Source organism: Lithobates pipiens, unplaced genomic scaffold (genome assembly GCF_037356315.1).
Source record: "Lithobates pipiens isolate NorthernLeopardFrog02 unplaced genomic scaffold, aLitPip1_a1.2 Scaffold_1, whole genome shotgun sequence".
In the NCBI taxonomy this organism is placed as follows: Eukaryota; Metazoa; Chordata; class Amphibia; order Anura; family Ranidae; genus Lithobates; species Lithobates pipiens.
In genome coordinates this window covers 108,611,807-108,683,895 of record NW_027507685.1, presented here as the reverse complement: position 1 = coordinate 108,683,895, position 72,089 = coordinate 108,611,807, and the positions used below count along the sequence as shown (strand labels likewise).

Genomic DNA, 72,089 nt, shown 5'->3' with positions numbered 1-72,089 from the left:
AGGAAGTATGCACAGGACAGCTCTAAATTTATATGATAATCAGGTATTTTTTACATTGATTGATCAACTATCACAAAACGCAATTGGATCCAATCCAATGGGATATCTAACAGATCAAAAAAGAGCACATAAAGGAAGTGCATTGTCTAGGTTTTTATACTCTTTAAGTCTGTGGTCTCCAAAACTGTGGTCCTTTGCTTGCTATTATTTGGCCCTTGGGGCACCGTTTTATCCACTGACATCAACAATGGGGCATAATTCCCCCCACGGATACCAATGATGGGGCACTATTTCTCCCACTGACACCAATGATGGGGCACTATTCCTCCCACAGACACCAATGATGGGGCACTATTCCTCCCACAGACACCAATGATGGGGCACTATTCCTCCCACAGACACCAATGATGGGGCACTATTCCTCCCACAGACACCAATGATGGGGCACTATTCCTCCCACAGACACCTATGATGGGGCACTATTCCCCCCACAGACACCTATGATGGGGCACTATTCCTCCCACTGATACCAATGATTGGGCACTATTCCTCCCACTGACACCAATGACGTGCACTATTGATCTTTTATTAAAAATAATCAAGCGACCAATTTTATACAAAAGTAAAAAACAAAACCATATTATAAAACGTCAACAGAAAACAAAGGAATACACATCAACGTCCAGAATATATACAATATATACATAGTCCATTAGCAAAACATGTTTAGAAAACTATTTACATAAAGCAGCAGAGAGGGCCTAAGAGGCACAACCCATCACCTATGTACGCAGCCATTTATCAAAAATGAATCATAAATGAAAAAATCTAGGGTGATAAGAGACAGACAGCCACACCCGGGAAAGAGATTCCTGGCAGTCAGGGAGGCTTGAAACCCCTCCACGCCTTCAACCAAGCCCCCCGACTCCGCTTGTCTCTCTCAAGCAGCCGAATCTTCTCCACCTCATGCAGAATGTCATACACCACCACCTCAACAGGAAGGATTTTATGCCGAATGCTGACCTGACACCGTGCGTTCCAGGTGAAATAACGGACTATTAGGCTAACTAGAAAAAGTGTATCCAAACAAAAAACCCCACCAGTATTGAATGCTCCGTACACCCACTCAGCATAACCCAGCCTGGAGAGGAAAGGGACACCGAGGGCCCGTCCCACGTGTTTGTACACCTCTATGTTAAAGGGGCAATGAAGCAGAAAATGGTCCATAGTCTCCTCCTCACCTGCACACTCCTCCCGAGGACAGCTAGGATCCACCCCACTGCGGAATTTCAAATTGCCCCGAACATAGAGCCTCCCATGGAAGCACAACCAGGCCAGATCCCTAAATTTAGGGGGTACTCTATCCAAATTAATCAATCTTAACCCTACCCTCAAAATTGGGCCTGGGCAATCCCTTAAGGCCAGTGGGTCATGAAAGACTTCGCTCAAGACTCGACGCATAAGGACTTTCCTCGGAACCGATCTGAGATCTTCAACCGACAATCGCCACTGCCGCAGTAACTTCAGGCACGGAGCAACATAGGCTGGTAGCTGACCACGATGACCCTTGAGATTCTTCACTTGGCCACCTTCTTCCCAAAGTTGTAGAAAAGGCCTAAACCAAGATCTAAATATGCCTACCCATCCAGGAGGTTCCACTGCAAGCATATTACCAATGTTAAATTTGAGAAATAGCAGTGAAAAGAAAAGAACTGGGTTGACCATACCTAAGCCACCCTCCCTCCTGGATAGATAGGTGACATTCCTCTTGATGGGGTTCAGTCTGTTCCCCCACAGCATCTGGAAGAACACACTACTGACCCTAGCATAGAGAGACACTGGCAAGATGCAGACAAAGCTGACATACAAGAAGATCGGAATCAGGTAAGTCTTAATCAGATCAACCCTTTCCCTCAGAGATAACTTCCATCTCTTCCAGCTGACCACCTTAGTATTGGCAATTTCCAGTCGGCTTTGCCAGTTTTTGAGACCATAATCGCCGGGTCCAAATACAATGCCTAGAATATTAATTCTTTCCTGGGGCACTGGAAAGGTGTCCGGGAGATCAAACCCCTCACCTTCCTTTCCCTTCCAGAAAACTTCACTCTGTTCCTGATTGATCTTAGAGCCTGATGCTTCAGTATACCGTGATGTCAGAGAGACCACCTCCTCTGCTTCAACCGTCTCAGTGACAATCACCGACACATCGTCCGCATAGGCAACAACCCTCAAAGGCGGCTCGCCCACATGCCACTCTCTAACTTCCTGATGAAGGGGTCCATTGCAAACACATAGAGCAGGGGACTCAGGGGACAACCCTGGCACACCCCAAAACCAACCTCAAAGGCCTGCCCAACCCAACCATTAGGAAGAGGAAAACTTTCTGCCCCCTTATACAAGACTTTCAACCAATCGACAAAACCACCCAGCAGACCATACTTTCTAAGGAGCAACCACAGGTACTCAGGGTTAAAACTATCAAAAGCCTTTGCCTGATCCAATGTCAGCAAATACTTTCTCCATCCTGCAGCCCTGCACTGCTCCAAGGCCTCCCGGACAGCTAAAACCGCTGTGAAGGTGCTCCTACCCTCGACCTAACAGTGCTGATGGCGACAAAGCAAAGACTCTGCTACTGATGATAGATGCCAGAAAAATATCTTTGTCAGCACCTTTCTATCGACATTGAGAAGGCTAATGGGGTGCCAATTCTCAATCATCGAAGGATGTTTACCTTTTGAAAGAAGAATCACAGCCAAGTGCCTCATGGAAGGGGAAAGCACCCCCTCAGCAAGGCAACTGTTAAAAACCTCTACCAAATGTGGGGCCAGAATAGACTTAAAGGCTTTGTAAAACTCAGCCATCAAGCCATCCAGTCCAGGTGACTTTTTGATGGCAAGCTGTTCAGTAGAGTCGAAAAAGCTTTCCATCCTGTCACGGTCAAGCTCTTTCCTCCCAAGAAGATCAGTATAAAAAGGACCGGATGACTTCCAGGATCCCTGACCTGGACTTTGTCAAGGAACCTGTACTATCCTTAAGGCCAACAACCGTTTTACCAGCTACACTTTGTTTGCAGTTCTGGTAAGGGTCAGGAGAGTGGTACTTCCCGTAGTCCCTCTCCAGAACCAAAGAGGCATGCCGGCGTCATATTGACACTTCCTGAGAAGGAGTTTCACTTCGGAGATTGCCCCAGGATCTCCTCCTCTCAAGACAAGAATATCTAGCTTCCTCCATAAACGTTGGTAGGTCATGTATTTATTAAACTGTTTTCTACTGGCTAGGCCCCTGAAGAATCCAGCGATCCTCTTTTTGGTCAGCTCCCACCACTCAGCCTTGCTGCTACTAAAGTCCAGAATGGTCACCTGAGCCTGATAGAATTCCTCAAAGGATTGTCTAACATGGTCTTCCTTGAGAAGAGTCAAATTCAATCTCCAGATGCCCCTGCCCCTCGGAGGGGCATCTGAAGCATTCAGGACCACAGATAGATCAGAGAACTCTACTGCTTGCACCACTGAGGGCGAGAAAGCAGAGGTCTCCTTCAAAAAAGAAAAAAAAAAAAACACCATCAATTCTACTCTGGCTACTACCTCGATGAAAGGGGAACCCAGAGTCATCCGGAAGGTGCTTAACCACTTAAGGACCGCCGTATTGCCATTCTACGTCATCAGAATGGCACAGGCAGGCACAAGCACGTAGATGTACGTGCCTGCCTTCCAGCGGGTGGGGGGTCCGATTGGACCCCCTCCCGCTGGCTACGGCGGTCCGTTTCCCTCCGGGAGCGATCCGTGATGAGGGGATGGCCGTTGGTTTCTGGCCACCCCCTCTCGATCGCTCCTGGCCAATGATGAACTTCCTCCCACTGTGTATTGTTTACACAGGAAGGAGGAAGTGATGGTATTCTCCTCGGGGCGGTCTTTTTGACCGGACTACGAGGAGAAGACACAAAGTAAGTGCACCAAAACACTACACTGACACATAGGTACACGTAGGTACACAAACCCCCCCCCCCCCGATCGCCCCCCGCCCCCCCTCCCCCCCCCCCCAGTCACAGTGTCACTGATTGCATTGATCATTTCTTTACTGATCAATGCATTCAGTGTCAGTTGTAAAAGTAAAAACTGTCAGGGCAGTTAGTGTTAGGTCCAGGGTAGCCCCCTATCACCCCCCAATAAAGATTTAACCCCCTGATTGCCTCTAGAGTTAACCCTTTCACCCCCTTTTGCCAGTGTCACTAAGCGATAATTTTTCTGATCGCTGCATCAGTGTCGCTAGGTAGCTAGTTATTTTTTTAGGTTCACCGCCAGGTTTTTATATCGCTAGGTACCCCGATATACTACTCAATAATGGTTTTAACATCCTGATTGCCCCTAGTTAACCCTTTCACCCCCTTTTGCCAGTGTCACTAAGCGATCATTTTTCCGATCGCTGCATCAGTGTCGCTAGGTAGCTAGTTATTTTTTTAGGTTCACCGCCAGGTTTTTATAGCGCTAGGTACCCCGATATACTACCCAATAATGGTTTTAACATCCTGATTGCCCCTAGTTAACCCTTTCACCCCCTTTTGCCAGTGTCACTAAGCGATCATTTTTCTGATCGCTGCATCAGTGTCGCTACTGTCGCTAGGTAGCTAGTTATTTTTTTAGGTTCACCGCCAGGTTTTTATAGCGCTAGGTACCCCGATATACTACCCAATAATGGTTTTAACCCCCTGATTGCCCCTAGTTAACCCTTTCACCAGCGATCACAGTATAAGTGTCACTGGTGACGCTGGTTAGCCAGTTAGTTATTTAGGTTCCCCGTCAGGTTTTTATATAGCGCCAGGGACCCCCATATACTAACTAATAAAAATTTGAACCCCCTGATTGCCCCTAGTTAACCCTTTCACCACTGATCACCGTATAAGTGTTACGGGTGACTCTGGTTAGTTTGCTTTTTATAGCATCAGGGCACCCACCATTTATTACCCAATAAAGGTTTAACCCCCTGATCACCCGGCGGGTGATATCAATTAGGTTTTAGGGTCAGGGTCTGCGTCGTCCCAGGCAGCGCTAGGTTAGTGCCAGTACCGCTAACACCCACGCGCAAAGCATACACCTCCCGTAGTGGTATAGAATCTGAACAGATCAATATCTGATCTGATCAGATCTATACTAGCATCCCCAGCAGTTTAGGGTTCCAAAAAAACGCATTTTTAGCGGGATCAGCCCAGATACCTGCTAGCACCTGCGTTTTGCCCCTCTGCCCAGCCCACCCAAGTGCAGTATCGATCGATCACTGTCACTTACAAAACACTAAACACATAACTGCAGCGATCGCAGAGTCAGGCCTGATCCCTGCGATCGCTAACAGTTTTTTTGGTAGCATTTTATATTTAAATCCGGAAGGCAGTGCTTGGTTTTCGGGGTCCCGTACGTGGCTAGGCTCCCAAAAAGTCCCCCACATGTGGTATCCCCGTACTCGGGAGAAGCAGCAGAATTTATTTTGGGGTGTAATTTGACTTCTGCCCATAGCATGTGTGAGCAATATATCATTTAGTGACAACTTTGTGCAAAAAAAAAAAGTTTGTAATATTCCCGCAACTTTTGGCAAAATATAAAATATTCCATGGACTCAACATGCCTCTCAGTAAATAGCTTGGGGTGTCTACTTTCCAAAATGGGGTCATTTTGGGGGGTTTTGTGCTATTTTGGCATTTTATGGCCTTCGAAACTGTGATAGGTAGTGAGGAGTTAAATCAAAAATTTGCACCCTTAGAAATCCTGAAGGTGGTGATTGGTTTTCGGGGTGCCGTGCGCGACTAGACTCCCAAAAGGTCCCACACATGTGGTATCCCCATACTCGGGAGAAGTAGCGGAATATATTTTGGGGTGCAATTCCACATATAACCATGGCATGTGTGAGCAATATATCATTTAGTGACAACTTTTTGTAAAAAAAAGATTTTTTTTTATTTTTTGTCATTATTCAATCCCTTTGGGACAAAAAAAAAAATATTCAATGGTCTCAACATGGCCCTCAGCAAATAGCTTGGGGTGTCTACTTTCCAAAATGGGGTCATTTGGGGGGGGGGGGGGTTTTGTGCCATCTTGGCATTTTATGGCCTTCAAAACTGTGATAGGTAGTGATAGGTAGTGAGGAGTAAAATAAAAAATGTAAGCCCTTAGAAATCCTGAAGGCGGTGCTTGGATTTCGGGGTCCCGTACGCGGCTAGGCTCCCAAAAAGTCCCACACATGTGGTATCCCCATACTCAGGAGAAGCAGCAGAATGTATTTTGGGGTGTCATTTCACATATGCCCATAGCATGTGTGAGCAATATATCATTTAGTGACAACTTTGTGCAAAAAAAAAAAAGTTTGTAATATTCCCGCAACTTGTGGCAAAATATAAAATATTCCATGGACTCAACATGCCTCTCAGTAAATATCTTGGGGTGTCTACTTTCCAAAATGGGGTCATTTTGGGGGTTTTGTGCTATTTTGGCATTTTATGGCTTTTGAAACTGTGATAGGTAGTGAGGAGTTAAATCAAAAATTTGAACCCTTAGAAATCCTGAAGGTGGTGATTGGTTTTCGGGGTGCCGTGCGCGACTAGACTCCCAAAAAGTCCCACACATGTGGTATCCCCATACTCGGGAGAAGTAGCGGAATATATTTTGGGGTGCAATTCCACATATAACCATGGCATGTGTGAGCAATATATCATTTAGTGACAACTTTTTGTAAATTTTTTTTTTTTTTGTCATTATTCAATCCCTTAGGACAAAAAAAATAAATATTCAATGGGCTCAACATACCCATCAGCAATTTCCTTGGGGTGTCTACTTTCCAAAATGGGGTCATTTGGGGGGGGGTTTGTACTGCCCTGCCATTTTAGCACCTCAAGAAGTGAGATAGGCAGTCATAAATTAAAAGCTGTGTAAATTCCAGAAAATGTACTCTAGTTTGTAGACGCTATAACTTTAGCGCAAACCAAAAAATATACGCTTATTGACATTTTTTTTTACTAAAGACATGTGGCTGAATAAATTTTGCCCTCAATGTATGACTAAAATTTAGTTTATTCGATTTTTCTTATAACAAAAAGAAGAAAATATCTTTTTTTTTTCAAAATTTTCGCTCTTTTTCCATTTATATCGCAAAAAAAAAAAAATCGCAGAGGCAATCAAATACCATCAAAAGAAAGCTCTATTTGTGGGAAGAAAAGGACGCAAATTTCGTTTGGGTGCAATATTGCATGACCGCGCAATTACCAGTTAAAGTGGTTGTATGGTCAATTTTTTAACTTTTACCTACAGGAAAGCCTATAATAAGGCTTACCTGTAGGTAAAAAAAATATCTCCTAAACCTGTATGGTTTAGGAGATATTCCCCTCGGTATGCGCCGCTGACTGCAGCGGCGCATGCGCACAAGGGGGTTCTCGCCGTGAAAATCCGGCAGCGCTCGTCCGGCCGGAGTGACGATATCGCGGCTCCGGCCACTCACAGCGCCGGAGCCGCGATACCCGGAAGAGACGCCGAGGGAGCATGTCAGCTCCCTCGGCGTGGATCGGGCCAGATGTCGGGGCCTCGTTCTAAGGTAAGTATTTCATAATGAGCTAGTATGCGGTGCATACTAGCTCATTATGCCTTTTGCTTTGCAGGTTTAAATAAAAATAAATAAAAATTTGCGGGTTTACTACCGCTTTAAAGCAGCACAGTGCGAAATTGGAAAAAGACCTCTGGTCCTTAAGGTGTTTATTGGTCCGGAGCTGAAGTGGTTAATGTGCACAAGACCAGCATCCCTAACCATACTATTAAAAAAAAACACTATCATATCCCAGCTTGTCCTTGAAGACCTTCCTGTCCTTGGACCTAGTTACTGTATTAAAGTCACCTCCAAAGACCACTTGCGGGGATGTAAAAAAAATGGCTTGATCCTTGTAAAAAGGCATTTCCTGTCCCATTTTGTGTGCAGCCCATAAACATTAATTAGGCGCAGGTCCTGCCCCGTCTAAGACCATACATCTCCCAATCTCCACCTCAATAACCCGCCGGACATTTACCATGCCGGTTTTAAACAACACCGCCACACGTAAGGCTTGGCCGCAAGAGACCAGTAAGATGGACCATACCTCCACTCTCTCTTGGCCATATGAATATCTGCCAAGGAGGTGAGCCTAGTCTCTTGCAAAAATAGAATTTCAGCTTCTAATTGGCTGAACAAAAAGAAAGCCATGGAAGGAGCTTTTGCTGACTTAATGCTGGCGACATTTATTGTCACCACTGTTAACGGAGGGGGAACCGCCATTTGGGTTATTGGGTTTATTGCTTCTTAGCTCTCCTCTGCTGCTCATCACCAGAAGCCTCTCTCTTTCTTGAGGCAGCCTCAAACTCCATTTCAGAATCGGAACTTCACTCCGAAGAAGCTCCAGATGAAGAAATATACCATTCCGAGGTCCTATGATGGTTGGAGACAGGCACTGGAGCCTGTTCCGTCCTCACCGCCTGCTTCCGCTTCCCAACCTTCCTTCTCCCCTCCAGGTACTACAGGTCAGCTTCAGAGATGCCATCATCTCTTGTTTTTTTCTTTGGAGTCTTCACAGAATACTCCTATACAGAGGAAGAAGCAACCTTTTTAGTACCTGCTACACTCCTGGTGGGGGTGGTGTTCCCTTTGAGACAGACTTAGAGGGGGTAGACACCTGGGAGGGTAACTGACCCGGGGGGCACAGACTTGGAAGGTTCTGACACAAGAGGAGAGGGTACAGTAGGCTGGGGGGGACACAGAGACAGATACATAAGGAAAAAACTTACAGACACATGAGGGGAGGCCACAGAAACTGGAGAGGGATCCTGAGCAGGACCAGGGGAGTCAGTCACCGCAGAGGAGGATTGTACACCAGGAGCCTCACCCCCCATCCTGTCCAGCCTTGACAAGTCATCCATTACCTCCTTCTCCATATTGTGCCAGGCTTCAGGACATCTGCTGTAGAGATGGCCAAGGCGCAGGCACAGGTTGCACCTGATCATATCGGTGCAGTCCTTGGCCATATGACCCTGACACACTGAATATATCAAGGCTGAACAGGAGGAGCTCAAATGCCCCTTTTCTCCACAGCGGTGACAGCTTCGGCTGACCAGGGTAGAAAATAGTCATCCTATCCCTCCCTATAAAAGCTGAGGAGGGCAGGTGACGGACAACATTCCCATCCCTGGCCAACCTGACTGACTGTTACCGACCAACCCCCAGTCCAGATGTTACGCTCATCAAGGATTTTGCTGGGCTTAATGAAAACCTCCCCATAGTTCCACAACCAAACCTCTAAATCCGGAGCGGGGACGCTCTCATTAGTCAGAATGATGGTGATTTTTTTAACTGTTGACCTCTGAGAGATCGCAACTGGGGCCAGACCTTCCCATTCAGGTCTTGACCTGCACCGAGCCTCATATCGCTCCAAGAACAGATCAAGACCCTCTGGCTTGGAGAAGCTAACCGTATAATCCCGTGTCCCAGCTACATGTATAAAGGCATACAGGTCTTTTGCCCCAAAACCCATTTCTAAAATCATATCCACCACCGCACGCCGCACTGGAGGGACTGCACCCCCTTCCCATTTCAGAATCACAACATTACGTCTGGGACCCCCAGCAGAAGCCAGAGACCCAAGACCAGATCCTGGGGTGCCCAAAGTGGTAGCCTGTAGGGGAAAACCCCGCTTGGGAGCAGAGCTACCAGGAGCAGAGCGTACCACCTGAGCAAATGTAGGTTTATCAGGGCCAAGGCCCCACACTGAAGTCACATTAGTCTGTACATTATTAGCATTATCAACAGTTTGAAGTGAATAAGCAGAATCCACAGCAGGACGATTGTCCATCACACTGGTGCTGGGGTGATTGTTATCAGTCACAGAAATGTTCCTATCAGGAATGGTCACAGTTGCTGCTGCGCTGTAGAGTCCTCAGCAGCAGTGGGGCAAACAGCTTTGGACTCTGCTAAAGGGTTAATGGGCTCTGCTGACACCTGTAGTTCATCCACAGAAATTACACTTTTTAAATGTAAGCCTTGGTGCATTGCAACATCATCCGGCACAACATGGCTGCACACAGGATTAGCAGCCTGACTGTCATTAGGCACATTGTCATTATCAGAGAAAGGCACAAACACAGTCTTATCCACAACATGGGGCTTTGCCGGCTTCACTTTGTCAGGTACGTCATCTGTAATGTCCTCCTCATTAAAGCGGGAGTCCACCGGGACTCCGCGTTTTTTTTTTTTTTTTAAAAGCCAGCAGCTACAAATACTGCAGCTGCTGACTTTTAAAATAGTGACACTTACCTGTCCAGCGCGCCCGCGATGTCGGCACCCGAAGCCGATCTCTAGGTCGCCTGTCGGGTCCTGCCGCCGCCATCTTGGGTATGGGAATCAGGAAATGGAGCCTTTCGGCTTCATTTCCCGGTTCCCTACTGCGCATGCGCGAATCGCGCTGCGCAATAAGGACGCTACCCGCTGCCTCTGGGATCTGTGTGTTTCCCAGCAGGCAGCGGGGCACTTGCGGGAAGGGGCGGGCACTTGCGGAAAGGGGCGTAAGTTACGCCCCTTTCCGCAGAGAGCTATCCCGGAAGTGGGTGCAGTTACCTGGATTATCCAGGTAACTGCACCCCCCTCCCCCCTGAAAGGTGCCGATTGTGGCACCGGAGGGGGGGAGGGTTCCGATGAGCGGAAGGTCCACTTTACGGTGGACCTCCGCTTTAAATACTAAATACTAACTGGTCCCCCATAGGAGACTCCATTACCTGGATGGTCCTCAGCATGCCTCCTGAGTCCTGGGAAGGCATGGGGCTGCTTACCTCTCCCTGGGGGGGGCATGGGGGCAGAATTGGGGGTCTCCTCCTCCACCTCCATCTTTGTCATCCTTCCAAACCTCCTGTCGTTACCAAACTTCTCCTTGAAGGGACCATCTCTGCCTTCCATCATGGTCACGATGGTCTCCTGGTGGTCCACACGGACTTTGGCCAATTGGATCTCCGGATCCATGGATCCTCGCTTCTGGCTGTGTAAGCCCTCACGCTGCCTTCTCAGACGCTTCAGCTCCGCACGCAGCTTGTACAGCTTATCCCTCTCCCGATTCAGGACCTTTATCCCGGCCACCACTCGCTCCCGAATGGCTTGCGAGCCTTTGTCTTCACCAGGGGCAGAGAGATCGGCTTGTCCACAGGAAGGCATGTCACCCGACGGCCCAGGAGATGGCTGAGAACCTCCAGCAGGAGAGGCCCTGCTGGCCTCCATGGCTTCCCCAGAAAGGGGCCAGGAGAGCTGGGAGAGATTTCCTCACCACTCCCCTCTCACACTGATCAGCTGGGGGAGCTCCAGAGACACATTCCACCTGACACACCTGTGCTCCAATGATGGGTGGGGCACTATTCCTCCCACTGATACCAATGATGGGGCACTATTCCTCCCACTGATACCAATGATGGGGCACGATTCCTCCCACTGATACCAATGATGGGGCACTATTCCTCCCACTGACACCAAGGATGGGGTACTATTCCTCCCACTGATACCAATGATGGGGCACTATTCCTCCCACTGATACCAATGATGGGGCACGATTCCTCCCACTGACAACAATGACAGGGCACTATTCCTCCCACTGATATCAATGATGGGGCACTATTCCTCCCACTGACACCAATGATTGGGCATTATTCCCCCCACTGATACCAATGATAGGGCATTATTCCTCCCACTGATACCAATGATGAGGCACTATTTCTTCCACTGATATCAATGATGGGGCACTATTCCTCCCACTGGCACCAATGATAGAGCACTTTTCCTCCCACTGATACCAATGATGGGGCACTATTCCTCCCACTGACACCAATGACGGGGTACAATTCCTCCTACTGACACCAATGACGGGGCACTATTCCTCCCACTGACACCAATGATGGGGCACACTTACTCCCACCAAAACAAAGTGGAATTATTTTTTTCCCCCAATGACATCGGGACCATTTTTTTTACTCCCAGTAAATTGGCCCTTTGTTTAGAACGTTTATAGACCCCCGTTTTAAGAATTAGACACGTCCATATAGCGGGTTCACTTTAATTACACCAAGCTGCATCTTAGCCCTTGCAGCTCCAGTTTTTGGGGACACGGAGTCTGGGTGACGCCCACTGAATATGAACCCCGCAGGGAGAACGCAGCACACCTGGGCCATGATGTCAGCACCTAAATTCAGGACTTTTTTTTTTGTGAATGTTATAAATAAGATATTGGAATCGGCGAGGAGCAGCAGAGAACTGGCCGTCATTCATACATAACAAGCCTGTACAGACAGCGCTCTCTGGAGCCAAACACTGACAGCAAGACAGGGCGTCTGCTCCCTGCAAAACCCCCAGGGGCGAGCACAGGCATGGGGCGGTTGGGGGGGTCACATAGCCCTCCTCCAACCTTCACTGCTAGCAATAAGTATAAAGACAGTAGGGTACCAGTGGAAGGATATCCTCTATTTCCAGCTATTCCACCATCCTTGTCAGCCTATACCCTCCCCCAAACATCAGCTTCCGTTGCAGGGTCTGTGCAGGAATGCTATACATGATACACACTATATTACCAAAAGTATTGTGACGCCTGCCTTTACAGGCACATGAAATTTAATGACATATCACGCTTAGTCTGTAGAACTCAATAACTCAGGAGGAAGTTTACACACAATGAGCTCAGCCCAAGATTTCAATCAGATATAGTGAGCCTCAAAGCAGGCAGTGCATGCTGTGCTGTCACTATAGCCAACAAGTAGTGCTCTGGGAATCCTTTATCATGTAATAACTGTTTTGAAAACTCAAGGTTGTGTACGTTATATTGCCAAAAGTATTGGGGCGCCTGCCTTCACATGCACAGGAACTTTAATGGCATCCCAGTCTTAGGCCGCGTACACACGGGCGGACTGTCTGTCCAACTTAGTCCGCTGAAACACATTTCAGCGGACAGTCCGCTCGTGTGTGGGCTTCAGCGGACTTTTTCAGCGGACAGTCTGGTGGACTAAGTCTTTCGGAATTTCCGTAATATTGTCCGTCCAACTTTGGTTTCAGCGGACAGTCCGCTCGTGAGTAGGCAAGTTGGACGGACTAAGTATGGCGCATGCTTAGAAAGGATTTACACGGCCGAAGGTTGCATTGCAGTGTATTGGACGTCGTATTTCTAGTCCCGTCGTACGTGCTGTACACGTCATCGCGCAAGCTTTCAACGGACTGTCTGTTCATCGTGTGTGGTCAAGTCCGTTCATTCAAAAGTAGGACGGACTGTCTGTCGGATTGTCTGACGGACTTAGTTGGCCAGACAGTCCGCCCGTGTGTACCCGGCTTTAGTCTGTAGGGTTTAGTATTGAGTTGCACTCCAGGTGCACGCTCTTCTCAAAGATCTAGGAGGAGATGTTATGAGAAACAACGTTGGCATCAAATTATAACAGTTCTTCCTCCTTCTTCTTCTATAATAAGGCAAAACTACACTATATTACCAAACGTATTGGGACGCCTGCCTTCACACGCACATGAACTTTAATGGCATCCCAGTCTTAGTCCATAGGGTTCAATATTGAGTTGGCCCACCCTTTGCAGCTATAACAGGTTCAACTTTTCTGGGAAGCCCGTCTACAAGGTTTAGGAGTGTGTCTATGGGAATGTTCCAGAAGGGCATTTGTGAAGTCAGGCACAGATGTTCGATGAGCAGGCCTGGCTCGCAGTCTCCACTCTAATTCATCCCAAAGGTGTAGGCCAGTCAAGTTCCTTCACCCCAAACGCACTCCTTCATGTCTTTATGGATCTTGTTTTGTGCACTGGTACGCAATCATGTTGGAAGAAGAAGGGGCCATCCCCAAACTGTTCCCACAAAGTTGAGATCATGAAATTGTCCAAAATGTCTTGGTATGTTGACGCCTTAGGAGTTCCCTTCTTTGGAACCAAGGGGCCAAGCCCAACCCCTGAAAAACAACCCCACACCTTAACCCCCCCACCAAATGGTTTGGACCAGTGCACAAAGCAAGGTCCATAAAGACATGGATGAGCGTGTTTGGGGTGGAGGAACTTGACTAGCATGCACAGAGTCCTGGCCACAACCCAACAGAACACCTTTTGGGATGAATTAGAGTGGGGACTACGAGACAGGCCTTCTTGTCCAACATCAGTGCCTGGCCTCACAAATGTTCTTCTGGAAGAATGGTCAACCATTCCCATAGACACCCTCCTAAACCTTGTGGACGGTCTTCCCAGAAGAGTTGAAGCTGTTATAGCTGAAAAGGGCAGGCCAACTCAATATTGAACTCTACAGACTAAGACTGGGATGCCATTAAAGTTCATGTAAAGGCATGTGTCCCAATACTTTTGACAATATAGTGTAATGGTTCTTTTAACCTTGGGAGATCTCTTGATGGGCAATCCTGGGACGAGTGGCTGGGCTTAGCGGAGGGTGGGGGGTTTTAAGGGGTTGGAGTCCACTGTTGTGGAAATATGCACCATGGCTGCCTAGGCAGCGGTGGTGCAGAATGACCTTGGGCCTTCAATCATGAATGAATTACTTTGTATATATTTAAATTGTCAGGAAGTCGAAGACCTGAGCTGGCCTGGTAACAAGTAGTTAATGGAAGTGAAAGGCCAGCATTGCCGGGCTGGATCCGGCAAGTTCCCATGTATTATGACACTGTACAGGGCATTCTACCAGCATTGAACCCCTTCCCACCTCCTCCCGAAGCCCCTTCACGCCTTCCCACCTGGGCTCCTTTTAAATAGGAAAGTCATAAAGAGGTTAACTGGATAGAGGCAGATTACTGTGATTGGCTGTCACATGATCTGAAGCCCAAGCCACCCAGCTCCTGCTCATAAATAGAGACCGGAAGCTTTGTGTATTTTTTTCCGTTTCTGTACAGGAATCCAGTGTGAGACTTTCTGTAATAAAGACCGCTGAATGCTGCCCTCTCTCCCTGTGCAGGGGGACTGGTCTGGTCTCCGCCCCCTCCTGTAGTGGGTGGTGCTTGCTGGGCCCCTTCCACAGCTCTTCTCTTCCTCCTTGTGTAGGGTGACTGGTCTGGTCTCTGCCCCCTCCTGTAGTTTTATGTAGTGGGTGGTGCATGCTTGGCCCCTCCCACAGATTTGCTCTCCATCCTAGTGCAAGGTGATTGGTCTTGCCTCTGCCCCCTCCTCTAGTTTTCTATAGTGGGTGGTGCTTGTTGGGCCCCTCCCACAGCTTCTGCTCTCTCTCTCTCTCCTTGTGCAGGGTGACTGGTATGGTCTCTGCCCCCTCCTGTCGTTTTCTATAGTGGGTGGTGCTTGTTGGGCTCCTCCCACAGCTTCTGCTCTCTCCTTGTGCAGGGTGACTGATCTGGTCTCTGCCCCTCAGTTGCCTAACGTGGGTGGTGCTTGCTGGGCCCCTCCCACAGATTCTGCTCTCTCCTTGTGCAGGGTGACTGGTCTGGTCTCTGCCCCCTCCTGTAGTTTCTGCAGCGGGTGGTGTTTGCTGGGCTCCAGATCTGCACGCTCCTGCTACAGGGTGACTGGTCTTGTCTCCGCACCCTCCTTTAATTTCTGCAGTGGGTGGTGCTTGCTGGGCTTATCCCACAACTCTTCCCTCTCTCCTTGTGCAGGGTGACTGGTCTGGTCTCCACCCCCTCCTGTATATTTCTATAATGGGTAGTGCTTGCTAGGTTCCTTCCACAGCTCTGCTCAGGCTATATACAGCACAGTGATGATGTCACTGCTACTTTCACAAAGCAATATCTTGGTTTGCAAAGGCATTTGGAGTTTTGGTGTCTGGAGTTCCCATTTAACAGATATACATGCCATGTGTTCAGTTTCTCCTGAATGTGGCGTTCTTCTTTTAGCTGGCAAGCAGATCTGTAAGCCAGCAGAGAGTTCCCTTAAGGGATTTTCCTGTGTGAGGGAGCTGTACTCTACATTCCAGGAATAACTGCAGTACAGACAGAAATATTCTGCAGGCAGACAAGTTTTCACATGTGACTGATCAAGGTGCAGCACAGCTCTTATCTCTGATATTACGGAGTATAAATCCATTCACAAATACCCCCCAGCCCTGTGTGTGAGCTCCTGCAGGCCTGTTCTTCTCCAAGGACATACTCCATGCAGATCAGAGGCTGGCAGAACGCCAAGAGTGCCGGAAATACTCATGTACATGGGAACAGCCCCAGTCTAAACAGATAGATAAAGTGGGACTCCAAGCTTTTCATGGTGAGATAAATGTTCCTTACATTAGTGATCAGTGGGAAGAATGTCCCTCACATTGGTGATCAGTGAGAAGACTGTTCCTCACATTGGTGATCAGTGAGAAGAATGTCCCTCACATTGGTGATCGGTGAGAAGAATGTCCCTCACATTGGTGATCGGTGAGAAGAATGTCCCTCACATTGGTGATCGGTGAGAAGAATGTTCCTCACATTGGTGATCGGTGAGAAGAATGTCCCTCACATTGGTGATCGGTGAGAAGAATGTCCCTCACATTGGTGATCAGTGAGAAGAATGTCCCTCACATTGGTGATCATTGGGAAGAATGTCCCTCACATTGGTGATCATTGGGAAGAATGTCCCTCACATTGGTGATCATTGGGAAGAATGTCCCTCACATTGGTGATCAGTGGGAAGAATGTCCCTCACATTGGTGATCATTGGGAAGAATGTCCCTCACATTGGTGATCAGTGGGAAGAATGTCCCTTACATTGGTGATCAGTGGGAAGAATGTTCCTCACATTGGTGATCAGTGGGAAGAATGTTCCTCACATTGGTGATCAGTGAGAAGAATGTCCCTTACATTGGTGATCAGTGAGAAGAATGTCCCTTACATTGGTGATCAGTGAGAAGAATGTCCCTCACATTGGTGATCAGTGAGAAGAATGTCCCTCACATTGGTGATCAGTGGGAAGAATGTTCCTCACATTGGTGATCAGTGGGAAGAATGTTCCTCACATTGGTGATCAGTGGGAAGAATGTCCCTTACATTGGTGATCAGTGAGAAGAATGTTCCTTACATTGGTGATCAGTGAGAAGAATGTCCCTTACATTGGTGATCAGTGAGAAGAATGTTCCTTACATTGGTGATCAGTGGGAAGAATGTCCCTTACATTGGTGATCAGTGGGAAGAATGCTCCTTACAGACAGCTAAAAAGATTGTTAGTGTCAGTGGATACTTACTAGAAGGATGAGGGGATATTTTCCACTGGTCCCACACCAATGACTCTGGCGGGCGACATTGGCCCCATAACTATTCCGGCAACACTTGCCAGAACCAGTGCCCCCTTTATTCCAGTTCTACTGACAACTCATAATTCTGGATATTTGTCTTAGTGTCACCTGAGGAGAAAGTGGGGGGGGGGGGGTGCCTCAAAAATGTTTTAGCAGTCACTAATATAGGAGGGGAGTTCGTCCAATCTGGGCCCTTGTCCTGGAGACTTTTTGTAGCACATCAGTATTCAGGGTGCAAATGGGGCACAGTCAGATGGAAAAGCAATCTGTCACTGATGAAGGAACCCCTACCAATTTCAGGAGGAAGCCCCGAGTTAGAAAGGCTGGCCTAGACACTGTCACATATCCCTGCTGTCATGAGCAAACAGCCAATCTGAACTCTTCTCTGCCCATTTAATGTGACCCTGAACTCTTCTGTACCTACAACCCTATTTAGTATACATTTAGTGCAAGATCTAAGGTACTTCTTCCTCTTACAGTTTCACTAGATTTGGCGTGAGATTTGGTGATGTCACTCCTGTGCTGCTCTCTGTTCTCCTTGCTGGAGGGGAAGCTGTACCTGAGGAGATGCTTCTACTACCCCCCATTCTTTGGATCTGTGCGTTTCCCCCCCCCTCTATCATTACATGTGGCAGGTGGTACTCAATATTTTGATGGGGGGGGGGGGGGGGGGGCGCGCGCAATGGATGACGGTTTGCCAGGCCCACAGAGAATCTGCAGAGCCACCGGGGGGCCATAGTGCTGGTAGAGGCCAGTGTTTACCATGGCTGCTCAGCCCCTGCATGGCCCCCCCTCCTTTAAAGTCCTCGGCAAACCATCTGAAGCTGATGATCTTGGGCGGCACGGCACGTAGTCCCTCCGCTGGTAAAAGTCCGCCGCCAGCCACAAGTCAGTGCCCACGTCTCAGAAGAGGACCAGCACGATCCACAGACAGTCCCTATCTGCAAACCCCCCCCCACGAAAGGTGTACGGGAAGGCAGAGATCAGTGGTGTTTCTTTGGAAGGCCAATGCTGCTCCAGCTTGCCAAGGAGCGGTTGCTTTTCCTCCTAGTGAACAGAAAGTGGGTCTTAGTCCCAAGACTCCCTGGCCAATCGGGTCTCAGGATAAGCTTCCCGATTGGCCAGGAAAAGAGAATCAGGAAGGCAATAGCCAATATTAAATTTGCTAATGTCACACAAGTGGGTAGGCTCAGGTTGCGGTGCACTGCGCCCCCTGAGCCCATCTTTTTTTTAAGCCAATTAGAAGCAGAACTCTGCCCCTCTAGCAAGATAGCCGCCTCCGCACAGAGACCTGATGCAGAACAAGGCATTGTAGGTAAGTAATAGTGAAAGGATCAGTTGCAGGGAGACCATGAGCAATACAAGAGGCTAAGGCCTCGTACAGACGATTGGATTTTCTGCAGACAAAACATCAGACTTTTGTCCAAAGGGCGTGTGCCATGAACTTGTCTTGCATACAAACGGTACACAATTGTCTGCCAACAAACATGAACGTAGTGACGAGCTGATGAAGAGAAATTTCAATTTCAGCTAATTTTGTGTTAGTAGAAGTTTGGCGAGTGTTGAGTCGCGCTTTTCATTTCGCAATTTTCAGTTCGTCTCTGAACGGCCGTTCCTCAACCACCCATGTTGTGGAATCGGAGGAGAGAACGTGTTATTTATTATTGGCCTTGGAATTATTGCCAAGTCCAGTCCGGGAACAGGAAAAGGAGGATTTCTTGGACCAAAAATTGGTTGCTTTATTAATTAATGGTGACCAATCATATCATGTGCCTTTGCTGCGGTGCTCCAGGAGAATAATTCAGATGATTTTCTGAATTATCTCTGGATGACGGACCCCTGCTTTCACCAACTCTTGCCATTGGTGACCCCCTATATTAAGAAGCAGGACACATGTATGAGGCTTTTATTTCAGTTTTTGGTTGAATAATGATTTGATTTGTTATATTTTTGGATGCATAGAATGGACTTTTTGGTTAAGTTCTATTGGCAGATAGCATTTCAAATTTTATTTGTTTTCTTTTTTTTTTAATGCACAATAAAATTGTGGAGAATAATACTTGGCTATGCGTTTTACTTCAAAATGACAGTTTGGGAGTTGGCAGTTACATTTAAAAATAAATAAATAAATAAATACAATGTAAAATTAACAAAGGACACCAACATAGTTGTATCTTTGATCTTAAAAACTACAGGATAATGGTGTTGTGGTAACTTGCCCAAAAAAAACAAAAAATAATATTCTTGACGTTAATGGAAAAAAGCCTTTGAAAATATGTTTGGCAGAACTCCATCAGTATCACCAGCAAAGCAGCTTCGTTATTGTCCCATTAAAGAAGAGAATTGCGTGCTGCATTTCCAGATTTCATAATTTGCCGCATCACAAATGTCAATTCTCTATTACGAATGCGAGTTTACAAGACCGACCGCTTCCGAGCATGCGTGTTTGTACTTTGGACTTTTGTCCGACGGACTTGTGTACACACGCTCAGAAAATCCGACAACACACATTTGTCCGCAGAAAATTTATAAACCTGCCAGCCAACATTTGTCCACGCAAAGTTGGCTAACAATTTTCCGCCAAACAGCCTGTCATTACACAATTCCCGTTGGAAAATCTGATCATGTGTACGAGGCTTTAGTCCCACTGCTGGAGAGGAAGCCGTACCCAAGGACATGCCGTGCAAGGATCTGCCTGCTTCTACTTCATCTATTCTGTATACCTGTGCTTCCGCCACCTCTCCTGCTGTATCTCAAATGTCCTCCCATCGTTCATCAGATCTCCACACTTTAGAGGAGCGACTCTCACACAAGAAAGCAAAGCCCTGCCTCAACCAAAAAGGAGTGCAGCTTCCATAATACAGGTCCTCTTTAACCTAGGGAAGAAATATAGGTGGTCCTGCAAAGCCCTGCTCCTCTACCAAGATGGCCGCTTCCACACAGACACCGTGTAGAACAAGGAAGTCAACAATGAGGAAAAGAGAAGCTGCAGGCCTCTTTGTTCTTTGGTTAGGAAAGGCATCTTCCAGAGTTCAAATCTTCAACAGAGATTAGGTAGAGATTACTCAAAATATTGAGAACATTTGCTACTGCTGACAGGTCCCTCTGATTCAGGCGAGGTGTGAATCCTAACGATACATCAACTTGAACCAATAATCGAGTCCAGTGATAGCAACTAAGGTATAGTGTTTTAAATCATAGATGATAGCGACATCTTGTGGCCATCTACACAACTGTAATTCCCTATCAGCTACCTATTTCTGTAGGCAAAACAATTACAATTTACATATTGTACAGAATACAGAGGCTTGCTTATTAAAGAGCCAAAGCTATTCTCTTCCCCCCCCCCCTTTTTTTCAATTATGGATCTAGAGGAATGGATCACAAGCCCTTAACCCCGCCCCAGACCGTGCACTGGGGGGGTGGATAACAAGCACCAAACCCTGCACCAAGACTGTACAAATAGGGGAGAAACACAAGCCCCAAACCTGGACTATACACTAGGGATGGATCACAAGCCCCAAACTCCGCCCCCAGACTGTACACTAGGGATGGATCACAAGCCCAAAACCCCGCCCCCAGACTGTACACTAGGGGTGGATCACAAGCCCCGAACCCTTGCCCCCAGCCTGTACACTAGGGGTGGATCACAAGCCCCGAACCCCGCCCACAGCCTGCACACTAGGGGTGGTTCACAAGCCCCGAACCCCACCCCCAGACTGTACACTATGGGTGGATCACAAGCCCCGAACCCCGCCCCCAGACTGTACACTATGGGTGGATCACAAGCCCGAACCCGCCCACAGACTGTACACTAGGGATGGATTACAAGTCCCGAAAACCCCACCCCCAGACTCTACAATAGGGGTGAATCACAAGCCCCAAACCCTGCAACCCCAGGCTGTGCACTAGGGGTGGAAAATAAGCCCTAAACCCCGCCCACAGATTTTACACTAGGGGTGGATCAGAAGTCCTGAACCCCAGACTATAAAACTAGGGGAGGATCACAAGCCCTAATCTCCATCCACAGACTGAGCCCCTCCCACAGACTGCACACTAGGGGTGGATCACAAGCCCTAATCTCCACCCAGACTGTGCACTAGGGGTGGATCACAAGACCTGAACCCCACCCCCAGACTGTACACTATAGATGGATCACAAGCCCTGAACTCCGCCCAGACTGTGCACTAGTGGTGGATCATAAGACCTGAACCTCGCCCACAGACTATACACTAGAGAGGGATCACAAGCCCTGAACTCCGCCCACAGACTGTACACTGTGCATGTTGTAGCCCAGGTAGTAAAAAGTCACCTACTGTAATAATTTATCATTATAAAGCTGAACTCCAGGTGGGTATAAAAGATGATCCTGAATTTGATATCAGCCTCTGACAGTCCCTATGCCTTCAGACTGGGAGAGGAAGAAACAGCACAATGAGACAATCAGTGATGCTGCAGTGCTTCTGTGCAGATAGTAGGAGAGAGAGCAGAGTGACAGGTTTAAGCTCGTCATTGTGCCGCTTCTCCTTTCGCTGTCCAGTCACAGGCAAGGGGCTGGTCTAGGACAACCTTCTCTTCCAGGAAGTGTGTTGATTGATGTCAGACATGGCTGGGACATCTAGCGGCAGACAGTATGTACTGCGGGAGAAATTTCTGCATTGAAGCTGAAAACTGCGACTAAAGCTTATTTTTTAATCCTTTAATTAAAAAATAAATAAAAATAAAAATAAAAAAAAGGGATTCATTTTTATATTGTTACTTTTTGGCTGGAGTTCTGCTTTAACTGCAGCAGAGAGGAATCTGTGCTGTGTGGCAGAGATGTATAAATCTCAGGACTGTATGGATGGAAATGCAAATCTTTTGGAAGGTAAAACCGCCCCCCTTTGTATGTGTATTGAGCCAACTGCCTGGAGTTCAGCTTCCAATCATTTCTATCCTCCCAGACACCCGGGAAACAACTTAACCACAAAAACTTTAAATAAACCGATTTATTTTTTTTTAAACTGAAACAAAATTATTTTATAACCTGCAAACCGCATCAAATGGATCCTTGGTAACAACCACGGCGTATGGAACGTCTTCACCACATAAGGTGGCTGTTTAACATTCAACGGATAGATTCTGGATACAAAAATTGGTGGCAGGGGTCACCGCCCGGACCCTCACAGAGGACATCCTATGGCTGCTCCTGGTGTTAACGCCGTCAGGCGTAGGACGGAGGGGGTGCTGCAATCTCTCGCAGAGCCTCATCCACGTTAAGGCTGCATTCGAAGGGCCCCGTCCAGACGGATCACCTCTCCGTTCAGCATGGGGTTCTCCACGATGGACTGGACCAGGTGGGCGTACTCATCAGGATCGCCCAGTCTGCTGGGGAAGGGGACCTGCTTGGCCAGGAACTCCCTCGCCTTCTCTGGGAGGCCCATCAGGAGCGGGGTCGCAAACAAGCCTGAGAAATAAAAATAGAGATGAAGATCATCATAATAGAGATGATATTATATATTTATTTTACACACACACACACACACACACACACACTCACACCTTCCCAAACCTTGAGACCCATCAACATGAGAATATATCCCCCCACCTCCCACAATACTGTTATTTTTAATCCCATACCAATATCAAATATATATTTTTGAAAACATACATTTGTTTATTAAAGCGGAGTTCCAACCAAAAAATCAAAAACAAAAAAACACACACATGAAAACTTCCGCTTTTCCAGTCCCCCCCCCCCCCCCCCTCCGGTGCAACATTTGGCACCTCTCAGGGTGGAGGGAGGAGCAAATATCTGTCTGTCTAATACAGGTATTTTGCTCCCACTTCCAGACATAGATACCCGAGCCACCCGTGAGTATCTACGCCACCCCACAGCAGGGACCAGTGGGGATAGCGCAGCGCAAGTCCCAAGGCTTCACTTTGGGCAGCACAGTGGTGTAGTGGGTAGCACTCTTGCCTAGCAGTAATAAGGGTCGCTGGTTCAAATCCCAACCACGACACTACCTGCCCGGAGTTTGTTCTCCCTGTGCGGGTTTCCTCCGGGTACTCCAGTTTCCTCCCACACGCCAAAGACATGCAGGTGGGTTAATTGGCTTCTGTCCAAAATTGGTGCTAGTATATGAATGGGGACCTTGGATTGTGGGCTCCTTGAGGGTAGGGACCTAAGTGAGTGTGTAATGTACAGGGATGGGGACAATTGTAGACACTCACTCAGGTTGAACTGGATTGACTGGTGTGTTTATTCAACCTCTAACTATAGACTAACTAACTATGTAACTTCCTGATTCCCTTACCGAAGATGGTGGCGACAGCACCCGACAGCCAAGTAATATAGTAGTAAAAAAAATTAGAGCTAAAGAAAGGTTTGTATATAATCGTTTAGGTATATATCTATAACAGTAGTAAAAGAAATGCTTAACCCGAGTTATGAGAACAACCCAGGACTCACATGGTGGACATTTTTCAGAGTATTGGAAATCTTATCTCATTGAATACACCTGTTTAGCTCTGATATTGCTTTTATCTCTTTTGGGAAGTTAAAGCATATATTTTTATTATAATAGGTTTATTTTTTTATTATATTAATACATATTATTTTTATTCAGGATTTATATAGCGCCAGCAGTTTGCGCAGTGCTTTACAATATGAGGGCAGACAGTACACTTACAATACAAATCAATACAGGAGGGATCAGAGGGCCCTGCTCGTTAGAGCTTACAATCTAGAAGGGAGGGTCAAGTTGAAACAAAAGGTAATAACTATGGGGGGATGAGCTGATGGAGAAAATGAAAATACAGTTAGGTGTGGGTGGGGTAGGCTTCTCTGAAGAGATCGTCTAAAAGCTAATAAAGTAGGATAGGCGGACAGATTGGGGTAGGGCATTCCATAGGATTGGAGAGGCTTTGGAAAAGTCCTGGAGGAGAGTATGGGAGGAGGTGATGAGGGAGCTAGAGAGCAAGAGGCCTTGAGAGGAATGAAGAGAACGAGTAGGTTGGTATTTAGAGACTAGGCTAGTGATGTAGCTGGGGGCAGAGTTGTGGATGGCTTTGTATGTAATGGTTAGTATTTTAATTTAATTCTTTGGCTGAGTGGAAGCCAGTGGAGGGATTGACAGAGAGGATTAGCAGACACAGAGCGATTGGTAAGGTGGATGAGTCTGGCAGCGGCATTCATGATGGATTGAAGAGGTGATAGACTATGTAAAGGTAAGCCAATGAGAAGGAAGTTGCAATAGTCGAGGCGGGAGATGACCAGCGAGTGAATTAAGAGCTTTGTTGTGTCATTGGTTAGAAAGGGGCGTATTTTGGAGATGTTGCGGAGGTTGAGGCGGCAGGATTTGGACAGTGATTGGATATGTTGCTTGAAGGAGAGTTCAGAGTCCAGGACTACACCTAGAACCTTGGCGTGAGGGGATGGGCTTATGGTTGTGCCATCGATTTTGACAGTGAGATCAGGGGAAGGGGCATATGGGGGAGGAAAAATTATAAGTTCGGTTTTGGATAGATTGATTTTGAGGAAGTGATGTGACATCCAGACTGATATATCTGATAGTAAATTAGTAATACGTGAGGAGACAGACGGAGTGAGCTGAGGGGTAGAGAAATAGATTTGGGTGTCATCAGCATAGAGGTGGTATTGGAAGCCATGGGAGGCTATCAGTTGACCCAGGGAGGAGGTATAGATTGAAAATAGGAGTGGTCCAAGAACAGAACCTTGGGGGACCCCAACAGAGAAAGGAAGAGGAGGGGAGGAAGTAGAGTTGTAAGAAACGCTAAAGGTGCGGTTGGATAAGTAGTTAGAGAACCATCGTAGAGTATAGTCACGGAGACCAAAGGTGTGGAGTTTTTTGAGGAGGAGGGGGTGGTCAACCGTATCAAAGGCAGCAGAGAGGTCCAGGAGGAGGAGTACAAAATAATGTCGATTGGTTTTGGCCGTTAGTAGATCGTTTGTTAGTTTTAGGAGAGCAGTTTCTGTGGAGTGTTGAGGACGAAATCCAGACTGAAGGGGATCAAGAAGGCTATTATCAGCGAGGTGGACACTCAGTCGATTGTAGACCAGACGTTCGAGTAGTTTGGATAAGAAGGGGAGCAAGGAAATGGGGCGTAGGTTGTTAGGATTGGATGGGTCCAGTGAGGGTTTTTTTAAGTATGGGTTTGACAAGTGCATGTTTTAGAGAGTTGGGGGAAGATGCCAGAAGAGAGGGAGAGATTGAAGATGTGAGTTAGAGAGTGTAGCATAGAGCCAGAGGGTGAACGTAGCATTTGTGAGGGAGCAGGATCCAGAGGGCAGGTGGTAAGGTGGACATTACCAAGTAGTTTAGCAACTTCGACTATATTAGACATAAAGAGTGGGTAAGAGATAGAATTTTTTTTTTTGCCTGTCCGATTTGAGGAGATTCTTCCTTGCTTTCTACCAGGCCCCACCGATTTTAACGCGATGCGGTTCTTCATTACATTCAAGATATACCAGTGCCTGCACAATCCACATTACATTTTTTTTATTTATTTTTTTAATCGAGTGTCCCTGTCACTTTAAGAAATAAATAAGAAAGTACCGGGAGCAATAGTGACAACTCTAATTCCGAGCGGGGCCAGATCTCGAGCGATTGGCAAAGTCATCCCTACAATCCCTCCTTTGGAGGCCGAGTATGCCGCTTGCCCGACCTGAAAAAAAAGAACATTTACACATAAAATTTTAGCTTTGTGTTCTGGTTTGCATACAGCCCACATTGCTTCCCTGTTTTTAAAATAAACATTCAGAACAAAAAAATAAAATAAAAATTTTGATATCTCTCTATAGAGACGATAGAGAAGATAGAGATATATCCGAAACACAATCCCAACAAAGACTAAAAGTAGAGTGACAGCAAAATAATAAGATAAAAATCGAATAGCCCACTCAAAGATAAAATAACAAACAAGAGTTAGGAGATGATAGAGATAGCGATAATAGAGATAGCGATAATAGAGATAGCGATAATAGAGATAGCGATAATAGAGATAGCGATATATCCTAAACACAATCCCAACAAAGACTAAAAGTAAAGCGACAGCAAAATAAGAAGATAAAAATGTAATAGCCCACGCAAAGATAAAATAACAAACAATGCCCACAGATACCACTAGAGGTCCTCAGAATGATGGCCAACATCTCTCAACCCACCTCTCTCTGAGCCCAGGCCATCCTGGCCCTGTCCGCAGCCTATGACTGGGCAGTGCAAGGATATAAAAAGACAATCATGAATTTGCCTTGGTGCCAACTATTTTTTGCAGTCCCTACTCACAGGCTGGGAAGGGGGAAAAGCAGCACAAAAGGAATTAGTTGTGCAAGAGTGTGACCGGGCAGTGAAAAGGAGGAGCAGCACAGTGATTGGCTCCTAGTGAGCCAATTTCTGTTGGTCATCTCTAAACCTGGTCAACTGATTGGCTCCTGGTGCTGCCTCTCCCAGTCTGAGCTCTGCTGTAAAGGGACTGCAGGATGTCGATTCTGGAAATAAATTCAGAAACGGAATCGCATGCAGCGTGTGAGAGTGAGTGTATAGAAGGGAAAAAGCGCAATCTAGTGATCAGTTTTAAAATATTTTTAGAACTCACCGTACATATGTAGGCCACATGCACAATAATCTACATAGGTGCCCTGGCAAATCACGGCCACTGGAGGTGCTCACAAGGCTGGAGGAGATGTAGAGGCAGTCCCAAACCCAAGCTGACATCACTTCCACCCTATACCCACGGGGTCCCGGAACTTCTCCTCCAGCGGCCCCGATTTACTATCATCAGCGGGATTGGGGCACCTATGTAGATTATTTTGTGGCCAGATATGTACTGTGGGTTCTAACATTTTTTTAAACTACCCACTAGATGGTACTTTTCTCTTCTCTCTCTCTCTCTCTCTCTCACACACACACACACACACACACACACACAGGAGCAGTTGGGAAAAAAATAATCGCATGCGATTCAGGCAGGAACCACACCACATTCCTGTTCAAATTGCATGGAATTCTTTCATTTTGTATTGACGCTAATCACACTGCAAAGAATCGGTACTCAGTATTGGCGAGTACTGGACAGAAAGTATCAGCACTTGTACTTTTAGATAAAAAAAAAAAAAAAAAGGCATCGGTGCAACCCCAATTATGAGCACAGGACCATTATGTACAGTGCCTTGCGAAAGTATTCGGCCCCCTTGAACTTTTCAACCTTTTGCCACATTTCAGGCTTCAAACATAAAGATATAAAATTTTTATTTTTTGTGAAGAATCACCAACAAGTGGGACACAATTGTGAAGTGGAACGAAATCTATTGGATTTTTGAAACTTTTTTAACTAATAAAAAAAATGAAGTGGGGCGTGCAAAATTATTCGGTCCCCTTGTGTTAATACTTTGTAGAGCCACCTTTTGCTGCGATTACAGCTGCAAGTCGCTTGGGGTATGTCTCTATCAGTTTTGCACATCGTGAGACTGAAATTCTTGCCCATTCTTCCTTGCAAAACAGCTCGAGCTCAGTGAGGTTGGATGGAGAGCGTTTGTGAACAGCAGTTTTCAGCTCTTTCCACAGATTCTCGATTGGATTCAGGTCTGGACTTTGACTTGGCCATTCTAACCCCTGGATACGTTTATTTGTGAACCATTCCTTTGTAGATTTTGCTGTATGTTTGGTATCATTGTCTTGTTGGAAGATAAATCTCCGTCCCAGTTTCAGGTCTTTTGCAGACTCCAACAGGTTTTCATCCAGAATGGTCCTGTATTTGGCTGCATCCATCTTCCCCTCAATTTTAACCATCTTCCCTATCCCTGCTGAAGAAAAGCAGGCCCAAACCATGATGCTGCCACCACCATGTTTGACAGTGGGGATGGTGTGTTGAGGGTGATGAGCTGTGTTGCTTTTACGCCAAACACATCATTTTGCATTGTGGGCAAAAAGTTAGATTTTGGTTTCATCTGACCAGAGCACCTTCTTCCACATGTTTGGTGTGTCTCCCAGGTGGCTTGTGGCAAACTTTAGATGAGACTTTTTATGGATATCTTTGAGAAATGGCTTTTATTCTTGCCACTCTTCCATAAAGGTCAGATTTGTGCAGTGTACGACTGATTGTTGTCCTATGGACAGACTCTCCCACCTCAGCTGTAGTTCTCTGCAGTTCATCCAGAGTGATCATGGGCCTCTTGGCTGCATCTCTGGTCAGTCTTCTCCTTGTCTGAGCTGAAAGTTTAGAGGGACGGCCAGGTCTTGGTAGATTTGCAGTGGTCTGATACTCCTTCCATTTCAAAATGATCGCTTGCACAGTGCTCCTTGGGATGTTTAAAGCTTGGGAAATCTTTTTGTATCCAAATCCGGCTTTAAACTTCTCCACAACAGTATTACGGACCTGCCTGGTGTGTTCCTTGGTCTTCATGATGCTCTCTGCGCTTTCAACAGAACCCTGAGACTATCACAGAGCAGGTGCATTTATACATAGACTTGATTACACACAGGTGGATTCTATTTATCACCATCAGTCATTTAGGACAACATTGGATCATTCAGAGATCCTCGCTGAACTTATGGAGCGAGTTTGCTGCACTGAAAGTAAAGGGGCCGAATAATTTTGCACGCACCACTTTTCATTTTTTTATTTGCTAAAAAAGTTTAAATTATCCAATAGATTTCGTTCCACTTCACAATTGTGTCCCACTTGTTGGTGATTCTTCACAAAAAAATAAAATTTTATATCTTTATGTTTGAAGCCTGAAATGTGGCAAAAGGTTGAAAAGTTCCAGGGGGCCCAATACTTTCGCAAGGCACTGTATAATGTTTGCAGTTCCCTCCTTTAAGATCCTGACCTGTCCATCATAAGCGGCGATGCTGGCAGTGTTGACTATGACCCCCCGGTGTCCGTCTTTATCCGGCTCGTTCTTCATCATCTCTCCTGTCGCCAGGCGAATAACATTGAATGTACCCGCGATGTTCACCTAAAATATTATTGAGAAAAAAAACAAATAAAATAAAAACACACACACGTCAGGTAGATGACCCCGAATTGTGCAACTTAATCAAGCATACAAGATCTGCTACCTTCAACCACTTCAGTCTCCCAAACAACTTACAACTTGTTTACAATTTTTTTTTAATTTAGCACCCCCAAAACATACATACACATACACACATACACACACACACACACACACACACACACACACACACACACACACACATACATTTTTTTTTTTTTTTAAAGCACAGACCCTAGAGAATAAATTGGTGAGCGTTTCAATTTTTATGTGACACGCGCAGCACAATTTTGGGGAAAATACACCTTTTTTTTGCGATTTTAGTAAGGGAAAAAAAAAAAGCACCAATTTATAATCCCTATTTTTTTGCAATAAAGAAAAAAAAATTTTTTTTGGTTAACAGTTTAATGTTCCTAGTCTTAGCACAGGTGAAATTTAAGATAAAAAATAAATTAATTAATTAATTAAAAAAAAGGGTATTTAACTGTTTTTTTTTTGTTTGTTTTTAAATCAGCACCATAAAATTCCAGAACATCCTGAATCATTCAAATGTTTTATCTCCCATGCATTGCACTCACATTTATGACTTTCTGGAACTCTTCCAGGTTGTGTGGCTTCAGTTTACTCTTGTTGAAGGTTTTTATAGCGACAGCGATCCCAGCGCAGTTCACCGCGATATTCACCCCGCCGAACTTGGAGCGCGCTAGTTCCAGTGCATTGTTTACATCCGACTCCGAGGTCACCTACAGTCACCAGTACAAAAAAATAAAAAGGGGGAGCATAAATTCACTTAAACAGACCTGCGTATGGAATCACCGGCAAGCGTATTCAATATGGCAGCACAACGGATGATGTGCAAAATGCAGAAACTCAAAGCAACTAAATAGATCCCTCCAGCTCCATAGAGAAAGCTAGGCCTCTCTGCAATGTACCCCCCCCCCCCTACTGGTCAGGGTGCCAGAGCTCTGACCTTCGAGCTGGAAGTGTACGTTTGCACCTCTGGAAAGCTGGAGGCAAAAAAAGTGTCATGGAAGGGTTAACTGATCTTGAATATACAGAGCATCCGGAAAAGTATTCACAGCGCTTCACTTATTCCACATTGTTATGTTACAGCCGTATTCCAAAAATGGATTAAATTATTTTCCTCAGAATTCTATAATCTCCCATAATGATAATGTGAAAGAAATATTTGCTGTTTGAAAAAAATAAAAATAAAATTTATATATTATATATTTAATTTATATATATATATATATATATATATATATATATATATATATATATATATATATATATATATATATATATATATATATATATATATATATATATATATATATATATATATAATCCCCTGTACAGAACCATCACGGGCCCCTCCCCCGTTCAGAACCATCACGGGCCCCTCCCCCGTTCAGAACCATCACGGGCCCCTCCCCCGTTCAGAACCATCACGGGCCCCTCCCCCGTTCAGAACCAAGCCATGAAGTCTAAGGAATTGTCTGCAGACCTCGGAGACAGGATTGTATGGAGGCACAGAAACATTTCCATAGCATTGAAGGTCCCATTGAGCACAGTGGCCTCCATCATCCGTAAACGAAAGAAGTTTGGAGCCACCAGGACTCTTCCTAGAATGGGCCACCCGGCCAAACTGAGCAATTGGGGGAGAAGGACCTTAGTCAGAGAGGTGACCAAGAACCTGATGGTCACTCTGACAGAGCTCCAGCATTTCTCTGTGGAGAGAGACGACCCTTCCAGAAGAACAACCATCTCTGCAGCACTCCACCAATCAGCCCTGTATGGTAGAATCTAGGGCTGAGACGATTAATCGATAATGAAAATCGTTGTCAACGATTTTCATTATCGATTAGGTTGATCCGTGGAGCGGTCCGTGGCCATGGCCTTAAGAAAGGCCGCGGCTTCGGCCTAGCTCCGGAGCTGGCGGCCATCTTGGTACACCCTGCGGCAGCGAGCTGTGCGCTGACGTCACCCCCAGTGCGTTGTTCAGCCTGTGTCAGCCCAAGTGAAGGAATTCTGGAGGAGTCACGCTGGATGCCTTGCCTGCCCTCATTCAAAACTTCTTTTATGCAGGTGCCACTACATTTATTACCTAATCTAACCTAATAACTACTATCTATCTATTAGATAGTAGTTAGTTATTATCTAATCCTATCTAAGCCACATTGTTGATTTAACCACTTGCTTACTGGGCACTTAAACACCCTTCCTGCCCAGACCAATTTTCAGCTTTCGGTGCTCTCACACTTTGAATGACAATTACTCAGTCATGCAACACTGTACCCAAATAAATTTTTTGTCCTTTTTTTCCCACAAATAGAGCTTTCTTTTTGTGGTATTTGGTCACCTCTGGGGTTTTAATTTTTTTGCGCTATAAATGAAAAAAAGACCGAAAATTTTGAAAAAAAACCCGCATATTTCTTGGTTTCTGTGACAAAATTATGCAAATTATTAATTTATAAAACATATAACAATAGCCGCTGGGCACCATTTGATAAAAGAACAAACAATTGTACAGGACCATATGGGTATATTTGACTCCGCCAATGCTCGAGGTATATGCCCCAGTCTATCTCTATTCAATAAAGTGTTGTAGAGATCCTGCAGGAGTGGAGTGAATACAGGTCTGCAGTCCCCTATTGGGGGGGAAGAAGATTTTTTTTTTCCATATAAACTGGGACTTTTATAGTTTGACCCAGACCAACACCTGGATAGGATAAATTTGAAATAAAAAGTAATGATAGTAATTTGAATGGGGTAAGAATAAATATATATATATATATATATATATATATATATATATATATATATATATATATATATATATATATATATATATATATATATAATAAAGGCTGAAAATTAAACATTAAACAATGCAAAAAAAAAGAAAAAAGTAATAAATAAATAGAAAATAAATAAAATAAAAAGTAAAAGGTTTGACCCCATCGGGTGAGCGGCGCAAGGATCTCTACAACACTTTATTGAATAGAGATAGACTGGGGCATATATCTCGAGCATTGGCGGAGTCAAATATACCCATATGGTCCTGTACAATTGTTTGTTCTTTTATCAAATGGTGCCCAGCGGCTATTGTCATATATGTTAACAGTATTGTAAGTATTTTGAAATTGTGTCTGTTTAACTATTTTTTTGTACCCGTGTGTCACCACCTGTTTAGATACTATATAACTGTGCTACCCTGTTCCTTGCCATTTATTAGATTCTACAGAAACATTGTATCCACACACCCCTGAAGAAGGACATGCTTTTCCAAGCTCCGAAACGCGTAGGGAGTTTCTGTTCAAATGAATGATACGACATAGCATCAATACTGGTTGTATATATGTACTTTCTAATGTATACTGTATATTCAATTACCTTTTGTTGGTTTTATGTAATAAAATAATTTGTATACTATTATAATTTGTACGTGCCTTAAAAGTCCAACCTCAGGGGACCCCCTCTTTGTTGTGATGTTTTAGGATGTGGCACAACAAATTTACGTGACCCTGTCATACCCTGTCTTTTGTTTTCTTTTTGGAAAGTAGACATTCGAAGGTCTTTAGTAAGAGGCATGGTGAGCTTTTTGAGGTTGTCATTTTTTTCCCACAATTCTTTGCAAAATTAAGATTCTTCATTTTTTTTATTTTTTTCCACAAAATTGTCATTGTAATAGGTTATTTCTCTCACGTGGCATGTGTATACCACAAATGACACCCACAAAAAAAAATTCTGCTACTCCTCCTGAGTATTACAATACCACATGTGTGGGACTTTTTCACAGCCTGGCCACACAGAGAGGCTCAACATGCAGGGAGCGCCATCAGGTGTTCTAGGAGCATAAATTACAGATCTAACTTGTTGACTACCTATTACACTTTTGAAGGCCCTGGAGCACAAGGACAATGACACGTGACACTGATGACAGATGGCACGGATACGTGGCAATGATGACACGTGGCACTAATACGTGGCACTGATGACAGATGGCACTAATACGTGGCACTGATGACAGATGGCACTAATACGTGGCACTGATGACAGATGGCACTAATACGTGGCACCGATGAGGCGTGACACTGATGACAGATGGCACTGATGACACGTGACACTGACAACAGATGGCATGTGACACTGACAGGTGGTACTGAGGACAGATGGCACTAACAGGTGGCACTTTTTTTTTTTTTTTTTTATTTCCCCACTTACGGCGCTGCAGCCGTTCATCTCTCCCCTCACACGCTGTGTGAGGAGGGAGAGCGGCGCTGAGAGATGATCTCATATGTTTACATATGAGATCATCTCACATTGGACGCACCGATCGCGCTGTAAACGGCCGCTGTGATTGGCCGTTTACAGCGATATGTGACTGGCTGTGTCCGAGGGACACGGCCAGCACAGAACTTCCCCGCGGCAGCGCGCATTGCAGAAGTAAACACCAGGACGTCCAGGGACGGCCTCCCGGACAAAAGCGCCTGCTCTATAGCCGTCATTCGGCTATAGGGCGGGCGGGAAGAGGTTAAAGAAAAAAAAAGGTACAACACTCTCTCTCCCCCCCCCCCCCCCCCAATAAAATGCAGCTTATTACAAGCATAAAAACATAGAATATCACTGATGATTTGCGCCAATAGGCATCCCGGGACTCATCACCGCGGTCTGTTTGGAGGAATTGTGATCAGTGGTGAGCTTGGCGCAAATAATCAGTGATATGCTGACTATGTTTTTATGCTTGTAATAAGCTGCATTTTATTTAAATAAACAATGTAGCTGTGGGGGTGGGGATAGTGTTATTTTTTTGCTGATCCGAAAATTGATCCAATCCGTGATTCTGATCCGAGGAACGATCCGATCCGTGAGTTTTTTGATCTGTTGCACCCCTAGTCTGCACCTTCCCCCCTGCTGGTCCATTATAATCCTGTGTATCCTCCTGTGTCCTACGCATGCACCACGTCCATGAGCACGCAGCTACGCCTGCTTGCATTCTCCACCCAGCTGATGTCCCGCCAGCAATGTGCCTGTGCTGCTTTCGGCTCCTCCTCCCCCCCTCTACCCAGCAGCCTTCCGATAGACCCGCCGCAGAGCGCAAGCGCGGCAAGCCCTCGCTGGGCCGCTTTCCAGCGCTGCCGTGATTGGAGGTTGTGCTCTGCACATGCGTGCATCCATCTCCCGGCTTCGGGGTGCCCTTCGCTCCATTCGGAGGAGTCGGCCGAGTCACGTGTGACGGGTCCGGACTGAGACTCCGCCCCACACCACCCCAGCCCACCAAGGAGGAGCCGCTGTCACCATGAAGGGGTGAGAAAACCAGAGACACTGGAGGGGGGGAGGGGAGCACAGAGGAGGTGAGGCAGTGACACCTGCGTGCGTGCGTGCGTGCGTGTGTGTATTTCTCCCCTTTTTCAGTTTTTTTTTACCTTTACAGATATATTATACATAAACAATATTTATTAAAATTCTCTTTTTTTTTATACATTGTCCTCAATGTATACTTTCTATGGAATAGAGGGGGGAAGCAGGGAATCTAACATTTACCATACTTTCTTTGCGGGTAATAGTACCCCATCTTTGGTGTTTTATTCTGCAGTTTGAGTGTAACACTCAGTTTTTTCATTATTACTTTTAAATAAATAGAAAAATGGCATATTATGTTTTTATTTATTTTTTATTTTATCCGATTAATCGATTATGAAAATAATCGTTAGTTGCAGCCCTAGTAGAATCTTAAACCAAGACCGAGGGTCAAAAGGACATCCCTCAAAAAGTAGTTGTAAATAAGGACCAACTGTGTTATTAATGAAAAAGTTAAATAAACTTTATTAGTTAATTTACAAAATTACAAAGTACATTGAGGGAAATAAGTATTTGATCGGCTGCTGATTTTGTACATTTGCCTCACTGACAAAGAAATGATCAGTCTATCATTTTATTGGTCGGTTTATTATAACAGTGAGAGACATAACAACAACAAAAATATCCAGAAAAACGCTTTTATAAAAAGTTATAAATTGATTTGCATTTTAAATGAGTGAAATAAGTATTTGATCCCCTATCAATCAGCAAGATTTCTGGCTCCCCGATGTCTTTTATACAGGTAACAAGCTGAGATTAGGAGCACTCTCTTAAAGGGAGTGCTCCTAATCTCAGCTTGTTAACTGTATAAAAAAAAAAATAAAAAAAAAAAAACACCTGTTCACAGAAGCAACCAATCAGATTCCAATCTCTCCACCATGGCCAAGACCAAAGAGCTGTCCAAGGATGTCGGGGACAAGATTGTAGACCTACACAAGGCTGGGATGGGCTACAGGACCATCGCTAAGCAGCTTGGTGAGAGGGTGACAACAGTTGGTCACTCCCTCCTCCCCCACATCACATAGAGCAGAGGAGATCTCAGAAGGGAAGAAGGGAGCCGTGGCGCCGGTGCCAGCCTCAGCCTGTTGTCACCCTCTGGCGGGTGTCGGCCACACCCCCCCCAATGCCACTGAATCTGGCAAGCTCAGGGCATGAGCAGTGGGCTGGAGCGCACCGCACACACCAGCGGTGGGTACTGCAAACCAGCCCCTTAGGCTTCATTTACATCTAGGTGGTTGGAATCGCTGCGATTCAAACCACGAGACAAGGTTACAATGCCATTATTTATTAATGACACCCCCCACCCCAATCTTGGCGCGATATTGCTGGTGAGCAATAAATCGCAGCAAAATCGCGCAAAATAGCAGGACATGCATCGCATTGGGGCGACAGGCATTCCGCAATTTTGTATGCGTGGCACAAAAAAAAAAAAAAATAAAAAAAAAACTTGGAGGTGCAATTAACAAATAACGGCATCGCAATCGTGGTGATTCCAAACACCTAGGTGTGAACAGAGCCTAAGGATTTGGAACGCAGCAATGTTAATTGCCGCAATTCTGCCTGCGATTCACAATAGCGGCAGATCGCAGGGTGCCTGTGCATTCCCTGTCAATTTAAATTGCATGCCAAAAGCGGTGCGGTTATCACTGGATTCGTAGGGTGACAATCGTGGTAAAAATCACACATACTGAATTGCGGGATGCCTGTATACCAAATGAAGCTCTTGTACTTTTTTTGGGCGACAGGCATCCCGCGAATCTGATCACACAATTTTAACCGTGCAAGGCGCCCGCCGAAACACAGTAAAATCGTGCCGGGATTGGGGTGGCATTGGAAGTTACAGGTGTCCCGCGATTTGCCACCATTTCGAAATGGCAGGCGGAATCGCGGCAATTCAGGACGCAGTGAACGGAGCCTTAATGTTTATACGGTTGGCGGACAGACTGGTCATTTCTATAACATTATATGTGGCCGCAGGTTCTTATATCGGCCTCTAGGAGGCAGCGTGGTCGACTCTATACCTACATCAGTGGGAGCGAAGGCACAGTTCTCTCCGATAGACTTGGCCACGTTGCTGCCATCCGAAGTCGGCAAATCCAAGATGACGGCTCTGGCTCCCTGGCGCACCAACCGCTCCACGGTGGCCCGGCCGAGGCCCGAGGCTCCTCCGGTGACAATGCCCACCAGGCCCTGCAATGAGAAAAACCAAACGGAGAAAAATCGGGGGGGTTATTCGCTACAATCCAATCCTCCTCCCGCCCCCGCTATTACGCCGTGTATGGGCCAAACCACTATCAGCTGGAGGGGGGGGGGGGGGAGAAATAATATATATATACCATGCAATGAGAACGGGGCATGTTTTATGACTCCTCCCAGCCGTCCAATCGCCATCTGTCCCCATTATTAGTGTGCAGACCACTGCTGTCTCCTCCCCAATGGGGACATTAGTTCTGGAATTCCATCTTACTTTCTGTTTTGACTGTGGGACAGGATGTGAGGGGAAATCTCCCCAATGGGGGGACACTAGATCTAGGATTCCTTCAATTTGGAGAGATTTCCTCTTACTTCCTGTTGGGAGGGGATGTGAAGGGAAATCTCCCCAACGGGTACACGAGTTCTGGGATTCCATCTTACTTCCTGTTTTGGCAGTGGGACAGGAAGCAAGGTGAAATCTCCCCAATCGGATGTTAAAGAATTCCCTCACTTTGGAGAGATTTCCTCTCACTTCCTCTTGTGAGCTTAGCGGTAGCGGAAACGGGGAGAAATCTCCCTAATGGGGACATTCATTTCAGGGTTTCCCTCACTTGAGGGATTTTTGCTCACTTCCCGTTTTGACTGTGGGACAGAATGTGAGGGGGAAATCTCCCCAATGGGGGACACTAGATCTGGGATTCGCTCTCACGTCCTGTTTTGGCTACTGGACAGGAAGCGAGGGGAAATCTCCCCAATGGGTACACTAGTTCTGGGATTCCCTTCCTTTAGTGAGGATTCCCTCTCACTTCCTATTGTGGCTATGGGACAGGAAGTGAGGGGGAAAATCTCCTGAACGTAGGTATTAGCTAAAGAATTCCCTCAATTTGGAGGGATTTTCTCTCGCTTCCTGTTGTGGGCTATGGGACAGGAAGCGAGGGGAAATATCTGCATTGGGGGACACTAGTTCTGGGATTCCCTTCCTTTGTGGGGATTCCCTCTCACTTCCTATGGTGGCTATGGGAAAGGGAAGTGAAATCTCCCCAATATGGAAAACTAGTTCTAGGTTTCCTTCTCACTTCCTCTTGAGACTATGGGACAGGAAGTGAAGGAAGCTCTCCCCAATGAGGACACTCGTGGCTGCCCTTATGTTGGTTGCTAGGGGTAACCAATTAGAATTCCCCTTGCTCAAATAAGGCCAGTAAAGTGGATCACGATTGGCTGCTGTTGGTTAAAGCGAGCACTACCTGAGGTGACCCCCCCAGTAACCAATCAAAACCCACTTTACTGAGAAGGGGGACCAGTAAAGGCGGTCTATGATTGGCTGCTGCCCCCCCCCATTCCGCTGAGGTTACCGGCTGCTTCCAGGAAGGCTTTGAGAATTCCGTGAATGAACCGTTCCTGAGATTCCCGCGGAGTCCCCGCCACCCTGCCCGCCCTCACCCTTCACCTCCCCGCTCACCTTCAGGCTCCTCACATTCGCCATGATTCCCAAAGCGCTGCCAAGAGAGCCGGCCAATCCCGTGACAGAGGGCCCGACCGGCCATTCAATCAGAAGGGGGAACGTCAGTAGACTCTTCAGCCAATCGGGAAATAGCCGGGTTTCCCGTCCACCAATCACAGGCTAGCGGCGGAGCTGTAAAGGGATTTCATTGGTCTGCCGACTTTTAACATGTCTTAAAGGCGGCTTTGTAAAAATAAAAATACAGTGCCCATGCGCGGAACTCACCAGCCGCAGTGCGCATGCGCGGAGCTCTCCAGTGTGCTGACTACACATCTATATAGGATGTATGGGCCCCTGTCAGGTGGATGAGGGTCTTCTGAACTGTAATAAAGAGTAAGATTATTATATGACCTCACAAGAGAACTGTATTTAAGTATGTCACTATGAAAATGCTAGTTGCCTGGCTGCTATCAGCTGTATCAGGGTACTATGGGGCCCCTGGAGGACATAACCTGACTGTAATAAGGTCTAAGAAGGAAGAAATGAGGCCCCAGGAGTCCTCATACCAATAAAGACTTTCATCATGGAAATGCTGGTTGCCTGGCTGCTATCAGGGGTATGAGGGTTCTAATGGGGCCCCAGGGGGGACTTTACTTGACTGTAACAAGGTCATATGAGGTCACAGGAGAGCTTGTAACAATACAGACCCTCTTTCTGGAAATGCTAGTTGCCTGGCTGCCATGCTGCTTCCCTGGTTCCAATACTCTGAGTCATGGAAGAAGTATACAGATGAGGGCTCAGGGATTCTTTACCACCCTCCTGTATGCTTGTTCTAGGGAGGTGACCCAAAAAGGTATGGAAGCCAGAGGACAAAGATAACAGCCAGGCAATGAGAAGAGCGTGAGGTCAGCCATGGCATGAGGAGTGCAAGGATTACAGAGGGGGGATTATGAAAAGCAGGTCCCAGGAATTTATGTCTGATTACGTTTTGTTCACGGCCAAGTGTGATTGTTACATGGCTATGATTGATCGTTTTTCATATAGGACCTAGATTTAAAACGAAAATTCAGGAATTTTAATTGTATAACATGAAGGATCGTATCGGCCGATCAGGTCCAACTTATGTTTTCATAGGTATATGCGATCGTTTCATAATAATTATCATTTTCTTTATAATTAATACTTTTTAAATTGGTTCATAGCTATGTGATTATTGGTATTAATAATTGTTGAACATTGCGCATACTGTTTACGAATATCTCTACTATTTACGAATATCTCTGCATTTGGGGTAGGACTGCACAGATCACAGCTGCTCTAGATATGGATTATTTTGTGGGCAAAATTAGTGATTGGTGCAGCGCCCCGCACATCATGCAGTGATGGGTATTGATTGGTCCGTAATGTAGATAAAAGAACACTTCCGGTATTGTAAGTTACGCCCTCAGATGAAGTCGGATATGACGAAACGCGTCAGGGAGTAACCATACTGGAAGTGACGAGTGCGCCTCAATCCCTGCGTTTCAGCGAGCTGAGGAAAGGCAGTATACAGCGAAAACGTTCGTTCCTCCTCGAGCGCAACTGAACCAGTGAGATAAGGCACAGTGCTTTTTCAATGCTTGAACATCTTTTTTATTTGGTACGCATGTATATGTTGGGTTTTCTTGTCTAATAAATAGCGTTAAACAATATCACACTATGTTTGGACATTTCTGCTTTTTTATATGAGAAAACCGAATTCCAACAAGGGAGACATCTAGTGTCCAAAAGAAGCATTGTTGAATGGCAGTTTAAAGGCTTTTTTGATCTTGGTTGTTCGGTGAGTGCATCCCCAAAGGGGATCGTGTGTGCCCCACAAGTGGTGAACTTTTATGGTGGAAGCTACAGTTTAATCACAACAAAGAACGGATAGAATAAGCACCTTCTTTTCTGGACACTGATCAAAATTCTAATGAACTCACTTTATATAGAAATTTTTTTAAAAGTGTGCATGCGCTGCTATATATGAAAAAGTGGACTTCTTTTAAAGTTGCAATTTTTTGTATATTTTTTATATTTCTGTGTTTTTTAAAAAGCAGCAGCTGTAAAGTGGATATTCTACGTAAGTAGAGTACCACTTAAAAACCGTATTTTTATTTCATATTTTTTCTTATTTTGCATATTGGTTTCCAAAAGCGCAGAGTGGTGTACTATTTGGGCAGGCATTTATAATAACTTTGTAGTACATTCTTTTACAGGTCCCAGGAAGGATTAGTGTTGGGGGTCACAGGGTGAGTTAGTGTTGGGGTCACAGGAAGGGTTAGTGTTGGGGTCACAGGAAGGGTTAATGTTGGGGTCACAGGAAGGGTTAATGTTGGGGTCACAGGGAGGGTTGGTGTTGGGGTCACAGGGAGGGTTGGTGTTGGGGTCACAGGAAGGGTTGGTGTTAGGGTCACAGGGAGGGTTAGTGTTGAGGTTCCAGGGCGGGTTGGTGTTGAGGTCACAGAAAGGGTTGGTGTTGGGGTCACAGGGAGGGTTAGTGTTGGGGTCACAGGAAGGGTTGGTGTTGGGGTCACAGGAAGGGTTGGTGTTTGGGTCACAGGAAGGGTTGGTGTTGGGGTTACAGGGTGGGTTAGTGTTGGGGTCACAGGGAGGGTTAGTGTTGGGGTCACAGGGTGGGTTGGTGTTGGGGCTCACATGGAGGGTTGGTGTTGGGGTCACAGGGTGGGTTGGTGTTGGGGCCACAGGGTGGGTTAGTGTTGGGGTCACAGGGTGGGTTGGTATTGGGGCTCACAGGAAGGGTTGGTGTTGGGGTCACAGGGTGGGTTGGTGTTGGGGCTCACAGGGAGGGTTGGTGTTGTCACAGGGTGGGTTGGTGTTGGGGCTCACAGGGAGGGTTGGTGTTGTCACAGGGTGGGTTGGGGTCACAGGAAGGGTTAGTGTTTGGGTCACATGGTTGGTTGGTGTTGGGGTCACAGGGTGGGTTGGTGTTGGGGCTCACAGGGTGGGTTGGTGTTGTCACACGGTGGGTTGGGGTCACAGGAAGGGTTAGTGTTGGGGTCACATGGTTGGTTGGTGTTGGGGTCACAGGAAGGGTTGGTGTTGGGGTCACAGGGAGGGTTAGTGTTGGGGTCATAGGAAGGGTTGGTGTTGGGGTCACAGGAAGGGTTGGTGTTTGGGTCACAGGAAGGGTTGGTGTTGGGGTCACAGGGAGGGTTAGTATTGGGGTCACAGGGTGGGTTGGGGCTCACATGAAGGGTTGGTGTTGGGGTCACAGGGTGGGTTGGTGTTGGGGCCACAGGGTGGGTTAGTGTTGGGGTCACAGGGAGGGTTGGTGTTGGGGTCACAGGAAGGGTTGGTGTTGGGGTCACAGGAAGGGTTGGTGTTGGGGTCACAGGGTAGGTTGGTGTTGGGGTCACAGGGAGGGTTGGTTTTGGGGTCACAGGAAGGGTTGTGTTGGGGTCACAGGAAGGGTTGGTGTTGGGGTCACAGGAAGGGTTGGTGTTGGGGTCACATGGTTGGTTGGTGTTGGGGTCACAGGAAGGGTTGGTGTTGGGGTCACAGGGAGGGTTAGTGTTGGGGTTCCAGGGTGGGTTGGTGTTGGGGTCACAGGAATGGTTGGTGTTGGCGTCACAGGGAGGGTTAGTGTTGGGGTCACAGGAAGGGTTGGTGTTGGGGTCACAGGAAGGGTTGGTGTTTGGGTCACAGGAAGGGTTGGTGTTGGGGTCACAGGGAGGGTTAGTGTTGGGGTCACAGGGAGGGTTAGGGTTGAGGTTCCAGGGCGGGTTGGTGTTGGGGTCACAGGGAGGGTTGGTGTTGGGGTCACAGGGAGGGTTAGTGTTGGGGTCACAGGAAGGGTTGGTGTTGGGGTCACAGGAAGGGTTGGTGTTTGGGTCACAGGAAGGGTTGGTGTTGGGGTTACAGGGTGGGTTAGTGTTGGGGTCACAGGGAGGGTTAGTGTTGGGGTCACAGGGTGGGTTGGTGTTGGGGCTCACATGAAGGGTTGGTGTTGAGGTCACAGGGTGGGTTGGTGTTGGGGCCACAGGGTGGGTTAGTGTTGGGGTCACAGGGTGGGTTGGTATTGGGGCTCACAGGAAGGGTTGGTGTTGGGGTCACAGGGTGGGTTGGTGTTGGGGCTCACAGGGAGGGTTGGTGTTGTCACAGGGTGGGTTGGTGTTGGGGCTCACAGGGAGGGTTGGTGTTGTCACAGGGTGGGGTGGGGTCACAGGAAGGGTTTGTGTTGGGGTCACATGGTTGGTTGGTGTTAGGGTCACAGGGTGGGTTGGTGTTGGGGCTCACAGGGAGGGTTGGTGTTGTCACAGGGTGGGTTGGGGTCACAGGAAGGGTTAGTGTTGGGGTCACATGGTTGGTTGGTGTTGGGGTCACAGGAAGGGTTGGTGTTGGGGTCACAGGAAGGGTTGGTGTTGGGGCTCACATGAAGGGTTGGTGTTGGGGTCACAGGGTGGGTTGGTATTGGGGCTCACAGGAAGGGTTGGTGTTGGGGTCACAGGGTGGGTTGGTGTTGGGGCTCACAGGGAGGGTTGGTGTTGTCACAGGGTGGGTTGATGTTGGGGCTCACAGGGAGGGTTGGTGTTGTCACAGGGTGGGTTGGGGTCACAGGAAGGGTTAGTGTTGGGGTCACATGGTTGGTTGGTGTTGGGGTCACAGGGTGGGTTGGTATTGGGGCTCACAGGGAGGGTTGGTGTTGTCACAGGGTGGGTTGGGGTCACAGGAAGGGTTAGTGTTGGGGTCACATGGTTGGTTGGTGTTGGGGTCACAGGGTGGGTTGGTGTTGGGGCTCACAGGGAGGGTTGGTGTTGTCACAGGGTGGGTTGGGGTCACAGGAAGGGTTAGTGTTGGGGTCACATGGTTGGTTGGTGTTGGGGTCACAGGAAGGGTTGGTGTTGGGGTCACAGGGAGGGTTAGTGTTGGGGTCACAGGAAGGGTTGGTGTTGGGGTCACAGGAAGGGTTGGTGTTTGGGTCACAGGAAGGGTTGGTGTTGGGGTCACAGGGAGGGTTAGTGTTGGGGTCACAGGGTGGGTTGGTGTTGGGGCTCACATGAAGGGTTGGTGTTGGGGTCACAGGGTGGGTTGGTGTTGGGGCCACAGGGTGGGTTAGTGTTGGGGTCACAGGGAGGGTTGGTGTTGGGGTCACAGGAAGGGTTGGTGTTGGGGTCACAGGAAGGGTTGGTGTTGGGGTCACAGGGTAGGTTGGTGTTGGGGTCACAGGGAGGGTTGGTTTTGGGGTCACAGGAAGGGTTGGTGTTGGGGTCACAGGAAGGGTTGGTGTTGGGGTCACAGGGTGGGTTGGTGTTGGGGTCACAGAGTGGGTTGGTGTTGGGGTCACAGGGTGGGTTGGTGTTGGGGTCACAGAGTGGGTTGGTGTTGGAGTCACAGGGTGGGTTGGTGTTGGGGGTCACATGGTTGGTTGGTGTTGGGGTCACAGGAAGGGTTGGTGTTGGGGTCACAAGGAGGGTTAGTGTTGGGGTCACAGGAAGGGTTGGTGTTGGGGTCACAGGAAGGGTTGGTGTTGGGGTCACAGGGAGGGTTAGTGTTGGGGTCACAGGGTGGGTTGGGGCTCACATGAAGGGTTGGTGTTGGGGTCACAGGGTGGGTTAGTGTTGGGGTCACAGGGAGGGTTGGTGTTGGGGTCACAGGAAGGGTTGGTGTTGGGGTCACAGGAAGGGTTGGTGTTGGGGTCACAGGGTAGGTTGGTGTTGGGGTCACAGGGAGGGTTGGTTTTGGGGTCACAGGAAGGGTTGGTGTTGGGGTCACAGGAAGGGTTGGTGTTGGGGTCACATGGTTGGTTGGTGTTGGGGTCACAGGAAGGGTTGGTGTTGGGGTCACAGGGAGGGTTAGTGTTGGGGGTCACAGGAAGGGTTGGTGTTGGGGCTCACATGAAGGGTTGGTGTTGGGGTCACAGGGTGGGTTGGTATTGGGGCTCACAGGAAGGGTTGGTGTTGGGGTCACAGGGTGGGTTGGTGTTGGGGCTCACAGGGAGGGTTGGTGTTGTCACAGGGTGGGTTGATGTTGGGGCTCACAGGGAGGGTTGGTGTTGTCACAGGGTGGGTTGGGGTCACAGGAAGGGTTAGTGTTGGGGTCACATGGTTGGTTGGTGTTGGGGTCACAGGGTGGGTTAGTGTTGGGGCTCACAGGGAGGGTTGGTGTTGTCACAGGGTGGGTTGGGGTCACAGGAAGGGTTAGTGTTGGGGTCACATGGTTGGTTGGTGTTGGGGTCACAGGAAGGGTTGGTGTTGGGGTCACAGGGAGGGTTAGTGTTGGGGTCACAGGAAGGGTTGGCGTTGGGGTCACAGGAAGGGTTGGTGTTTGGGTCACAGGAAGGGTTGGTGTTGGGGTCACAGGGAGGGTTAGTGTTGGGGTCACAGGGTGGGTTGGTGTTGGGGCTCACATGAAGGGTTGGTGTTGGGGTCACAGGGTGGGTTGGTGCTGGGGCCACAGGGTGGGTTAGTGTTGGGATCACAGGGAGGGTTGGTGTTGGGGTCACAGGAAGGGTTGGTGTTGGGGTCACAGGAAGGGTTGGTGTTGGGGTCACAGGGTAGGTTGGTGTTGGGGTCACAGGGAGGGTTGGTTTTGGGGTCACAGGAAGGGTTGGTTTTGGGGTCACAGGAAGGGTTGGTGTTGGGGTCACAGGGTGGGTTGGTGTTGGGGTCACAGAGTGGGTTGGTGTTGGGGTCACAGGGTGGGTTGGTGTTGGGGTCACAGAGTGGGTTGGTGTTGGAGTCACAGGGTGGGTTGGTGTTGGGGTCACAGGAAGGGTTGGTGTTGGGGTCACAGGGGGGGTTGGTGTTGGGGTCACAGAGTGGGTTGGTGTTGGAGTCACAGGGTGGGTTGGTGTTGGGGTCACAGGAAGGGTTGGTGTTGGGGTCACAGGGTGGGTTGTTGGGGTCACAGGGTGAGTTGGTGTTGGGGTCACAGAGTATATCATGTTATGTTTCTATTGTGTATTATATGATTTGTATTTACTATTATATATATTTATTGCAAATTCTACATAAAGTGTGGAAGTTGTTGTATTTGGGGGCGGGGTTGTGGTGGACGGATGGGGGGGTGGGATGTGACAGCCCCATTCACATCACAATCCCCCTGCACAGCGCAGTGCCCTCTTTATGTCAGTGTCCACAGTTCCCCTGTTTAAAGCAGTCCCACAGTGTCATCAGTTCCCCTTCACAGCCCCCTTTATATTACAGTGCTCCTTTACAGTGCAGCCCCCTTTATATTACAGTGTCCCCTAGCAATCACCGCCTCCTTTACATCACATTGCCCCTGCAGTCCGCCTCCCCTCCTTTCCTCTCCAACATCACTGACCTCACACAGCACAGGGAGATTAAGAATGAATGGCAACCCTAAAGAGCAGAGCCTTGTCTGTGTGTCAGGAACAAGCACGATTTTGCGTGCGTTCTGCCACACCCAGTAATGTGAACTGTGCCTTGGACTGGGTTGCCTCTGCACTAAAAATTAGGGCGCCCTGACCGTGAAAAGGTTGAGAAACACTGGTCTACAACCATGGACTATGAGCTGCGTACTATAGACTATGGACTATGAGCTGGGTAGTATAGACTATAGACTATGAGCTGGGTACTTTAGGCTATGGACTATGGGCTTGGTACTATAGACTATGGACTAAGGGCTGGGTACTATAGACTATGGGCTGGGTACTATAGACTATGAGCTGGGTACTATAGACTATGGACTGGTTACTATAGACTATGGTCTATGAGCTGGGTACCATAGACTATGGACTATGAACTGTGTACCATAGACTATGGACTATGAGCTGGGGACTATAGACTATGGACTATGAGCTGGGGACTATAGACTATGAGCTGGGCACTATAGACTATGGACTATGAGCTGGGTACTATAGACTATGGACTGTGAGCTGGGTACTATAGACTATGGACTATGAGCTGGGTACTATAGACTATGGACTATGAGCTTGGTACTATGGACTATGTGATGGGTACTATAGACTATGGACTATGAGCTGGGTACTATAGACTATGGACTATGAGCTGGGTACTATAGACTATGGACTATGAGCTAGGTACTATAGACTATAGTCTATGGACTATGAGCTGGGTACTATAGACTATGGTCTATGAGCTGAGTACCATAGACTATGGACTATGAGCTGTGTACTGTAGACTATGGACTATGAGCTGGGTAGTATAGACTATAGTCTATGGACTATGAGCTGGGTACTATAGACTATGGACTATGAGCTGTGTACTATAGTCTATGGACTATGAGCTGGGTACTATAGACTATGAGCTGTGTACTATAGTCTATGGACTATGAGCTGGGTACTATAGACTATGGACTATGAGCTGGGTACCATAGACTTTGAGCTGTGTACTATAGACTATGGACTATGAGCTGGGTACTATAGACTATGGACTATGAGCTGGGTACTATAGACTATGGACTATGAGCTGGGTACTATAGACTATGGACTATGAGCTGGGTACCATAGACTATGAGCTGTGTACTATAGACTATGGACTATGAGCTGGGTACTATAGTGGCAGCACAGTGGTGTAGTGGTTAGCACTCTCACCTAGCAGTAAGAAGGGTCGCTGGTTCAAATCCCAACCATGACACTACCTGCCTGGAGTTTGCATGTTCTCCCTGTGCCTGCGTGGGTTTCCTCCGGGTGCTCCGGTTTCCTCCCACAATCCAAAGACATGCAGGTAGGTTAATTGGCTTCTGTCCAAAAATTGGCCCTAGTATATGAATTGGGACCTAGGATAGTGGGCTCCTTGAGGGTAGGGACTGATGTGAGTGTGCAATGTACAGGGATAGGGACAATTGTAGACACTTACTCAGGTTGAACTGGATGGACTGGTGTCTTTATTCAACCTTACTAACTATGAAACTATGAGCTGTGTACTATAGACTATGGACTATGAGCTGTGTACTATAGACTATGGACTATGAGCTGGGTACTATAGACTATGGACTATGAGCTGGGTACCATAGACTATGAGCTGTGTACTATAGACTATGGACTATGAGCTGTGTACTATAGACTATGGACTATGAGCTGTGTACTATAGACTATGGACTATGAGCTGGGTACTATAGACTATAGTCTATGGACTTTTAAATGATATTGGGTCTGAGATCAAAAGTAACATTTCCGTCTTTGCAGATGACACCAGGCTATTCAGTGGAATAACGTCCTTACAGGATGTCTCCAATTTACAAGCCGACCTCAATGCTCTGTCTAATTGGGCGACTATGTGGCAGATGAGGTTTAATGTTGATAAATGTAAAGTTATGCACTTGGGGGCTAAGAATATGCATGCATCATACATACTAGGGGGAGTACAACTGGGGGAATCCATAGTGGAGAAGGATCTGGGGGTTTTGGTAGATCATAAGCTCAATAATAGCATGCAATGCCAAGCTGCGGTTTCCAAAGCGAGCAAAGTCCTTTCCTGTATTAAGAGAGGTATGGACTCCAGAGAGAGAGATATCATTTTGCCCCTGTTCAAATCATTAGTAAGACCTCATCTGGAATATGCAGTTCAGTTTTGGGCACCAGTTCTCAAAAAGGATATCGGTGAACTGGAGAAAGTGCAGAGAAGGGCAACCAAACTGATAAGAGGAAACAGCCATTCGCGATACAAAGTACCGAAGCTCATATAGTATTAATATTAAAACCTGAAAAAGATCAATCACTACTTATAAAATTATAGACCCATATCTTTGACTAATATAGATATAAGAATTTTCTCAAAGATATTATCTAAACGAATAACGGCCATTATCTCAAATAATATAAGCCTAGAACAGACGGGGTTCATGAAAGGGAGAGAAACAAGAGATAATATTAAAACATGCACGTTGGTTGAATACGCTCAGAGAACTGCCATCCCTACCTGCCTATTGGCCATAGATGCCGAAAAGGCATTTGATAGGGTGGGATGGCAGTTCTTAGAGGAAGTATTGAAACAAACAGCAATGGGACCTAAGATGTTAGGGAGGATTATGGCCTTATATAAAAATTCAAGGGCTAAAGTGAGAAGAAATGGGATATTATCAGAATATATAAAGATTTCAAATGGAACCCGACAAGGGTGTCCTTTATCACCACTGTTATATATTATGATGATGGAACATCTTATGGAGGCTATAAGAATAAATAAGGATATTATGGGGATAAAGGTTAAAGGTAAAGAATATAAGATGGCTACTTATGCAGATGATCTTTTATTATATATAACTAACCCTATAATTACTATACCAAATTTAATAAAAGAGCTCGAGAGATTCGGTGAAATTAGTCATTTTAAAGTAAATTACGACAAATCTGAATTAATGAATATTACATTAGAAGAAAAAATGCAAACTGTTTTACAAAAGAACTTTCCGTTTAAATGGAAGCAAGATGCGATAAAATATTTGGGAGTATATATTCCAAGAGATTTAAAACTCTTGCAAGATATGAATTATAACATGGCAATTCAGAAGGTAAAAAAACTTTTGGGTAAATATGATAAAATAACTTACTCATGGTTTGGGAGAATAAATATTGTAAAGATGGAGATCTTACCAATTATGTTGTATATCTTTCAAACGGTACCCATTATACCATCAAAAAAATTGTGAAAGACCTGAGAGAAATGGTAGAAAGCTTTGTATGGGCACATAAGACCCCCAGAGTAGGTTGAGAAATATTAATTAGAACGAAAAATAATGGTGGATTAGCAATGCCTGATTTTTTTAAATATCTTCAAGCAGCCTCTTTAACCACTTCAGCCCCGGACCAATAAATACCTTAAGGACCAGCGGTCTTTTTCCAATTTCGCACTGCGCTGCTTTAACTGGTAATTGCGCGGTCATGCAATATTGCACCCAAACGAAATTTGCGTCCTTTTCTTCCCACAAATAGAGATTTCTTTTGATGGTATTTGATTGCCTCTGCGATTTTTATTTTTTGCGATATAAATGGAAAAAGAGCGAAAATTTTGAAAAAAAATGATATTTTCTTCTTTTTGTTATAAGAAAAATCGAATAAACTAAATTTTAGTCATACATTGAGGGCAAAATTTATTCAGCCACATGTCTTTAGTAAAAAAAATGTCAATAAGCGTATATTTTTTGGTTTGCGCAAAAGTTGTAGCGTCTACAAACTAGAGTACATTTTCTGGAATTTACACAGCTTTTAATTTATGACTGCCTATCTCATTTCTTGAGGTGCTAAAATGGCAGGGCAGTACAAACCCCCCCCAAATGACCCCATTTTGGAAAGTAGACACCCCAAGGAAACTGCTGATGGGTATGTTGAGCCCATTGAATATTTATTTTTTTTGTCCTAAGGGATTGAATAATGACAAAAAAAAAAAAAATGTACAAAAAGTTGTCACTAAATGATATATTGCTCACACATGCCATGGTTATATGTGGAATTGCACCCCAAAATATATTCCGCTACTTCTCCCGAGTACGGGGATACCACATGTGTGGGACTTTTTGGGAGCCTAGCCGCGTACGGGACCCGAAATCCAAGCACCGCCTTCAGGATTTCTAAGGGCATAATTATTTTATTTTACTCCTCACTACCTATCACTACCTATCACAGTTTTGACGGCCATAAAATGCCAAGATGGCACAAAACCCCCCCAAATGACCCCATTTTGGAAAGTAGACACCCCAAGGAAACTGCTGATGGGTATGTTGAGCCCATTGAATATTTATTTTTTTTGTCCTAAGGGATTGAATAATGACAAAAAAAAAAAAAAAATGTACAAAAAGTTGTCACTAAATGATATATTGCTCACACATGCCATGGTTATATGTGGAATTGCACCCCAAAATATATTCCGCTACTTCTCCCGAGTACGGGGATACCACATGTGTGGGACTTTTTGGGAGTCTAGTCGCGCACGGCATCCCGAAAACCAATCACCACCTTCAGGATTTCTAAGGGTGCAAATTTTTGATTTCACCCCTCACTACCTATCACAGTTTCGAAGGCCATAAAAAGCCAAAATAGCACAAAACCCCCCAAAATGACCCCATTTTGGAAAGTAGACACCCCAAGCTATTTACTGAGAGGCATGTTGAGTCCATGGAATATTTTATATTTTGCCACAAGTTGCGGGAATATTACAAACTTTTTTTTTTTTGCACAAAGTTGTCACTAAATGATATATTGCTCACACATGCTATGGGCATATGTGAAATGACACCCCAAAATACATTCTGCTGCTTCTCCTGAGTACAGGGATACCACATGTGTGGGACTTTTTGGGAGCCTAGCCGCGTACGGGACCCCGAAATCCAAGCACCGCCTTCAGGATTTCTAAGGGCATAATTTTTTTATTTTACTCCTCACTACCTATCACTACCTATCACAGTTTTGACGGCCATAAAATGCCAAGATGGCACAAAACCCCCCCAAATGACCCCATTTTGGAAAGTAGACACCCCAAGGAAACTGCTGATGGGAATGTTGAGCCCATTGAATATTTATTTTTTTTGTCCTAAGGGATTGAATAATGACAAAAAAAAAAAAATGTACAAAAAGTTGTCACTAAATGATATATTGCTCACACATGCCATGGTTATATGTGGAATTGCACCCCAAAATATATTCCGCTACTTCTCCCGAGTACGGGGATACCACATGTGTGGGACTTTTTGGGAGTCTAGTCGCGCACGGCATCCCGAAAACCAATCACCACCTTCAGGATTTCTAAGGGTGCAAATTTTTGATTTCACCCCTCACTACCTATCACAGTTTCGAAGGCCATAAAAAGCCAAAATAGCACAAAACCCCCCAAAATGACCCCATTTTGGAAAGTAGACACCCCAAGCTATTTACTGAGAGGCATGTTGAGTCCATGGAATATTTTATATTTTGCCACAAGTTGCGGGAATATTACAAACTTTTTTTTTTTTGCACAAAGTTGTCACTAAATGATATATTGCTCACACATGCTATGGGCATATGTGAAATGACACCCCAAAATACATTCTGCTGCTTCTCCTGAGTACAGGGATACCACATGTGTGGGACTTTTTGGGAGCCTAGCCGCGTACGGGACCCCGAAATCCAAGCACCGCCTTCAGGATTTCTAAGGGCATAATTTTTTTATTTTACTCCTCACTACCTATCACTACCTATCACAGTTTTGACGGCCATAAAATGCCAAGATGGCACAAAACCCCCCCAAATGACCCCATTTTGGAAAGTAGACACCCCAAGGAAACTGCTGATGGGTATGTTGAGCCCATTGAATATTTTTTTTTTTTGTCCTAAGGGATTGAATAATGACTAAAAAAAAAAAAAAAGAAAAAAATGTACAAAAAGTTGTCACTAAATGATATATTGCTCACACATGCCATGGTTATATGTGGAATTGCACCCCAAAATATATTCAGCTACTTCTCCCGAGTATGGGGATACCACATGTGTGGGACTTTTTGGGAGTCTAGTCGCGTACGGCACCCCGAAAACCAATCACCACCTTCAGGATTTCTAAGGGTGCAAAGGCCATAAAATGCCAAAATAGCACAAAACCCCCCCAAATTACCCCATTTTGGAAAGTAGACACCCCAAGCTATTTACTGAGAGTCATGTTGTCTGAACGAAAAAAAATGCACCATTTATATATGCCGAAGCATGGGGGCATCCTCCCGCAAAAAAGTTATGCTGCGTACATACGTTCAAACTTTTCCACGGGCAAGCCCTCCGTCGGAATTTTGACCGTATGTACGCGGCATTAGGAGCAAAATCGCTCCTCCACCCCTTATGCCCCCATGCTTCGGCATATATGCTCTTTTTTAACTGTGGTGGTGAAATCACCTCCTACAGCACTGGAGTCGCGGCTTTATGTATCGTGGGAGCAAACGCTGTTGCTGTCAAGATAGATAAATCCACGCTGCAGCTGAATGGCGTACCTGAAAACATGAAAAATGGTTAACAATAACACAGTAAACAGTAAAGTATAAAAAATTTGAGAGAAGAGAGAGAGAGAGAGAGAGAGAGAGAGAAAGAGAGAGAACAATAAAACGACAACTATTTTTGGTTTTTATATTTTATATTTTTTTTGGTTTTTTTATTTTACTTTTTTTTTTTTTTTTTTATACACTTTTTTTTGAACTGTAAACTGTAACTGTAACGGTTCGGGTCTCTCAAAATGCGATGGCATCTTGGGAGACCCTGTGTAAGTGTGCCTAGCCTGTGAAATGCTGTACCCTACGCTAATACTTCACTAGTTCATGGTAGCGTTCAAAACACTCACCCTGACAAAGACCAGGATTGCCAGGACAGCGTGGACAATAAGAACGGGTGTCACGCCTATATCCGCGCTTGCTACAGACACGACATCTTTTTTGGGGGGCTCGTTGGGTAGGGGTACTCGGGAGGACATAAGAATAATGCCTCTCATGCAGCCGGCTTACTGCATTTGGTTGGGAATGGTGAGGTACAGAACCGTCTGGAAACAGAAGCTCTGTGACAACCTCTCTTTGGAAGAAAAGAAAGGTTAATGTTCCGCCTGAAGTTTTGTATAGCACAAAAGCATTCAGCAAAGCCAATTGAAATAAGTAAGCAGACACTTTTTTGTACCAGCGTCTGGTCTTACGGGAAGTTAGATACGGCGCCAACATCTGGTCATTGAGGTCCACCCCTCCCATATTTTTGTTATATTCGTGGACACAGAGGGGTTTCTCCACAATACCAGTCGCCGTAGAAATTTGGACCGTCGTGTCTGCATGAAGGGAGGTAAGAACGAAAACATTCTTATTATGCCTCCACTTCATAGCGAGCAAATTATTACACCGATAGCAGGCTCTCTCCCCCAGCCTAAGACGGGAATCTACAAGCCGCTGGGGAAAGCCCCGGCGATTAGGTCGCACGGTGCCACATGCTCCAATCTGATTATCAAATAAATGACTAAACAGTGGCACGTGTGAGGGGTTAGCTCGGCAGCGGGTGTGTGTGACCCCCTGGATGGGTTCACAACACAAAATCAGGCACAGCAGACAGCGTTGTAGGTGCAAAAAAACAAAAGATGCGGTTTATTTCTGCTCCATGCAGTGATACATATAACAGCCAAACAAAATAAAACATGAAAATAAATCCTGGTCAGCTTGACCTCTAACTACACACTTAGATTTCCCTGTCTAACAACTGAGAGCAGCCTTGTGCTGCCCCAGTCCCTGTCGTAGAGGTTTGCCACACAGGCGTTAACTCACCGCACAGAACAGGTGTCACACTCCCCAGTCTATACAACACAAAAACTGGTTCCAGGATGGAGCATCTCCCTAAGCATGCTGGGGTTTTTTGTAGAGGTCTTAATGAGCCCACTTACTTCAGCTGGGCTCATTAACTCTTCCCCTCTAATTGTAAAGGTCTGCATAAAGCCTGAATCTAGGGCACACATATTTCCCATCCTGGATACAACCAGGTGATTTTACCTGCCTGCTGCCACATACCCCCCCCTCTTGTTTCAACCTTGGGGTTGTAACACAAGCAGTCAGACACGCATGTATCCGAGACAAAGCATCCACATTCCCCATTTTAACACCAGGGCGATGCTTAACTGTAAAGTTAAATTCCTGTAGGGCCAGGAACCACCTATTTACCCTTCTGTTGGTCTCCTTGTTTTGAGCCATCCACTTTAAAGGAGCGTGATCAGTCACCAGGTCAAAGTGCCTACCTAGCAGATAGTACCGAAGGGAATCCAGAGCCCACTTCACTGCTAAACATTCCTTCTCAATCGTGGAGTAATTTACCTCATGGGACTTCAACTTCCTGCTGAGGTAAATGACTGGGTGCTCTTCCCCGTTCCAGACCTGGGATAACACTGCTCCTAACCCAACGTCTGACGCATCAGTTTGTACCACGAAGTCCTTAGAGAAGTCTGGTGAGTACAACACTGGCTGGCTACATAAGGCTGTTTTTAAGGACTGAAATGCTTCTTCAGCCTCTGGGGACCATTTAACCATGACAGACTCTTTCCCTTTTGTCAGGTTGGTGAGGGGCACAGCCTGAGAAGCAAAATGGGGAATGAATCGTCGATAATAGCCAGCGATTCCCAGAAAGGCTCGTACCTGTTTCTTGCTGTTGGGATGTGGCCAACTCTGTATGGCCTTGACTTTATTGACTTGGGGTTTTATGACCCCCCTCCCAATAGTGTACCCAAGATATTTGGCCTCCTCCTGTCCAATGGTACACTTCTTTGGATTGGCCGTAAACCCAGCTTCCCGGATAGAGTCTAGGACTGCTTGCACTTTCGGCAAATGTGAGACCCAGTCTGTGCTATGGATAATCACATCATCCAGGTAAGCTGCAGCATATTTCTGATGGGGCCTCAGAATCTTATCCATTTTCCGCTGGAATATTGCCGGTGCATTCTGTAACCCAAACGGCATTCTCTTATATTGGAATGCCCCATCTGGGGTTACAAACGCAGTTTTCTCCTTGGCCGACTCGGCCAGGGGAATTTGCCAATACCCTTTGGTGAGATCAAGAGTTGTCATATATCGGGCTGTTCCCAGCCGGTCAATCAACTCATCTATACGCGGCATGGGGTAGGTGTCAAATTTTGTAACTTTATTTAATTGTCGAAAATCGTTACAAAACCGCCAGCTCCCATCAGGTTTGGGCACTAGTACGATAGGACTGGACCAGTCACTCTGGGACTCCTCTATCACACCCAATTCCAACATCCTTTGAACCTCCCCACATATTGCCTCCCGTCGGGCCTCTGGTATTCTATAAGGTTTTAGTTTTACCCTTTCTCCTGGCGGGGTGATAATGTCATGCTCTACGCCAGATGTTTGTCCCGGAAGCTCAGAGAAAATCTCTTTGTTACGAAGTACAAACTCTTTAACCTCCTGTTGTTGGGGTTTCGATAAGGTGACTGCTATTCCAACCTCAGGAACTAAGCAATCAGGCTGTACTTGTGACAAAGTCTCTGCGACTAGGGATTCCCTTTCCCTCCAGGCTTTCAGCAGATTGACGTGATAGATCTGCTCCGGCTTTCGCCTTCCTGGCTGTCTAACCCTGTAGTTCACCTCACTCATTTTTTCAATTACTTCATATGGACCTTGCCATTTGGCCAGAAATTTGCTTTCAACCGTAGGGACTAGCACCAAGACCCTATCCCCCGGGGAAAAAGTACGGGTCTTGGCCCCACGGTTGTACACTCTCTGCTGTGCTAACTGCGCTTGGGTTAAATGTTCCTTTACAATTGGCATTACCTGTGCAATTCTATCTTGCATCAGGGCGACATGCTCAATCACACTCCTGTGAGGAGAACTCTCATTTTCCCAAGTTTCCTTGGCGATATCCAGCAGCCCTCTTGGGTGTCTCCCATAGAGCAACTCGAAGGGTGAGAAACCCGTAGAGGATTGGGGTACCTCCCTAATGGCAAACATCAGATAGGGTATTAGACAGTCCCAATTCTTTCCATCTCTATCCACCACCTTCTTTAACATTTGTTTTAGGGTTTTGTTGAATCTTTCAACCAACCCATCTGTTTGGGGGTGATACACAGATGTACGCAATTGCTTCACTTTGTACAACTTGCATAATTCTTTCATAACCTGGGACATAAAGGGTGTACCTTGGTCCGTAAGCAGTTCCTTACAAATACCCACGCGGTTAAAAACAAGAGATAGCTCTTTGGCTATGGTTTTGGCCGAGGTATTTCGAAGAGGAATTGCTTCCGGATAACGGGTGGCATAGTCCAATATAACCAAAATGTACTGATGGCCCCTGGCGGACTTCATTATCGGACCTACCAAATCCATTGCGATCCTTTCAAAGGGGACCTCAATGATAGGAAGAGGTACCAGCGGGTTACGGAAATGTGGCATAGGTGCCGACTTCTGACACACAGGGCAGGAGGAACAATAATTTTCTACTTCCTTCATGACCCCAGGCCAATAGAATCTCTGCAATACCCTCTCTCTGGTTTTCTCTGTCCCCAGATGACCTCCCAGAATGTGCCCATGAGCCAATTCTAACACCAACTTCCTGTAAGGTTTGGGCACTACAAGTTGCTCAATGGGTTCTTCTGCCCTTTGAGCCACTCGATACAGCAGGTCCCTTTCCATAGTGAAGTAAGGATAAGGGCAAGTCTTATCTGGGTTCACTAACTCGCCATCTATTTTCACCACATTTTCCCGTGCCTTTATTAGGGTGGGGTCTTTTAACTGTTCTGTGGCAAAATTTTCCCTGTGAACCTCAAGATCCGAAAACTCCACAGACGGCATGTTTTCATCTGAGGATTTTGGCTCCTCCCCAGTTTCTCGAGTTTCCCCCGCCAATACCGACAAGGGAAATTCAGGAGAGTCCTCACCACTCCCAGAGGAATTCTGGTCATCTTCCTGGTTTATAGGGGTACCAGTGGGGGGCTCAGGACAATCCCAGAGTTCCCAGAATTTTGGAAAATCCCTTCCCACAATAGCATCATGTGGTAAGTGAGACACTAACCCCACCTGATGAGAGAGGTTACCTTTGGGGGTCTCAAAAAACACTGAAGTTACAGGATACTCTCGGGTGTCCCCATGCACACAAATAACAGCCACCCTGTTCTTCCCAGAGACCTCCGTAGTAACTAATTCAGCTTTTATCAATGTTACCAGGCTACCTGAATCCAGCAACACATCAACATTTCTACCATTAATACACATTTTACATAAATGTTTCTCAGGTCCCCGAATGGCAGTGCATGCAACTGTCGCAAACAGCGACTGACGTCTCTCCCTTAAAAAGTCACATTGCATAGGCTCATCCACAACGGGGCAATTGGCTGCAATATGTCCCTCTTGCCGGCAGCGGTAGCAAATAATCTTTTTCACTGTCTCTTGCAGCATGGGCTTCCTGGGCTGCTCCCGCCAGACCTTAGGTAGAACCCCCACCCTCTCACTCTCTCCACCCTCACCCCTTGGAGTCATCTTACCCGCCACTGGGGATGATCTGGTCTTAGGATGGAAAGTCCGTGAGTCCCTGGAAGAGGTGGTCAAGTTCTCTGTAGCCAAGTACCTCTCAACCAGATCCACAAGTTTATCTGCATTTTCTGGGTCTCCATGGCTTACCCATTTTTGGATGGCAGTAGGAAGAGCTCTCAGGAAACGATCCATAACAACACGTTCCACAATGTTTGGTGCGGTCAAAGTCTCTGGCTGCAGCCACTTCCTGCTCAGGTGAATGAGATCATACATTTGAGACCTGGGAGGTTTTCCAACCTGAAAAGTCCAGTTATGCACACGCTGAGCCCGGACGGCCAGGGTGACACCCAGCCGTGTCAATATTTCTGCTTTTAGCACCACATAGTCTTTTGCTTGGTCAGGCTCTAGGTCATAATAAGCTTTCTGCGATTCCCCAGTTAACAGAGGGGCCACCAGTCCAGCCCATTGCTCCTTAGGCCACTTTTCCCTTTCAGCAGTCCTTTCAAATGTGGTCAAAAACACCTCCGGATCATCCTCTCCAGTCATTTTTGTCAGTAAACGGCTCACACCAAAGGATGCGGTATTATTGTAACCACTTGCTTCATTGGTCTGCGGACGTTGCTGTATTAATGTCTCTATTTTCTGTTGAAAACTCTGCTCTTGCTTCTGCAACAGGTCTATAAAGCGGGCTTCAGATTGCTGCTGGGCTTGTTGCTGAGCTTCCAAACTCTGCTGCAAAGTTGCATTTGTCTGCTGCTGATTTGCATTTGTCTGCTGCTGGGCTTGTTGCTGAGCTTCCAAACTCTGCTGGTGAGCCTTCTGCTGATTTTCCAGACTCTGCTGCAAAGTTGCATTTGTCTGCTGCTGGGCTGCAAGGCTCTGTTGTTGAGCTGCAAGGCTCCTTTGTAAACCCGCATTTGTTTGCTGCTGATTTGCATTTGCTAGAGCCAGCTGTCTCAGTATCTCCTCCATGCTGGCCTTTAAAAAAAAAAAAAAAAAAAAAAACTGCCCGCATTCTACACCAACTGTGAGGGGTTAGCTCGGCAGCGGGTGTGTGTGACCCCCTGGATGGGTTCACAACACAAAATCAGGCACAGCAGACAGCGTTGTAGGTGCAAAAAAACAAAAGATGCGGTTTTTTTCTGCTCCATGCAGTGATACATATAACAGCCAAACAAAATAAAACATGAAAATAAATCCTGGTCAGCTTGACCTCTAACTACACACTTAGATTTCCCTGTCTAACAACTGAGAGCAGCCTTGTGCTGCCCCAGTCCCTGTCGTAGAGGTTTGCCACACAGGCGTTAACTCACCGCACAGAACAGGTGTCACACTCCCCAGTCTATACAACACAAAAACTGGTTCCAGGATGGAGCATCTCCCTAAGCATGCTGGGGTTTTTTGTAGAGGTCTTAATGAGCCCACTTACTTCAGCTGGGCTCATTAACTCTTCCCCTCTAATTGTAAAGGTCTGCATAAAGCCTGAATCTAGGGCACACATATTTCCCATCCTGGATACAACCAGGTGATTTTACCTGCCTGCTGCCACACACGCTGGTGTAATAGTTGTCCACGTACAAGTGGTACCCCTTTCCGAATAAGGGTGACACCAATTTCCACACTATCTTGCCAGCGCTTCCTATGTAATCAGGGCAGTTCTCCGGCTCTACGTAACTATCTTTACCCTCATAAACCATAAAGCTCCATGCATAGCCTGTGGCCCTGTCACAGCACTTATAGAGCTTGACCCCGTATCTGGTACGCTTGTTGGGAATGTACTGTTTGAATGACAAGCGACCAGTAAACTTAACCAGGGACTCATCAACGCAGACAACTTTTTGGGGAGTAAACAAGTCTGCAAAACGTTGGTTGAAGTGGTTTATGAGGGGCCGAATTTTGTAGAGCCGATCGTATTCAGGGTCTCCATGTGGACGACAAAGTTCATTGTCACTGAAGTGCAAGAACCGCAAGATCTGCTCGTATCGTTTCCTGGACATGGAGTTAGAGAACACGGGCATGTGGTCAGCCGGATGCGTGGACCAATAAGCCCGCATCCGCATAAATTTATGTGTGCCCATGTTGAGGGAAAGGCCCAAAAACTTCTTAAATTCGGAAACCGTAACTGGTTTCCAATCTCTGGCAAGAGACGGCAACTGGGGATTAGCGGCGATGCGTTGACCAGCATATAAATTGGTTTGGTCCACAATAGATCTATAGAGATCTTCCGTGAGATACAGAGAATAAAAATCGAGTGGCGTAAAATCATCTGTATCCACCTGAATACCGGGTTGGGCAGTGAATGGGGGAAGTACGGGTTCTGCAGAAGTGGTGGGCACCCAATTGGGATAGGCGAATTCTGCAGGAAGGGCACTATGGGTACGACGGGCCTGTCTTTTTCTTCTTCTTGGTGGCAGCGGGACACTACTTGTGCTTGCCACCTCGCCAGCTTGAACTGCACTTATGGGACTCGCCACGTCACCACGTGATACTGCAGTGCTGGATGTACGTCCAGGGTGTACTAGGCCGCTGGTGCTTGCCAGTTCACCAAAAGGATGAGCGGCGCTAGTACTGGCTCTATACTCCATACGAGGGACTTGCGGTTCCTGCACCTCAACAACATCAGAAAATCGGGGTCGGGTACGCCTGACAATAGCAGGGACCTCTTCTTCGTCGTCAGAGCTATCTGACATGGAGGCGCTGTCCTCTACAGGTTCGTATTCTAAGCCTGAATCTGACAGATCAGTGTCTTCCTCTTCACTATCCGTCATGCTCAGAAACGTGTAGGCCTCTTCACTAGTGTACCTTCGCTTTGCCATTTTGGGCTCTAAATTTAGGTGTACAGTAGTGAGACTCACAGGTAAAAAAGCACCTAGCCTGTCAGCGACTGTATAAAACGCTACAAAAAAAAACTGTTAGCGATCGCAGGGATCAGGCCTGACTCTGCGAACGCTGCAGTTATGTGTGTTGTGTTTTGTAAGTGACAGTGATCGATCGATACTGCACTTGGGTGGGCTGGGCTGGGCTGGGCAGAGGGGCAAAACGCAGGTGCTAGCAGGTATCTGGGCTGATCCCGCTAACAATGCGTTTTTTTAGAACCCTAAATTGCTGGGCACGCTAGTATAGATCTGATCAGATCAGATATTGATCTGTTCGGATACTATACCACTAAGGGAGGTGTATGCTTTGCGCGTGGGTGTTAGCGGTGCTGGCACTAACCTAGCACTGCCTGGGGCGACGCAGACCCTTTCTGACCCTAAAACCAAATTTATATCACCCGCCGGGTGATCAGGGGGTTAAACCTTTATTAGGTAATAAATGGCGGGTGCCCTGATGCTATAAAAAGCGAACTACCTAACCAGCGTCACCCGTAACACTTATATGGTGATCACTGGTGAAAGGGTTAACTAAGGGCAATCAGGGGTTAAAACCTTTATTGGGTATTTATATGGGGGTACCTGAAGCTTTATAAAAACCTGACGGGGAACCTAAATAACTAAATAACTAACTGGCTAACCAGCGTCACCAGTGACACTTATGCAGCGATCGCTGGTGAAAGGGTTAACTCTAGGGGCAATCAAAGTGTTAAAACCTTTATTAGGATATATATCGGGGTACCTAACGGTATAAAAACCTGGCGTTGAACCTAAAAAAAAACTAGCTTCCTAGCGGGACCAGTGACACTATTGCAGCGATCAGAAAAACGATCGCTTAGTGACACTGGTAAAAGAGGGTGAAAGGGTTAACTGGGAGGGCAATCAAGGGGTTAAACCTTTATTAGGGGGGGGTAGGGGGCTACCCTGGACCTAAAGGGGCCTAACACTAGCTGCCCTGACACTTTTTACAGTCACAACTGACACTAAATGTAGTGATCAATAAATAAATGAACACTGCATTAGTGACACTGTGACTGGGGGGGGGGCGGGGGGGTGATCGGGGGGTGACTGGGGTGAAATGTGTGCCTGTGTGTACCTATGTGTCAGTGGACTGTTGGTGCACTTACTTGGACGTCTTCACTCCTCGCTGTCCGGTTCAAAAAGACCGCCACGAGGAGTGTGACATCACTTCCTCCTCCTGTGTTTACATTTTCACAGGGGAGGAAGTTCGTCACTGGCCAGGAGCGATCGAGAGGGTTGGGCGGAAACCAACGGCCATCCCCTCATCGCCGATCGCTCCGGCACCGAAAGGGACCGCCGTATCTAGCGGGAGGGGGTCCGATCGGACCCCCCACCCGCTAGAAGGCATTCACGTACATTTACGTGATTGTGCCTGCCTGTGCCATTGTGTTGACGTACATTGGCAATACGGCGGTCCTGAAGTGGTTAATGAGAATAATAGATTGGCAGCATAATGCAAAAGACAAGCAATGGATAAAGTTGGAAGAAGTTATATTAGGGGTTAAAATAAAACATCAGCCATGGATAAAACCTAAGTTAAGACCAGAGGAGAAGGAAATCCCTATATTTCTAAGAACAACTTTAAAAATCTGGGATGATATGATAAAAAAAAGAAAATTATCTTCCTCAATAGGCCCTATGACTCCATTATTTGCTAATCCCGAAATTAGACCAGCTTTAAAGGATAACAAATTTTTGAGATGGAATATGGAAGAACATGAACGGATAATACAAATCCTGAGTGATGGAAATATGCCAACATTTCAGGAATTGGGGCAAGAATATAAAAATAAATGGTTTCAGTATTTGCAACTGAGGGCATTTATTGACCCAATAAAGACAATGATTAATAGACCATTAACCATATTTGAACAAATAGTAATAGATAAGGACAAAGCAAATAAGAAATTAGCTAAGATATATAACCTATTACTCCCTGGTGGGGATATTAAAAAAATAGCAGGAATAAGAAAATGGGAGGAAGAAATGGGGCAGGAGTTGACAGAGAAAGAATGGGAAGAGATATTTGAAGGAATATATAAAACACCCTTAGCTATTAAGTATCAAGAAAAAAAACTATAAAATTATATTAAGATGGTATAGGAGCCCAGTGCTTATGAATAGAATAAATAAAGAGAACTCTGAACTCTGGTGGAGGTGTAAGAATGAAAAGGGTACTCTAGAGCATATCTGGTACAGTTGTTGGAAGATTAAAAATATTTTGGGGTAAGATAATAAAAATATATCAGAAGATGACAGGTATAAGAATAAATCTTGATATAAAGACAGTATTATTCTCCCATACATTTGAAAAATTAAAACAAAAAGAGATGGAATTTTTGTACCAAATGACTACAGTGGCTAAAACCGTAATAGCACGTAAATGGAAAAAAGAAGAGGCGCCAACAATAATAGAGTGGAATTATGAGATGAGCGAGGTATGTTTCATGGAAAAACAAATTAGACAAGAGGGATATGTAGAGAAACAGATCTCAAAATACTGGAAAAAATGGGAGGAATTGAATACCTCGGGAAAAATGTGGGAATTCATGTAAGAAAGGGGGTGGGGGATTGGATGGGGTAGTATTGATAAGATTTTGAATGTTTTATTATTTTTTTATTTTTTTATTTTTATTTTTTTATGTATGTATGGGAAATGTTTTATAATGAGGTGAAATTTGAATGGTAAATATTGAATGTATGTTTTAAAATATAAAATAAAGAGCAATTTAAAACAAACTGATAAGAGGCATGGAGGAACTCAGCTATGAGGAAAGATTAGAGGAACTGAATTTATTCACTCTTGATAAGAGGAGATTAAGGGGGGATATGATCAACATGTACAAATATATAAGGGGTCCATATAGTGAACTTGGTGTTGAGTTATTCACTTTACAGTCAACAAAGAGGACAAGGGGGCACTCTTTATGTCTAGAGGAAAAGAGATTTCATCTCCAAATACGGAAAGGTTTCTTCACAGTAAGAGCTGTGAAAATGTGGAATAGACTCCCTGCTGAGGTGTTTCTGGCCAGCTCAGTGGATTGCTGTAAGAAGGGCCTGGATTATTTCCTAAGCGTACATAATATAACTGGGTACTAACATTTATAGGTAAAGTTGATCCGGGGAAAATCCAATTGCCTCTCGGGGGATCAGGAAGGAATTTTTTCCCCCGCTTTATCAAATTGGATCATACTCTGCTGTTTTTTTTTTTTGCCTTCCTCTGGATCAACTGTGGGTATAGAATTGGGTATATGGGATTGTATGATATTATTATTATTTTTTTTTTTTTGCGGTTGAACCTGATGTGTGTTTTTTCAACCTGACTATCTATGACTATGAGCTGGGTACCATAGACTATGGACTGTGAGCTGGGTATTATAGACTATGAGCTGGGTACCATAGACCATAGACTATGGACTATGAGCTGGGTACTATAGACTATAAGCTGGGTACTATAGGCTAGGGACTATGAGCTGAGTACTACAGAATAGGGACTATTAGCTGGGTACTATAGACTATGGACTATGAGCTGTGTACTATGGACTATGAGCTGAGTACTACAGAGTATGGACTATGAGCTGGGTACTATAGACTATGGACTATTAGATGGGTACTATAGACTATGGACTATGAGCTGGGTACTATAGACTATGGACTATTAGATGGGTACTATAGACTATGGACTATGAGCTGGGTACTATAGACTATGGACTATGAGCTGGGTACTATGGACTATGGACTATGAGCTGTGTACTATAGACTATGGACTATGAGCTGGGTACTATAGACTATAGTCTATGGACTATGAGCTGGGTACTATGGACTATGGACTATGGACTATGAGCTGGGTACTATGGACTATGACCTGGGTACTATAGATTATGGACTATGAGCTGGGTACTGTAGACTCTGGACTATGAGCTGGGTACTGTAGACTATGGACTATGAGCTGGGTACTATAGACTATGGACTATGATCTGGGTACTATAGACTATGGACTATGAGCTGGGTGCTATAGATTATGGACTATGAGCTGGGTACTATAGACTATGGACTATGAGCCGGGTACTATAGACTATGGACTATGAGCTGGGTACTGTAGACTATGGACTATGAGCTGGGTACTATGGACTATGAGCTGGGTACTATGGACTATGAGCTGGGTACTATAGACTATGTACTATGAGCTGGGTACTATAGATTATGGACTATGAGCCGGGTACTGTAGACTATGGACTATTACATGGGTACTATAGACTATGGACTATGAGCAGGGTACTATAGACTATAGTCTATGGACTATGAGCTGGGTACTATGGACTATGAGCTGGGTACTATGGACTATGAGCTGGGTACTGTAGACTCTGGACTATGAGCTGGGTACTGTAGACTATGGACTATGAGCTGGGTACTATAGACTATAGACTATGAGCTGGGTACTATAGATTATGGACTATGAGCTGGGTACTATGGACTATGAGCTGGGTACTGTAGACTATGGACTATGAGCTGGGTACTATAGGCTATGGACTATAAGCTGAGTACTATAGACTTTGAACTGGGTACTATAGACTATGGACTATGAGCTGGGTACTATAGATTATGGACTATGAGCCGGGTATTGTAGACTATAGACTATTAGATGGGTACTATAGACTATGGACTATGAGCTGGGTACTATAGACTATGGACTATTAGATGGGTACTATAGACTATGGACTATGAGCTGGGTACTATAGACTATGGACTATTAGATGGGTACTATAGACTATAGTCTATGGACTATGAGCTTGGTACTATAGACTATGGACTATGAGCTAGGTACTATAGACTATGGACTATGAGATGGGTACTATAGATTATGGACTATGAGCCTGATACTATAGACTATGGACTATGAGCTGGGTACTATAGTCTATGGACTATGAGCTTGGTACTATAGACTATGGACTATTAGATGGGTACTATAGACTATGGACTATGAGCTGGGTACTATAGACTATGGACTATTAGATGGGTACTATAGACTATGGACTATGAGCTGGGTACTATAGACTATGGACTATGAGCTGGGTACTATGGACTATGGACTATGAGCTGTGTACTATAGACTATGGACTATGAGCTGGGTACTATAGACTATAGTCTATGGACTATGAGCTGGGTACTATGGACTATGGACTATGAGCTGGGTACTATGGACTATGACCTGGGTACTATAGATTATGGACTATGAGCTGGGTACTGTAGACTCTGGACTATGAGCTGGGTACTGTAGACTATGGACTATGAGCTGGGTACTATAGACTATGGACTATGATCTGGGTACTATAGACTATGGACTATGAGCTGGGTACTATAGATTATGGACTATGAGCTGGGTACTATAGACTATGGACTATGAGCCGGGTACTATAGACTATGGACTATGAGCTGGGTACTGTAGACTATGGACTATGAGCTGGGTACTATGGACTATGAGCTGGGTACTATGGACTATGAGCTGGGTACTATGGACTATGAGCTGGGTACTATAGACTATGTACTATGAGCTGGGTACTATAGATTATGGACTATGAGCCGGGTACTGTAGACTATGGACTATTACATGGGTACTATAGACTATGGACTATGAGCAGGGTACTATAGACTATAGTCTATGGACTATGAGCTGGGTACTATGGACTATGAGCTGGGTACTATGGACTATGAGCTGGGTACTGTAGACTCTGGACTATGAGCTGGGTACTGTAGACTCTGGACTATGAGCTGGGTACTATAGACTATAGACTATGAGCTGGGTACTATAGATTATGGACTATGAGCTGGGTACTATGGACTATGAGCTGGGTACTGTAGACTATGGACTATGAGCTGGGTACTATAGGCTATGGACTATAAGCTGAGTACTATAGACTTTGAACTGGGTACTATAGACTATGGACTATGAGCTGGGTACTATAGATTATGGACTATGAGCCGGGTATTGTAGACTATAGACTATTAGATGGGTACTATAGACTATGGACTATGAACTGGGTACTATAGACTATGGACTATTAGATGGGTACTATAGACTATGGACTATGAGCTGGGTACTATAGACTATGGACTATTAGATGGGTACTATAGACTATAGTCTATGGACTATGAGCTTGGTACTATAGACTATGGACTATGAGCTAGGTACTATAGACTATGGACTATGAGATGGGTACTATAGATTATGGACTATGAGCCTGATACTATAGACTATGGACTATGAGCTGGGTACTATAGTCTATGGACTATGAGCTTGGTACTATAGACTATGGACTATGAGCTGGGTACTATAGACTATGGTCTATGAGCTGGGTACCATAGACTATGGACTATGAGCTGGGTACCATAGATTATGGTCTATGAGCTGGGTACCATAGACTATGGACTATGAGCTGGGTACTATAGTCTATGGACTATGAGCTGGGTACCATAGACTATGGACTATGAGCTGTGTACCATAGACTATGGACTATGAGTTGTGTACTATACACTATGGACTATGAGCTGGGTATTATAGACTATAGTCTATGGACTATGAGCTGGGTACTATGGACTATGACCTGGGTACTATAGATTATGGACTATGAGCTGGGTACTGTAGACTATGGACTATGAGCTGGGTACTATAGACTATGGACTATGAGCTGGGTACTATATACTATGGACTATGAGCTGAGTACTATAGATTATGGACTATGAGCTGGGTACTATAGACTATGGACTATGAGCCACGTACTGTAGACTATGGACTATGAGCTGGGTATTATGGACTATGAGCTGGGTACTATAGACTATGGACTATGAGCTGGGTACTATAGATTAGGGACTATGAGCCGGGTACTGTAGACTATGGACTATTACATGGGTACTATAGACTATGGACTATGAGCTGGGTACTATGGACTATGAGAAGAAGAAGGGGGCGCCTCTGGGTGTAGATTTCTTTAAAAAACAATTTATTCACAGGTCTAAAACAGAGAGATTTTGCACTCACATTTTCCAAGAAATAAAATGGCATGTAGAATAAAAGGGGGGTCATCTGATTCGTCCGTCACTTATAATCCGGTCCGCAAGTGTCCTGTCTTCTCTCCTGGCGTTACCACTGATTAGTTGTTTAGAAAAAGCCGGCTCAGTGGACGCAGAGGATGTATTTCCAAAGCGAGGCTTGGTTGACTGTGACACGCGGGTTGCGGGGTTGTGATGTCACGGCGGGCGACGCGTTTCCTGAGCGTTCGGGTCGAGGTGGAAAGACGACCGCGCTCTTTCATCAGGCCAATCAGATGAGAAGGGGGAAACAGGGATTTAAATAGAGGAGGAGAGGTTGCGACGGGAGGCGTGGTTGAGCGGAAAGTGGGGCGTGGCTAAGGGATTGGGATACAGATGGAGTGTGAATAGGCTGAGAGGGGCGTGAATAGAGAAAATGGGGGAGGAGACTGCGGAGAAGAGGTGTAGTGGATGCAGATGAAACGAGCAGGCAGACGGGGACAAACGAACAGAAGAAGAGGAACTGTAGTTTGAGACATCTGAACAAGCATAATCAGAGGAATGTATAAATATGTGGACATGTTATTAATAAAGCATATGAAGAAATTATCAAGATATATGTAGTAAGGTGTGTAATATGGAGAGAATGAAAGAAGAATAAGGGAGCATATCGGAAGAGAAAGTAGAATTGTAGATGAGAAAGTTATAAATAACGCAGAGAAAAAGGGGGGGGGGTGGGGGGGGGCCGGGGGGTACAAGATAACATACAAGCAAAGGGAGCGAAACAAAGGGAGCGAAACTGCATACTAACTGCGGGAGCAGGTAGTAAATAACGGGGGGGGGGGGGGGGGGAATAATGCGGGTAAAAAGAGGACAGATGATAGTAGGGAAGTGGTTGAAAATAGCTAATGAGGAAACCGCATGAATACATTACGGTATTTAAACAGAAAAATATGTATACCTACGCACATATACACATATATATATGTAATAAATATATATAAAAAATATAAGAAGGAAATATATGATATATAAAATATAAGAAATGTATATAAGTCTAAATTGAGGGAAACAAATTAAGGAACTGGGGAAAGGGGGGGGGGGGGGGAGAGAGAGAGGGAAAAATATATGTATGGTAGTGTTAGGGGTGTATTATGGAGATTGGGATGAAAGAATTAATATGCAGTAAAGAAATATGCGAGGGGGGAATTACAGAGTAAGGCCGCGTACACACGGGCGGACTGTATGGCCTACTTAGTCCGTCGAAACACATTTCAGAGGACAGTCCGCTCGTGTGTGGGCTTCAGCGGACTTTTTCAGCGTGCAGTCTGGCGTACTAAGTATTTCGGAATTTCCGTTATACTGTCCGTCATACTTTGGTTTCAGCGGACAATCCGCTCGTGAGTAGGCTAGTTCGACGGACTAAGAATGGCGCATGCTCAGAAAGGATTTACACGGCGAAAGGTTGCATTGCTGTGTATTGGACTTCCTATTTCTAGTCCCGTCGTACGTGCTGTACACGTCATCGCGCAAGCTTCCGACGGACTGTTTGTGCATCCGTGTGTGGTCAAGTCCGTTCATTCGAAAGTATGACGGACTGTCCGTCGGATTGTATGACGGACTAAGTAGGCCATACAATCCGCCCGTGTGTACGCGGCTTTAGGAGAAGAACCGAGAAAAAGTGGGAAAAAAAAGGGGGGTAAAGGGAAGAATGAGGCGAAGAAAAAGGGAAAAGGGAGGGACGGCAGCATAGTATGTGAGCAATGGGAATATAGCTACTTTATACTGCCTGTAGTGGTTAGGTAAGTCTGGGAAGGAAAGATGGGGAAAAAAAGGAGATAATAGCGGGATAATGATTGGTATCTAGTTACCAGGAAAAAAATACACAGATCGGTCGGTTTGCCGTCAATCCACCGATCGATTGATTTTGAGGATCATCACAATAATAATAACATAATGCATCTTATCAGTCAGATACAATAAAAGAAAGCACTTAATAAAATCAGCAGGTTTGTCAACACAAAAAAATCCCTTAATTGTGTGAAACATATATATAAAATCAGGGAAAGGCTGTTGTATGTAAAAACGTATTCTTTACACTTTAAATAAGTGTTACTTATATAAAGTGCACGGACGGTACAAAAAGGGAAATATATGTATGAACAATATGCAATACCAGGTCATAATAGTGATGAGCAATGGGTGGAAATGTAAAGGCAGAATCAGAGGATCGTGGCGATTTCGATGGCTTCATTGATTCCCCCCGGGGAGAGAACATCCAGGGAATATAACCAGGATGTTTCACGGGCGCAGAGTTTTTTAAATCTCTCCACCGGGGGGAAATGATTTGGAATCTGTTCAATGATCCATACCTTTAGGCCTATTGTAGAGTCTTTATGGAAGTGGGAAAAATGTCGTGGCACGCTGTGTGGGTCTATACCTCCTTCAATAAGTCTTCTATGTTTGCCGAAGCGTTGTCTCAGTGTCCTTATGGTTCTCCCCACATAGAGGAGACCACAAGGACAACTCAGTACATACACCACAAACTCAGACGAACAGTTGAAAAATTATTTTAGCGTGTATGTTTTGCCTTTTGTAGTGAATTCTTTTTGTCCGTGGTTTACGAATTTGCAAGTTTTGCAGAGGGCTTTACGGCATTGGAACATCCCAGTTAACGGTATCAGTTTGGGGGCCATGGAGGGGTGTGTTTGTACTTTGAGTTTGCTAGGTGCAATTTTATTTCTTAGGTTGGGGGCCCTGCGATAGGTGACAGAGGGTCGAGCTGGGAGTTCGACTCGCAGGTGGGGATCCTGTTGAAGGATGGCCCAATGTTTTCTCAGTATTTTTTCCATGGCTTTGTATTCGTTATGAAATGTGGTAATAAATCTACTGGAGAAGTCATGTGGGGGGCGGTCAATTTTGGTCATTTTCCCTGGGAGACATTGTTCGAATGCGTCATCATTTCTGCTGTCTACGTATACATATATACATATCATAATTTTTGTTGTTGTTTTTGTTTGTTTGTTTGTTGTTGCTATTGTGAACAATGGATATCGTTTCAGCTATTACACACCATAGATACACCATACTTGATCAACTTTATTTACATCTATCACCTTTAGATTTTTCCGTTGTAGTGAAACTCAACGGAAGGATCCGCCATACTCTTTGCGGAAAATTTAAACAACTAGAAAGGACCATCCACATGACCAACTCACAATGGTGGGATAGGTTCTTCCTAGAAAAATACATAGAAACTAAGATCTCCCCTAGGGGACTACGAGTTAGGAAAAACCCTCCCCTCTTCCTAAACGATGGGGGAAAAAAAGAATGGATAGGGTTGGCAGATTTCTGCACAACAAAATGTATGGGAATACTTGTATCTCATAGGATCGAGAAATATAATCAATTGATTACACAGATCCAAAAAATTGTAGAGGAAATCCTACACCATTCTGAAAAAATTCCAACATCCTGGTTGGATATCTTAAAGAAAAACACAAAGAACCAAGAGAATGATCTAATTTCCACCAAAATAGGTAAATAGGTAAATTTAAACGGGATTTAGACGATTATAATATGAATCGTATCTTTTCCTGGAACCACCAAAGTAGCCATGGGTTATCAGTACCTGATGCCCCTAAACTAGACCTCTCCGCTCTCCAGCCAGTAATCCTGACCCAAAATATTAAAACCCACCATATTACCAACAAATCCCTCAGGCAGACCCTACCTCCACTGATGAGTATCAATCCATACGATCCTATCGTTCCCTCTTCTCTCCACATCTCCTCGTCAAAAATTCCTCGTCCTGGTTTCAACCAAAATGGTATTATAGAGAAGCATCACAATTACAACCTGAATAAAAACAACTCCAGGAACCCAGCTAGGATTGATGGATTAATCCAATCTCTTAACCAATTTTACAATAGACCCACAGAAACCCCTAAAATAAGATCAAGCCCCAGTCAAGCTAGGATCTTATTAACCTCTAATTCAGGTATAAAATCCTCCAATAATAACAAAGATAAAAATAACACCTCCAACTATGGGCATGTGAATGGGAGTCAGTTAACTCTCACTAGCCCAAAAACAAAAAACCCTAACATCTTGGCACCTCTTGACATCCCAACAAATCAGAACTCAGAAATCACTTCCCCAAGGCCAGATTGTACCACACCAATTTCTTTTTTAGTGGAAAGTCCTCCTCCAACCTCAAATCCCCGAAAAAGAAAACTCACAGAAGAGGTTGTAGAGGAGGACGAACAAATAAGTTATGCAAACACACTGAAACACCAAAAACGATAAATATTTTCAACCTATCCTCATATGACCCATCACCTGCTGATATTTCTCTTTTCAGTCGGGGACTAAATTTTGCACCACTAAATAGACCCAACCCCTTCACCCTTTTCAAAGACCTTAACAACTATGTACGCAATTTAACCCTCAAAAGACATTTTCATATAAAACAGGAAAAGATATCCAAAGAGATAAGAGAACTTGCCAACCGGCCCATTACACCCCCTATCCACGACTCATCTGCATCTACCATTGATGACCTCACGTTCGACATTGACAACTGTGAAATCTCAAACAATGACGAATATACATCCCTAATACTCACCCAACACTTAGCTTCGTCCCCCCCCCCATTACTCATACATCACTTAAACCCAAATCCATTTTTTTTCCTACCCAATCAAAGGGCCCTTACATCGAAAGTTTCTACAGAGTGGTATATGCTGATCTAACCAAACTATGCAATACCACTTCAAAATCTAATAATAACAATCTTACTCGGTCAGAAACCCAGGCATTAGACAAGTTGATACATAAAGAAGACCTCATAGTCAAGCCCGCAGACAAAGGAGGCGGTATAGTCTTGCTGGACAGATCCGACTATGTCGCAGAATCTCTCCGCCTCCTTGCCGATAACATCACTTATAAAAAACTGACACATGACCCCACTAATGCTTTCGCCAAGGAAGCTGAGGTCCTAATTATATCCGCCCTCCAAGAAGG

General features: G+C 45.7%; 1 protein-coding gene across 1 annotated transcript; it reads right to left on the bottom strand.

The window, feature by feature from the left end:
- Positions 1–22,203: 22,203 nt before the first annotated feature.
- HSD17B10 (hydroxysteroid 17-beta dehydrogenase 10) lies at positions 22,204–38,403 on the bottom strand. The gene is made up of 6 exons (XM_077473309.1): positions 38,248–38,403; positions 36,621–36,785; positions 29,807–29,971; positions 29,061–29,189; positions 25,789–25,897; positions 22,204–22,676 (listed from the first exon to the last, which is right to left on the bottom strand). The coding sequence occupies exons 1-6, from the start codon at positions 38,269–38,271 to the stop codon at positions 22,486–22,488; spliced, it is 783 nt and encodes a 260-aa protein (XP_077329435.1). The 5' UTR covers positions 38,272–38,403; the 3' UTR covers positions 22,204–22,485.
- Between the last annotated feature and the right edge of the window lie 33,686 nt (positions 38,404–72,089).

Excerpts from the sequence above, each read along its gene's own strand:
- HSD17B10 (XM_077473309.1), bottom strand. The coding sequence starts at position 38,271 with ATGGCGAATGTGAGGAGCCTGAAG. Across the intron at positions 29,972-36,620 it reads GTGCCTTCGCTCCCACTGAT|GTGACCTCGGAGTCGGATGT; the intron begins GTAGGTATAGAG and ends TGGTGACTGTAG. Across the intron at positions 25,898-29,060 it reads TCGCCGCTTATGATGGACAG|GTCGGGCAAGCGGCATACTC; the intron begins GTCAGGATCTTA and ends CTTTTTTTTCAG.